Here is a 72,089-nt window from a genome sequence, read left to right on the forward strand (position 1 = left end):
ATTGTCCTACACATTTCCTCAGTTCCAGAAGCACCTTCTTTGCACATATTAAGTGTTCAGTCAGTCTTTGTTGCAAGGAGTCATATACTGTGGGCTAAAAAGTGTATCAAAGACTTAACACCCACTTACAATGTTGATTGGAGGCTGCTATTGAGTTAAGTCAGGTCTTCCTGCTCAGTAATTTAAATCATGATATAAATTGATTTCAACCAAATCCATCCCACTAAATACATTTCATGAAACCCCACACTTCACCGTATTAAAAATTCCCTAGGTGGGGTGCCTGGCTGGCTCAGTTGGTGGAGTGACGCTTGATCTTGGGTTTGTGAGCGTAAGCCCCACGTCGGGTGTAGAGATTACTTAAACAATAAAACCTGGGTCCCTGGGTGGCGCAGCGGTTTAGTGCCTGCCTTTGGCTCAGGGAGCGATCCTGGAGACCCGGGATCGAATCCCACGTCGGGCTCCTGGTGCATGGAGCCTGCTTCTCTCTCTGCCTCTCTCTCTCTCTCTGTGACTGTCATAAATAAATAAATTAAAAAAAAAAGATTTAAAAAAAAAACAATAAAATCTTTTTTTTGTTTGTTTTTGTTTTTTCTAAACAATAAAATCTTAAAAAAAAAAATCCCTGGCAATATGACAGGCATGCTCTCCGTGCAGGGTTGAGGAGCTAAGGGGCATTGGATTAATTTCATCTGGTTTGTAGGGAAAATCACAAGCAGTGAGCCACCTTTATGCCTCTAAGAGCAGAACAGTGGGGTTTTAAACGTCCTTAGCAGCAGATGGTAACTAGGCTTATCAGGGGGATCATTTCATAATGTCTAAAATTATCCAATCACTATGATGTACACCTGAAACTAACAGGATACAGTATGTCAATTATACTTTAGTAAAAAGAAACAAAATTGAATTAAAAAGAGTCTTTAGTGGCAATATTGTTAAGGAATGTAATCCATCAACATAAGTACTGAGTGCCTCCTGCAGTCACTGTGAGAAGTGCTTTGGGAGCCAGGGCTTTGAGATGTAATCCTGCCTGGAAGAGCTAACCATCTAGTCGAAGAGATAAGACGGGAGGAAGGGTGTGGGGAGAGTTTAGGTGTGGGAGGATGCCTACATGCCCCTGCCCACTCCCACACTTTCCTGGGGTGAACCGTGCCAAGTTGGAGTTTGCGGTATCATGGTTATGAAAACTTGTTGACGTGTCTTCCCAGCTTGAAATCTACCATGAGTGGGGTATTTATACAACAATTGGGCAAAAGCTACAAATCAGGATTTCCTCGCACCCCCTCCCCCTGCCCCCAGCCAGTTTGCTAGCACGCCAGTAACTCCTAGGGCCACGTAGATAAGTTCAAGGTGGCTTCCAAGGTATAGCCTAGAGGGTGCAATTTTGGGGGAAGCCTGGTGTGACATTGCACTTGCCAGGGCACCGGAGCCAGAGTGACCACGACTGGGAGGGGCCCCCAGGGCTGGGCCTCGTGGCTGGGCTGGGGAAAAGTGGCCTGGAATAACTGACCCTTTAGGAGGACAGGATGTAGAGGAGCTAAGGGGCCCAAGGAACAGGGCAGAAGAAGCCAAGGGCCAGCTTGCACAACCAGGAGAACATGGGGTCTGGAGGCCCTGGTGGGACCATGACGTCGGCAGCAAATGGCATAGCAGGTGGGACTGGCTAGAGGCCAGCAAGGATGAGGGACAGCAAGAGGGCCCCCAAATGCTTCTCTCGGCCAAGATGAGAGGCAATGCTCAAGTCTAGATCTCCTCTGGGAAGACAAGGGGCAGAAGTGTCAGGAGGAGGGGGTCTTGCATTTACTGGGTTTTAATTTAGAGCTGATCATGTTTAAAACCAGAAGTGACTAACTTGCCTTAAGAGGCAACTTTTAAGTTTTCCCACCTTTGGTGGAAAATGTGAGCTCAGGACTCAAGATGACTTCCGTTTTATAGGAATAAAGAATGTCTTTGTACATCTGAGTCTTGTGGACTTGTTACTAAAAATTTCCAACACCATTTGCCTTTGTAGAGTGAGCTGCTAAAAATCATGATTGCGTGTAGCAGGAGTTTGAGGTTTATTAAAAGAAACGAAAGGGTTCAACAATGCCTATTATTCCTAACTTTAGCAGAAGTCTAGCTCACTAACATTTTTCTAAAGTTGTTTTTCTTCTCCTTTTCCTTTTCTGTGTTTGGAGTGGTGGAGATGTAGAAGAATGATATACAAGAGGTCTGGGGGGCCTTTGTCAAATTTCAAAAGTGATAGTCTTTACAAAGGACCTGAGGTGTTCTTTAACCGAGAGCCCCATCTAATAACAGAGGAAAGTGCACCTTGGAAGGTAGACCCCCTTGCCCAAGACTACTCTCTTAATTAATTGGAGAGCTAAGGCTCTGTCCTGGCTCTTCCCATTTCAGTTCTGCCGTTTCTGGATTACAGGAAAGAGTTTATGGATATGTAACTACATTAAGTGAATTTGAAATTCTAGTTGGAGAGCACTGATTGCTATGTTAGCATTTCAAACAAACTTGTAAGAGACTAAAAGCATTTTTTCTCTTTTAGAATGGAGTTTCTACTAATGTAAAAGAAGCAAGATTTAATTACAGCCCAGAGCCACCCAATTTAGAGATTCCCACAGTTTGGACTGAGTCTCTTTCTTTCTTCTTTCTCTTTTCTTTTCTTTTCTCTTCTCTTTTTTCTTTTCTTTTCTTTTCTTCTTTCTTTCTTTCTTTCTTTTCTTTCGTCTTTTTCTAAAGTGGTACCATATTTAGTTTTTTGTTGTTGTTTCATTTAACTTTTTATTTTTTATTTTTTATTTTTTTAAATTTATTTATGATAGAGAGAGAGAGAGAGGCGCAGAGACAGGCAGAGGGAGAAGCAGGCTCCATGCACCGGGAGCCCGACGCGGGATTCGATCCCGGGTCTCCAGGATCGCGCCCTGGGCCAAAGGCAGGCGCCAAACCGCTGCGCCACCCAGGGATCCCTCATTTAACTTTTTAGATGACTAATATCATTTATATCCATTGGGAAAACGCAAATAATATAGACAAGCATAGGGTAGAAAGTCAAATTATCCTGACTTCATCCCTTAAAACCTTCTCCTCGGACACTCTTTTGACAGTTTGGTGAATATAAACCACCTTTCTTCCTGTGGTGCTAGTGATTCTAACACAAAAAGCCAGGGCAGGGCTTTGAGGTGGAGGGAGTGAGGGAAACCACCTTTTTAGGGCTTCATGTGTTCTAATATGACAAGAATAAATTAAGGGTGTGAAAATCACCCAGAAACAAAACCTTTAAGCTGACATAGGCTATACAGGGTCTATCAGATCCATAGGTTTAGTTATCCTTTAGTTGCTGACCTGGGTGGATGCCCTTTAAAACATGATTTTTAAGCTGTTCAGAGGCTCCTCTATATTCCATATTTTAACACACTGTTAACTTACGTTGCCATGCTAACTTCTCTTGGCTTGGACGCCCTCAGAAAGAAGTTTCCTTCATTCCTGTGTACACATGCAGGATTTAAACTTGTGTCATTATAGGGAAAGTTGTACATTTGTGGTCTTTTTTTTTTAACATTTTATTTATTTATTTATAGAGACACACAGAGAGAGAGAGAGGCAGAGACACAGGCAGAGGGAGAAGCAGGCTCCATGCAAGGAGCCTGATGTGGGACTCGATCCTGGGTCTCCGGGATCACGCCCTGGGCTGGAGGCGGCGCTAAACCTGCTGAGCCACCAGGGCTGCTCATATTTGTGGTCTTTAAAAAAAAATACACCTATTTATTCCATTTAAGCAACACAGGACAAGAGGGTACAATATTACTCACGGGTGCAAAGTAGAATATATTAAAATTTCGATCCTGAGGCTGATAGCGTAAACTTCAAGCCTGTGTTCTGGAGTTGGGCAAGCTTAGGTTTGAATAGCTTCCTATGTGGCCTGGAGCAAGTCACTTAACCTCTCTGAGCCTCATCTGTTAACATTATAAAACATATCCATCTTCTTAGAAGTCCTTTGGTTGTTTCTGTCACTGGGCACTTCTCTTTAGCTATCTTTCTAATATTTCCTTTTTTTTTTTAAAATAGTACCTATCTTTTTTTTTCTTTTTTTTTTTATTCATGAGAATACACAGAGAGGAGACAGAGAGAGAGGCAGAGGCACAGGTGGAGGGAGAAGCAGGCTCCATGCAGGGGACTCGATCCGGGGTCTCCAGGGTCACACCCTGGGATGAAGGCAGGCGCTAAACCACTGAGCCACCCGGGCTGCCCTAATATTTCCTAATATCTAATAATTTTTATTTTTATTTTTATTTATTTATTTTTTTCTAATAATTTTTAGTATCTAATGTCTTTCCAATTATCCTTCTTAGAGGATTCCAGCCTTCCGCATCATCTTACCTGGTCCTTCTTCTTCTTTTGGCAGCCCCAACCCCTAGAAGTCTTGTTCATGTTAGGAAGAGCAGCTCAGCTCTTTGCCTTATGACGCAAAGCCATGGTACTTTCCTTTACGTCTAAAATGTCATCGGGGCACTTCACTAAACAGAGTCCCTGCCCAGCACGCCAGCAGAGTGCCTGACAGCAGCTAGTAACTGAGTGTTTCCTTGAGCCCCGTCAGTCTCTTGGGTGAGGTGCTCCCCCATCAATATTTGTGAGTGGGAGGGAATGGCATGGGAATTTATCTTCTGATAGGAACTCTGCCATCTACCTTGGGAGGCAGAACTGCCTGGTAAGTTGCTTTTTTAAGGAGTGAAGTTAAAACTGTTATCTTGCAATTTTATCCTCATAAAATGTTGTTCTTAGTTGTTTTACATACAGGGACCCTGTTTTGGGAGCTCACTAGAAATATAGGGTTCTGTCAATAAAGAAATCTGACAGACACTGGCTTAGGGCTTTTCTCCTTCCTCCCTGATATTCAGAATGGAAATAGTTTCTTTTTCTTCTTTCTTTCCTTTTTTAAAAGATTTTATTTATTTGAGGGAGAGAGAGAGCTCATGAGCAGGAGGGAAGAGCAGAGGGCAAAGGCAGAGGGTGGCTCAGGGAGCCTGATGCAGAACTCGATCCCAGCATCCTGGGATCACCACTCAGGCCAAAGGCAGACGCTTAACTGACAGCCACCCAGGCACCTGGATATGGTTTATTTCTGGTTTATTTTCCTTTTAAAGGTTTATTTTCCTTTTAAACCACTAAGATGGCTTTGCTCTCTTAAGTATTTATTTTATTAACCTTTCTGTTTTCTCTTATACTCTGAGACTAGCAGAATGTTCACATTCTGCTATCTGAGGCATGTAGGCACCTTCCATCTTCATTTCCCTCAATCATAGCAGACTTTTATTGTCTCTTCCCTGGGTAAAATGCTATTGGGGGCTGCATTGGCTGCTTTTATAATGATCACTAACAACTAACTGCTTGGGATGTAGAGAGAATAATTTTTTTGAAGTCATAGCATCCTTTACAACAGTTTTATTTTTATTTTTTAAAAGATTTTATTTATTTATTCATGAGAGACACAGAGAAAGAGAGAGAAGCAGAGACACAGGCAGAAGGAGAAGCAGGCTCCATGCGGGGAGCCCGACATGGGACTCAATCCCAGGTCTCCAGGATCAGGCCCTAGGCTGAAGGCAGCGCTAAACAGCTGAGCCACCAGGGCTGCCCCCAACAGTCAGTTTTAAATGAAAATTTTCATTGGCTGATATCAGAGGTACACAGTATTGTTTTAACTAAAACAACTTAAATTCTAGATATTTTCCTCCAAATAAATACAACCTTATCAACTGCTTTGAAAGAATACATTAATTATAAAACATATGTAAAGAAACTCCTTAAGTCTGGAACTATTTCCTTTATGCCAATATGAAAAATTGAGCTTTGGATGATAATCATTAAGTTCTCCAAAAAACCTTAATACAGCATTTTAACACCCCCCACGATCTACAGTATATAGTAGCAATCAGAGTATTAATTCCAAATTGCATATCTTGGAGACTACTCAAAAAGTACAAACTTACCTCTTTGGAAATAAACCTATATAGGAAATAAGCCTATAGAAAAATAAGAACCTTTTTTCAAAACTTCACACACACACACACACACACACATGACACTAGAATGTTAAGAGCTGGAGGGCAGGGATTTTTGTCAGTCCTGAGCTCAGTTATATACTCAGTGCCTAGAACAGGCTGACATGTAGTAGGTGCTCAAGACATGCATGAAAATGAATACTTTAACAATAAAATTCAATTAGAAATTTAAGAAATCACAAGTATTTTGCATCTTAAATTGACCCTGAAACAAATTTAATAAACCTAATTTTGCTTTTCAGTTTACAACTGGCTATTATTGGTTTAAGATATGGCCAAAGACTCCAATTGAGACACATCAAGTAAAAAACAAATAACAAACAAAACAAGAGAAACATCAAGTAATTGGACATATTATAATATATAAATGTTAATAGTATACTTACCAAATGTTGTACAGTCTACAGACCATAGCTTTCTTATCCTTGCTTACAATCCTTGAGGTCTACTATCTTCTAATATTAAGTTTCAAGTAATGGAAAGCAAACTCCAATGAACCTAAGCAGAAAACAGGAGTTGGAGATCTGTGGGAAGGATTCTGGTGTGGCATATGGATTCAAAGACAACCTGCTCAGGAGACCTCAGGGATTGGAAGGCAAGTCTTTGCCATCAGGATTCTGTCTCTTTATGAATATCTGCTTAAATCTTTCAGAATTTTTCCATGATACTGGAATCACAGTTGCCAGTATCAACAGGACTTATCCAATCTTACTCTCCTGAGAGGAAGGTGGTTTTCCTAGCTCCAATTGGAAAGATCCCAGAGAAGGATGCCCATTGGTTCAGCTTGGGTGACATTCCCATCTCATGGACCAATCTGGGTGGCTAGGGAGCCAGGGTGGCTTAGAGGAGAATCTGGCAGCTCCTCTTGAAAGCATGCTAGCAGGATACAGGGGGTAGAACAGTTCCCCAAAAGAGTGGTGGGCATTCTTAGGTGACAACATACATAGTTCATAATGAAAATTCCAGCTCTTGTTTGAAGGCTTCAGAGATACACTGCCTCTGTAGGTTGGCCCTACAAGACTTTCCTTTCCAAATTCTGGGTTCACAACAATCTGTTACTTAAGGATTCTTTTTTCCAGGAACCAGTTAACTGAGTTAGTAAGCTATCCAGCTGAGTGAGCGCTGCATTATTAAAATAGGATGGTAACAGTTTCATCTGAATTAAAAAGGCAAACACAATATTAGCATCTTTCTTTAAGAGATCAAAATGCTTTCATAACAACTTACTAAGTTTAGAATTGCCTGATGGACTGATAATAAAATTTCCTAAAATTTACCACCCGGAAACTCAAGCAAGATGTTCTCTGTAAGGTCTCAGTTGGTGAGGGACTGGGCTGCTCCTAGACAAGTCCATTTTACATTGAAGACCAAGGTCTCAACAAATAAGTGCAGCCCACAGACCAGTGTTTGAGTTTTGGCTTTATTTTATAAAAATACACAACTTAAATACATATGACACTCTCTATACAAGACATAAACAACTGTTAGATTTAACATTTTCAGTTATTTCAACAGAAGCAAATATGTAAATTACCTCGTAAGAGCGAAGGGTTTCTTTAGATACTTTGCATTCACAGTCAAAGGGGACACGTGCCCCACAGGAAATCAATGCAGGACACTAACCCAAACCGTCCAGCCTGCCAACAAGTCCTTTCACCACCAGGGCCTTTCTGGCACAGCTGAATATTGCACTGCTTGTTAGACACAATCTAACTTACCCACATCACAAATTTAAGCTTTTGTCTTTCCCAGAAAGGTTTAATGGAATAACCAACGCACAAACGTTATTGGCCGTCTTACAATTGTGCTAATACCAAATATGAGAAGTATGAGCCTTTCTTCACTTTGCAAAACTTGCAATGGAAGGTAGGGAGCTCTATTCTGCAGCTAAACTCATTTTCAAGAGTTTTACAGAAATGTTGGCAGCTAGATGGAGTGCAGTGGAGAAGGGAGTGACATCCCGGCGCCTACAGAAATTACCTTTGAGAAGGGCGCTGTCAGGGGCAATCTGTACACTGCTGCACCCTTTCTAACTTGGGCCTGAAACACCTCCCACCCCCTCGAGATTTTGTTGCTGTTCTCTGAGGAACAGCTACTGTTAACTGATTCAGGGTTTACAGGGGCCGCTTACTCTGGCTTTCTTTCAGAAATTTAGCTGCCTTATCTATGGCTCTTTTAACTAGCAGTGAATTAGGTACCAGTTTATGGGTACAAAGAAATTATTTACCAGTTGAGAATTTGATGCATGAGAACACACTAGAGTACGTTTCCTGAGGTAAGTGTAAGCCCTAAAGGACAGCGTGCCACTCTAGGATTATAGCAATTTATCCTGGGTAGCAGCACACTACTCCAGGCCTAGACTTTCATGTTCACAGGCTAACAGGGCCAAGGACACGTGTTCGTGATAATATGAAATGACAAAGCGGAATTAGGAAGACTGCTGATAGCTGAGAATGTCAATTCAAAAGAAGCCACACAGGGGAACAGAGGGGGAAAAGGAGGGTGTATTTTAAAGTGCTTAGGTAGGATGGGCAATTAGGTGGAAATGCCTCGAGGGATTTCTAACAAACTTTCAAACTGTTCATTCTTGGTGACTCAGACATGGAAGTAATGGCTTTCTTTCAAAAGAACTGTGCAAACTTTTTAATTCTTTTCTGAAAAACAAGATTCTCCATCAATTTTTTTTTAGTGAATGGAATGGTTCTGCTAATTGTTACTCTCACCAACATATTCTGAAATCCTAACTGGCTGAAGGAATTTCATAAAGTTGAACTACAAAGTACATATATTTGCACCGATAATTTAAACTAATACACAGAGGTCTACAAAGTTTTGTATGAAGTTAGTACCAAAAGACTTTGCATTGCAAATCATGCTTTATTATCCCTTAATATTCTGTGCAAGGATTATGGCACTCAGACAAATTCTAGGGCCGTGAAGCTGAACTTTTTTTTTTCCTTCTTCTACATAAATGAAGTAGTTCATGGCCGACCTTAACATTAATAAAGGAGGTGCTGGGAACTGGGTTCCAAGACCTAAGAATGAAGATCAGGCTAAATTTCAACAAGTCACTCATTATATAGGAATGGAAGCACTAAAGAACTCTCTGTTATAACTGCTCATCTGCACAATGTAGTTGAATAAGATGACCAATCTGGTCTTTAGTAACAGTGATGAAAACTGGCACAGGCTTTATACAGAGCCACATACTCAGTGACCTACCATGTCAATTTGGACTGACACTACCATGCACAATCCCTCGTTTTTTTCTGACTCTAGTTCTGTTGCAAGAATAGATCTACATTTAATTACTTTAGGCATGATGAAGGCCTTAAGCAAAATTTAAATTCAGAAGAACTTTGGGTTGGTGTTCTGTAGTCCCAGAAGCTATTTAAAATTAAAAGTCCAGAGGACAATTCCTAGGAAATCATATATCAGAATCAATTCATAAAAAAGAAGCATTTTCAATACCACCAAGATGAGAAGTCATAGTAGAACACAATGCTCTGATTTCCTGACAACAAGCTCAATGCAGCCCAAGTGCAGCCACACAAAGGGAAGCTGCTTTGGAGAGAAGAATCCAGCAGACTGCAGAGGGCTGGAATTAAATCAAATTAACATGGCTTTTCTTGGGTAGAAGGCGAATGCTATGTGGTGATAAATATGAGATAGCTGTTTAAAATTCACATACAGTAACATTTGATGTACCTCAAAGCCTAATTAGTGCAGCTAAAAGTAGGAGCAATGTACTGAGACTGACAATATAATGGGTCAAACAGCAAGACCAGTTCTGAAAGCTCTGGAAGAATGGTCAGTCCTCATATACTTCATCTTCAACCATTCCTTGGATACTGAGGAGGAGACTATGGCAAGAGAACATATTTTTCTATGTAAAATTAGCTTTCATAATCTATAGTTTAAAAATATTACTATTTAGAAATATGAAGCCCAAGCAGAAATTAGAGATTCTTTCCACTTAGGCCTTAAGATCTCTCCTTCCACCAACACTCAAAGGATCCATACTGTCTCTGGTCAACCAGGGCTTGTAAGAGAGGATGGAAGAGGCAGTGGCCAAAAGCCAGGGACTCAGTAAGAGAAAAATGACAGATGTGGTATATTAAAAAAATAATAATAATAAGAGAAGAAAAGAGGAAGAAGAGGGAACTAATGCAGATAAGGAAGTGAAAAAGAGGCCCGGCTCATAGGAGTAACCCTATCTTTCCTACCTATCTATGGCAAACTGTGCAGAAATGAAAAAAGGCACAAGCCTCATACACAGGCTCTCCTAGGGGTATCACACAAGCCCAAGCCAGGTTGGCTGTGCCCTTAGGCCTTGCCTCTGATCTTGCCCTCTGGGGATGTGCACACACATGCTTCTGTAACCTGCAAGCAATTCTGTTTTGGGGTCCAATTCCTGCTTCCTAGGTGCACGATGCTCCCTACCACTACCAGCACCTGGTTCTATGCTAAAGAAAGGCCTCTGATCCAGGGGCAAGACTAGCAATAGCCAGTGTTCCCAGAACTCTTGGTTGCCCCTGCCTTTTCCTTCCTAGGACTAGCCTGTCTCTCCCCTGGTGGCTGGAGAAGGGGACAGAGTGCATGTCCTACAAGGGCTACTCTATTTGGAACTGCCTCAATTCACAAACTTCCAAAGGGCTGTCAAGAGTTCATTAATTATGGATTGATCGATGATTCAAATATTACTTAAGGAACTCGTAAAAAAAAAAAAGCAACTTGCTTGTGAGGTCCCACCAAACTTTTGCGGGTTTTGATATTGTTTCCTTCTGTCTTTGTTGTTTCCTTCTCCAATGAACTTAAAAAAAAAAAAGGAAAAGCAAAGCAAAGGGGTCTTCTTGTCCCCCTTCCTCCCTCCAGAAACCTGGATTTTCCTGAGTGAAGCACGTGAGGGATGCTATCACTACAGAGCTTACGAATGAAGGAGGAAAAAAATTCAGATTATTTAGAAATAGGAAATGAACTATACATACAAGTGGCGCTTGGTTCTTGACACCACTCTGTGAAATGATAACAGGCACCTGAATTTCTAATTTACAAATGACAACACGAGAGAAAAAAGCAGTAAGATTTCTGTGGAGAAAAAAAGTCCATGTTGGTTATTTCACTTCTAGGGACAGTCCATTCATACTTGAGGCCCGCATTTGTCTTTTTCTCTTACTTCCTACTTGATGTTTTTCAGGAGGGCTGTCCGGGCATTCACAACCGCTTTGAAGGCATCTTCACTACCAGGTGCCACGCACTTGTCAGGATGAAGCAGCACAGCGAGTTTCCGATAGGCTTTATTGACTTCATCCCTACAAGAAAGAAGCCAAGCTCCATGTGTCAGCAATAGGGTCAGCCCCCACCCACTGCAGTTTGGCTGTCTGGACTTACATCATATCTCTCACAGTAAGCATCTCCCAAATCATTATTACATTTTCTCACAAGTGGGACTAAAAGACTCAGAAACACACAATAAACAAATACATTATATGTTACATACAAGTAGAAAAAGAAATTCAAAGTGAAGCAAGTATTGAAACACCAAGGAAATGCCTGGTAAAAGAATGATCTGTGAAAAGGTCCTTGGCATGGAGCAGGCACCCAGCAAACTGTGCTGTGAAGCGATGAGGGCACAGGGTGATCAGGGTAGGCCTCTAGAGTGGGGTTCTGGCACAAGTGGGGAAACACAGAGCAACTGGGAGAGAGCCGGCAGAGGCTAGGAATTAGGAACAGCATGCCATGGCATGAAGTTCCATGAGGACACTGCTGGTGGGGGTGGGTAACAAAAACAAAGTTGGCCAGGAAGCAGGGGTCAGTAAGAGAAGGGCCTTGAAATCCAAACAATCACAAAAAAGTGGATTTGATAAACAATGACATCAGTAGGCATTTCATGACAAAAAAGGTGCTCAGAAAGCTGTCTCTTGAAGTTAGGAGACAGAGAGGAGGTTGTTACAATAAGCCAAGCACAACAGTTTGGATTAAGGTGTTTGTGGAGACAAATAAGGGAAGATAAGAGATAATATAGAAAAAGAATCGGCAGAAACAGGTGATGAACCGGATATACAGGTAGAAGAGATGGAAGAAAAGGGGCTGAAATAAGTTCCAGGGTCATAGGGACTCTGACGCTCAGGGAAGATGGTGACACCAATGATCAAGAAAGGGATGCTGCAAATGGGGGAACCTGAGAGCTCCAGCGAGCTCCTAAGACCAAAGAAGAAACAAAAGAGAAGGGAACATTACCCAGAGAGGAAAGAAGGCAGGACAGCGAGTGCTTCCCAAAGCCCAGAAGAGCTCCATGAGGGGTCTTCAGGCTTCTGAGCTCTTCAACAAGCAAGGACTGGCTGGGGAGGAGCCTGAAGACCATCTGCCCCTCTCCCTGCTCTTCATAGTCCTCTGGTGTCAGGCCACCACATGTTTCTAAATACCCAGCTCCTCTTCTAGTCAGGTTTAGCTCTGTCCTTACTAGATAGTTTTATTTCCTACCTTCTTTTCGTAATTCAGGGTTCCAATTATCCTACAAGCCTGGATATGGTGCCTTCCCAAATGCCCTAGCTTTTCTCCTTTATGTTTTCTCAGAAGAATTTCTATTTAGCTCTCTGAATTAGAGAGGTGGTCTTTGATTGTCTTGCAGTGATGAAAATTCTTGAGTGCCCATTTGGAAAGACTGAGGTCACAAGGCCATGTTCACAGCTGTCCTTGGTTTGGGGTATGTGTTCTAAGGCTTTTTCTGCTTTCTGCTCTTAGATAAATCCTGAATTCTCTTGTTTTAAAACATGCATGGGGCTTTTTTACATAGATAATTTTGATATTAACTAACAAAAATCATATTCTCCCTCTCTGAAGATACTCAAATTGCCAGAATTCTTCTCCAAAATAACACATACATTCACAAATACATTTAACAAAATAACAAATATATTAATTCTGCTGAAGATGAAAATTTTCTTAAAGTTCAAGAACAGTAAACGGAGCACTGAACAAACATTTAAACTCTTTATAACTTTAAAAAACTGTCTTTAGGTTCTGCTAAATGTTCTCACTGCCAAGTAGAATTAATCTGATAGACCCAGAGAAATGGAGCTAAAAGAAACACATGTTTATATTGGTCAGTGATATAGAACTTATGGAGGTCCCGTACATTTTGGATAGATTCCAATTAACATAGTATGTAAGGAACCCAAGGTTTCTTTTTCCTTAATAAATACTGTTCTAAGTTAACTAATAAGTAAAGTTTCTTAATTTTACAGCCAATCTCCCTTGGAGGTGAAACAGAAGACTTTAGAATGAGACTATGGAACTCCAAAAGGACATTTAAAAGATACCAATTAATTGTGCTATATACATGAGATCATCCAAACTGTTCATGTGTTTAAAGCCTCCTCTGTTAGGTCTGGCAGGTCGAGGTGACCAGTAACTGTTTTACTCTTCCCCTGCCCTCTTTCTTTCTGGGCTTGAGGTGGGCTGTGTGACCCAAATGGAAAAAAGAAACTTAATGCCACTGGTACTGACAAGGGATTTCAACATGCACTTTTTTTTTTGTGGGAACCAAGGTGACAAAGTAGAAAGGGAGAAGGATGGGAAGGAAAGTTATGGGGCAAAATAAAAAGATCTGAGAACCCTTATAATTACAATAAAAATCATAATATGTACAGTAACAGAAGTGTTCTATTGTTAAAAGTTACATAACCATACCGAACAAGGATTTATTCTCGCACAAGCAACAAAGAATAGTGATTGTATTCCTCTTCCTCCCAAATATTTCTTTTGGCTAAAAATAAAACCATTTAACATAAATTCATACACAGATGTGAACCTAGCAGGATTCTGAGGGCTGTAGAAAGACATAGAGCCAGGCAGACACACAGTGTTCAAGGTCAAAAACCAATTGTACCACTAACTCCTAATGTCCTTGAACATGTGTTTAGTCTCACTGAATCCCAGTTTTCTCACCTATAAAATGAAGTGTTTGGAAAAACTGCTAACATTATTTTCCTCTTCTAAAATTCTATGATTTAAGAATTCTCTTTTGTAAGGTATTTTTTTAAAGTTACATTTGCTTCAAGTCTCTTATTCAACACAGACAAAAGCAGAACACACCATATCAGAAAGTATTTATGCAACACACTACATAGTTCTTCACATCAGGCAACTGTGCCCTCTATTTTGTTTCTTTGGTATTCAGTTAATTCACTGCAGAAGAGTTATTACATAATCTAGTGCATTTCCACACATCTTCATATTTCCAGCCAATTATAAGAAGATCTATCAGACTACGATGTTGACAACTGAGTTTTTCTCCAGGATAGAACTCAGCACTAATATCCTAGGTGTTGCTTACCTTGAGGCCCCAGGTTTGACTCCCAGCATATCCCAACTGTCTTTACTGTTTCGAATTCTGCGAATGGTGTCTGCTTGTTCTTTGGTGAAACTAGCACTGCTATTAGTGATTGGACGTTTCCCGCCGTTTTCACATAAATCAACTATGGACACATAAAAGGTCTGCAAAAAGAAACCATCCCAGAATAGAACTGATTTTATGAAAATAGGAATTCCTCTTAAGCATAACTTAAAGAATTTTGATATATTCCAATAACTTAAAATTCACCATAAAGCATAAGGAATAAAATTTAAATGGCTCATAATAATCCTCCTCTGAAATAATCACACTAGAGGTTAAAAGGTAATAGATGCACAGTTAGAAAAATTCAAATAGTAAATAAAGTATAAAATGAAAATTGTCTCTCAAGTTCCTCTCCTTGAAGTAACCATTGTTAATATTTTTTGAGCATCTTTCCAGAAAGATTTTCTATCAGAATACCAGTACATTCATCTACACACTAAACACTGACATACAAGAAAGCTGATTAAACATACTGCTTAGATCCTTGCATTTTTTTCACATAAAAATACAGGGGTGCCTGGCTGTTCTAGTCAGTAAAGTGTGTAATTCTTGATCTTGGGGTTGTGGTTTGAGCTCCACACTGGGTACAGAGATTACTTTAAAAAAATAAAATCTTTAAAAAAATACATCTTGGACTCTTCTCTCTGGAGAGTACATATAGACACTTTCTTCATCCTTTTTCATGACTTCAGTATTTCACTGTGTGACTGTATCTTTATTTATTTAACAAGTCAATTGTTTCCAGGTTTTGCTACTACACACAGTACTTTAATGAATACTGTGTGTGTGTGTGTGTGTGTGTGTATACACATCTGCACAGTTGTGGAGATACTGCTTTAGGATAAATCCCTAAAAGGAGAAGTACTAAATAACAGTGTGAAGCATTTTAATTTTTTATTTCAATATCTTTCATTAAAAAAAAAAACTAAACTCCCATCACAGTGTCTGACAGTGCTATTTCTCTATACCCTTGTCACTATGGGGCATTATTGTACAGCTTCACTTTTTTTTTTTAAGATTTTATTTATTCATAGAGACACAGACGGGGAGGGGGGCAGAGGAACAGGCAGAGGGAGAAGCAGGCTCCATGCAGGGAGCCCGACGTGGGACTCAATCCAGGGTCCCCAGGATCACACCGCGGGCTGCGGGTGGTGCTAAATTGCTGCGCCATTGGGGCTGCCCTATAGCTTCACTTTTGCCAAGCCAATGTGTAGTACATAGTTTGGATTTGAGTTCTTTAATTATAAGTGAGGTTGAGTGTCTTCATATGCTTAGTACTTTTCCATTTTCTGTAAATTGTTCAGATTCTTTGACTACTTTTTGATGTTTTTCGAAATGAAAACTTTTTTTATTTTGTTTATATTTCATACTCTGTACACTTTTTAGATTCCCTTTGTTCAAAATACTAATTAATATACTATATTGCTTTCCAATGAACACATCTCTTCCCTCCAACTCTTATTTAAATCTCTTCCTCTTCTTTTTCAGATATTTCCATAGTTCCTGTTGTTATCTAAAAATTTTATATTTCTCTTAGACTTCTCCTTATCTCCAGTTTTTATATTTCTCTTAGACTTCTCATCTCCAGTAATAGCTAATAGATTTGGCAACCTAAACAAGAGGACTTGATTTGTGAGAAGGGTGTCAAAGGAAAAGCCACTAGATACCAAAACAAGAGTTGATGTGATTTAGTCTATCTTACTCTCCATTCACAATGTGAGTAAGACAAAACTAAGCTCCTTTCTGACATAAAGTATCTATAAGTATATAGGAAACAAAATATTAAATTGAGCCACCAGGAAAGTACTACTTCTAAGTGTTTGCTCACATAATAGTTTTATTATATTCCTTGTTAGCTTTATAAAAAACAGACTAATTTATTAGTGCTGCCCAAGATTCATCTGAAAGGATAAAAGCAACCTAAAAGCCATGAACAGTTCACAGATGTTTGCTTATGCTCTCTGTCAGTAAGGTTTTCTTCCAGTTTATAAGTTAAACTAAAATAAAAATGCCCCCAGAGGGATCCCTGGGTGGCGCAGTGGTTTAGCGCCTGCCTTTGGTCCAGGGCGCGATCCTGGAGATCCGGGATCGAATCCCACGTCGGGCTTCTGGTGCATGGAGCCTGCTTCTCCCTCTGCCTGTGTCTCTGCTTCTCTCTCTCTCTCTGTGACTATCATAAATAATAAAATAAAAGTTTAAAAAAAATGCCCCCAGATTTCTGAGGGCAAGTATTCACTCATAACACCCATGGTCATAGAAGGCCAGCTGTGGCATATTATATGGTACAGTAGAATTGACGTCAAAAGTCTATTTACATTGTACGTCTGAGTTCCAGCCATGATGGAGTGATGGGCACTAGATGGGACTAGAACGCCTGCCATAAACTACAAAAATGGACAAATATACGAAGCAACTATTTTCAGGTAGTGGACAATAGCAAGTGCAACACTGCCACTTGGCTTTCTACCTGGAATCCATTTCTTGTCTGAGCAGTCCCAAAGTCCCACTGAATTGAAGAGACAGAAATCAGAGGTTAAAGATACCGAAGTGGTTAGAATCTGCAGAGCAGGGCATTGGAGAGGAAGCAACTAGGCAGAGTTGGGCCCCAGAAGTCCATGTCCTCAAGGGTTCCCTACTAATTTGTAGCTGAGGTCAGGCTCTACAGACACAGGATGAGATCACCTGAGGCTTACCAGGTAATAGCTATTATGGGATTGAGAATAGAACCAATATACTAGAGGTCTTCCCAAAGAGGTATAATGGAAACACTATAGTTTGACCTTGCCAGAGTGCAGAGGTTGCCTTACTACCTCATTAGCACCCCCGTATCTAGCTGAGACATCATGGAAAGACTGTGGTTTGGTAGTAGACTCATCTTAACAAAATCTAAAACCAAGAGCCGACAAGATCTGAGAAGGAGACAGAATCTGAAGGCTGAATTCTGCCATGTTAGAAAAGCTTGGGCAACACTTTGAGCTTCGTTCAGATCCTTGCTATTAAGGCAAAAAACAAGCCCACACAAATTCAATATGATCTGCCAGTAACTGACTGCCTGCTGAAACAAGAACCAATATTCTGCTGAGGAAAATAAAGAATCTAGAGCCTCTACAACGTATTATCCACCATGTCTGGTGTTTAATCAAAAATCACTACTCATACAAAGAAACAAGAAAATGTGGGCAGCCCAGGTGGCTCAACCCAGTGCCTTCAGCCCAGGGTGTGATCCTGGAGACCCGGGAACAAGTCCCATGTCAGGCTCCTTGCATGGAGCCTGCTTCTCCCTCTCCCTGTGTCTCTGCCTCTCTGCCTCTCTCTCTCTCTCATGAATAAATAAATAAAATCTTTTTTTTTAATAAATAAAATCTTAAAAAAAAAAAAAAAGAAACAAGAAAATGTGATCTATACATAGGGGAAAAAAAGCTGTCAATAGAAACTGGACCCAAGATGGTTCAGATATCAGACTTACCAGACAGACTTTAGAGTAGCTACTATAAATGTTTCAAAGAGATAAAGGAAAATATAGTCTTAATAAGTGAACAGAAGAGAATCTCAGCAGTGAACTGGGAATTATACAAGAAAATCAAATGCAAATTCTAGGACTGAAAAGTACTGAAGTGAAAAATTCACTCAGTGGATTTAACAGCAGTTGAAAGTCAGATCAACAGAGACTATGGAATCTGAAAAACAGAGAAAAGGGAAAGAAAAATAACACAGTCTCAAGGACTGTGGGACAAAAATCAAACAGCCTAATATACATGTAACTGGAGTCCAGGAAGGAAAAGAGTGAAAATAGAGCCAAAAACTTTTTAAACAAATAATGGTGGAAAACACCTGTCTAGCAAATCTGAGAAACTCAACAACACCAAGCAGGATAAATATAAAGAGAACCACATCCAGTCACATAGTCCAAAGCTGAAAGCCAAAGATAAAGGAAAACTCTTGAAAGTGGGCAGAGGGGGAAAAGAATCCCAACACATTATGCACAAAAGAGTAAGAGTAAGAATAGGTGGTAACATCTCATGAGTTGCAACAGAGACCAGAAGAGAATAGACCAGCACTTTAATGTGCTGAAAGAAATTTAATTGTCAACAAGCATTATTTATACCCTTTGGACAAGTCATTTTACTACTATTAGATGTTATAACATCTGAAATGAGAATAAAACCTGCCACACACAGTAAGTCTCAAATGAGATGAAACATGTAAACTTTTCCAGAATTGTAAAACACTATTCAAATGATTAAGTATCATTATTGCACATAAATAGGCACAAACTCACACAGGTTCATGTACTCAGTAGAACAGAAAGTGTGGCAAGCCAACATCAACCTTATGGTCTTAAAATAGAAGCTACTGATGCCCAATTCAGCCTGTCAGCCAAGGATGAAACCTGTCTTCTAGTAGGGGCGGTGACATTTTAAGAGAAAGAAATTTAGCATAAAAGATTAAATAAAATCCCACTCAATAATTAAGAACAACTCTTTATAGTATAGCTACATTATTTGAAATGCTAAAAATTCCCAAAATATCAGATATATTCATAAGAAAAAAATGCATAATTCATGCCACCACTTACTTCCAAATGTATCTGTAATTAAGAGTTGACTTCACTTTATAATTTATTGTTTTAAAAAAGCCTTGTTCTGGGGGCGCCTGGGTGGTGCAGTTGGCTAAACATTCAAATCTTGGTTTCAGCTAGGGTCATGATCTCAGGTTCATGAGATCGAGCTCCACATGAGGCTCCATGCTCAATGTGGAGTCCACTTGAGTTTTTCTCTCTCCCTGTCCCTGTACCCTCTAGTTTGTGCTCTCTTTTTCTCTCTCTCTCAAATAAATAAATAAATCTTAAGGAAAAAAAAAAACGTTATTCTGGGCACCCAGGTGTTTCAGTTGGTTAAGTATTCAATTCTTGATTTTGGTTCAGGTCATGATCTTAGGATTGTTAGATCGAGCCTACATCTGGCTCTGTGCTGGGTGTGGAGCCTGCTTAAGATTTTCTCTCTCCCTCTCCTTTTGCCCTTCACCTTCTAAAAAATAATAAAAATAAAAATAAGTAAATAAATCTTGTTCCCTTAAAAATATTCAAGATTAATAATTTTTAAAAATCACCATCCATTCAGTTCCAATATGAGTACATCCTTCCATTGCCTACTTGGTGTTTTATTTTTATGTGACTGGCTAGACTCTGCAATGCCATTCTCCTATAATATCATTAATCAAAGGTAGTTTTAAAGAAAACCTTTGTTCCTACTGTAAGTATATAGTAACTATTGTTAAACTTGATGGTCATCAAAATCACCTGAAAAGCTTTTTCAAAATATAGATTCCTAAGTTCTATCACAGCACTAAGCTTCCAGTAGGTCTGGAGCCCAGAAATCTGTGTTTTGAAGAATTTCCCAAAGTAATTCTGATGATCAGCCAGGTCTTGTACACTGTAGGCAGATATCACACACACACACACACACACACACACACACACACACACACACACACTCACTCTCTCTCCCTCTCTCTTACTCTTTTTCTCACCAGCTTCTAAAAAGAGTTGCTTTAATGAGCAACTCCTATTATATTTCTGCTTCTCATAATTTAAACTAAAATTTGGCATGGTCAGCCTTGTAACAAACTAAACAATGCTAGCTTACCTGGAACATCTCATTGATTCCTTCTCCAGTTTGTGCTGAAGTTTCAAAGTACAGGAACCCTTTACTTTCGGCCCACAGACGCCCTTCACTTTCATCTACACAGCGGTGCTTGGTACAGTCAATCTGAAATAAAAATTTGGGGGGTGGGCAGAGAGAAGACTCCAAACTTGATTCACTAGCATAGGTCCAGTGAAGTCTTCATCAATCCTTTACTGAGGCAAAAACTACTCTTAAATGAATGCCAGTATATACATACAATTATCAGGACCAAAAGGATCAAAAAAATTGCCAATGTTGAACATAGACTGATTTCCTGTGGCAAAATGACAAGTGCCTGCTCCCACACTTTATCCTTTAAGAAAACTGCTCCATACCTCTCTGAAAATTAGCTTCATAATATCTCCCATGCTCCAGGGGCCACAGTATACTTCTCATACCTTTCTGTAATCCATGCTGCACCTAATTATTGTCCCTTTTCTAATGAGGTCGGTGTAATTATTAGTCGGTGACTCTCCTGCTCAGTCACCAATATTCTTCCCCATGTAAGGCACCAGAAAAAAAAGTGGATAACTATCCTGACACATGGGAGTTTTTGTTTTTATTCTTTATGTTCTAGGGATGTATGTTTTGAAAAGCTGTTGATTACTATATTATAGAATAAGGGCTTCTTTTCATTTGTTCCCCAAAACTCAGAGCTGCACTCTTCCCATAATGAATCTAGAAAGTCAAGCATACCATTTCCAAAGCAGTTACCTTGTTGGCACACACTGCAAATACAATATTTTCCATGTTTCCGTGAGGTCCAAGATCTTGTTTCATCTCTGCTAGCCACGCATCAAGAGCATCAAAGGAGTCTTTCTGCCCAACATCATAGACCAGTATTACACCCTGTGTATCCTTGTAAAACTCATTACGAACCTTCAAATAAAAGAACAGATGCACAAATTGCAGTTTTGTGATTTTGTAATATACCTCACAGTCATTAATGAAACAAAGCATGTTCTCTTGTATATACATAGTATTTGCTATTGTATCTCAATATCTACTGGTCATTAAAGGACTTCGTATAAAATCAAAGTAACATGATTTAAAAAACCCTACTAGTACAAGGTCTTGTGATGAAAACAACAGCTTCCTGCCCCACCCCTTCTCACCTCCAGCTCTACTCCCCAGAGGCAATCAATCTTTATTTCTCGTTAGTAGACCTTAAAATAACACAAATTCTATAGAGTGAAGCTCTTCTCAGGAAGAACCAGAGGGTAAGTGAACAATTCTGAAGAACTTAAGGCAAAAATAACACAAGCATCAGCAACAGATACAGCCATTTATATACCACAGCCCAAAGCTGGGTTCCCCAGGATGCTAGGCAGAGTTTCTCTAACTCTTATGTCTGCACACCAACTTCAGAGCTCTGAACTCAGAGCCTCAGTGTGATGGCTCTGGAGTCACACAGATCTGGGTTCACATTTACTTACTAGTTGTGTGATCTTGGGCAAGTCACTTAACCTCTCTGCATCTCAGTGTTTTCATCTGTAAAATGGGGATAGTACTACTTACTTCAGGGGGTGACTGAGGATTACATGAGATAATGAAGGCAAAGCACCTAGATGGTGCCTGCAAAACAATGTATATTTGCACCTTCTGCCTTCCTTCTTCGCACTCCTTCTCTAATTGTCCTCCTTTGATATTTTTGCTAGAAATAGCAACTTGCTTCTGGTACATATCTATAATTCTAGGAAGAGGCAGCATGAAGTACAGGGCACACGAAAGTAGCAGAGGCAATGACAGGCCAAGTGAATGCAGAATAACACTGACACACTCAGGGTTTTAGGCCAAAATTCCAGTAAGAGATAGAGGACACATGTTACTCATTCTTCCCATAGAATTCCAGTATGTACACAACTATACCAGTCTGTAGTAAGAAATGAAGACATCTTACACACATCAGGTATGAAATTTAGGTTTCTGAGCATAGACAGATGCCTGGGCCAAGAATGCAAAAGCCTATCAATTTGTAGAAACAGAAGAAGCTATCACCTAAATTAAAACCAACTAAATCAGAAAGAATTTATTTTTTATTTTTTATTTTTTTTTAATCAGAAAGAATTTAAAGTGATGAACAGCAGGGGTCTTCTCCTCTCAGTCCCTAAGGTCCTTAGCCCACCTGCAGTAGTGAAAACCAGCCTCTCCCCTCTTTCTTGCAACTTAACTGCCTTGGCCCCCATATACCATATTCTCCAGGTTCTTGACTAGTCTTTTACCAACTTCTCCTTTCTCCATTGTTTCCACTCCAGCTGGCCACCATAATTCCCCAAATCCCATCCTGGGCCCTCAATCTTTCTTTTTCAATCCTTTCTTCCAACTCAAACAACGTTATCACCTGCATAGTTTCAACTGTGAGAATCTCTAAAGTGAGCCTTTTCATCTGTGCTTCCAGACCTGCATTTTCAGTTAGCTCTAGACTCTCCCAGCTGAATGTCCTGCTGGAATCTCAAATCCAGTATGTACAATAGGAAACCTTCCAGCTTATTCCTTCCTAGTCTTTTCCATTCCTTGAACTTCTTTTTTTTTTTAATTAATTTTATTGGTGTTCAATTTACCAACATACAGAATAACACCCAGTGCTCATCCTGTCAAGTGTACCCCTCCGTGCCCGTCACCCATTCACCCCCACCCCCCGCCCTCCTCCCCTTCCACCACCCCTAGTTCATTTCCCAGAGTTAGAAGTCTTTATGTTCTGTCTCCCTTTCTGATATTTCCCACACATTTCTTCTCCCTTCCCTTATATTCCCTTTCACTATTATTCATATTCCCCAAATGAATGAGAACATACACTGTTTGTCCTTCTCCGGTTACTGTGGCCAAGTTCAAAAAGGGTGTTGCCTGAGTTCTCCTCTGGGATTTTGATGGGATCTTGTCTCACATTGGAGCACACCATTCTCTGAGTCAGGTGGATTGAAAGACTAGTGTTAACCTTTGCTGCTTTGCTTTCCTCTCCCTTTTCACTCAGCAGGTACAAATAATCCTGTAGGAGCTACCTCTGCTAGGTTTCCTGCACCTGGCACTTCTTTCTATTTCCACGTCCCAACATTACACTATCTCTTGACTACTACTGCAAGAATTTTCTAAGTAACCTCCCCAGCAACATTATACACATTGCATATTTATCTTTTTAAAGCCCTGGTTCAAAAATTCTTTGGTGTTTTCCTACTGCCAACATCCTAAAGTTCAAATTCTTTTCACTGGTGTTGACAGTTTCTGATCAGCCTTCCACCAGCTTCCCAGCCTTATCCTCCTACCTCCTGTTATTTCAAACTGGATAATCTCTCATTCCCTAAACCTGCCCTTTGCCTCTCTAGTTCCATCTGTAAACAAACACCTCTTTATCTTTAATCTTTCAAGTTTAGCTATGACACCATATCTTTCCTGGTTTTTCTGCCCCCACCCCTCACCATCTAACCCCCAACTCCTTCCAAACACAATTTAATATCCATATTCCAGGAATTCCACAGCCTTTGTGCTTCTAGTAGTGCTCATATCACTTCCTGTCTGGTTTTATAGTTGGTAGCATATACAGCTGCCTTCCCCAGTAGACTGCAAGCAACGTGAAGGCATGTATCTTGTATCCATCTTTGTGTTGCCAATAGGGCCTAGCAGGTCTAAGTATTTTAGATATTTTATTTTTTTTTTAATTAATTTATTTATGATAGTCACAGAGAGAGAGAGAGAGGCAGAGACAGAGGCAGAGGGAGAAGCAGGCTCCATGCACCGGGAGCCCGATGTGGGATTCGATCCCGGATCTCCAGGATCGCGCCCTGGGCCAAAGGCAAGCGCGAAACCACTGCGCCACCCAGGGATCCCTATTTTAGATATTTTAAATCAAGAAGAGCTGAAAGTAGAGAATGTAAGTAGAGGCCAAAAGGGAAAAGAAAGAATTTCAAAATGCAAATTATGCTATCCAAAGGGAGATTTGTGTGTAAATAGAGATTTAGGCAAGCTCCATGGATTTCTCTTTCAACTGCCTCAAGTTCAAGTCTGGGTTTCAGCAACTAGTTACCTCTGTAATCTTGACTAAGTGGTTTTATCACCAGCTTAATTTCCTCATCTGTAAAATGAAAAAGTCAAAGGAGAAGCCTCAGTGGAGTCCCCCACAGCTCTCTTATTCTTGGCTCCCAAACAGCTCTCAGAGTTAGTCCTGGAAGTCTTGCTGCATCCAAAGTTTAATTAAATAGGATGCTAAGGGAAAGGCAAACTTTCTAGCTTGTAGATCAGAGAAAGCTGTTACTTAAAAAAAAAAAAAAAAGAAAGAAAGCTGTTACTTTAATGTCACTTGGGCCTTGGGGCGCCTGGGTGGCTCAGTGGTTGAACATCTGCCTTTGGCTCAGGTCGTGATCCTGGGGTTCTGGGATTGAGTCCCACCCTTGCAGGGACCCTGCTTCTCTCACTGCCTATGTCTCTGACTCTCTCTGTGTGTCTTTCATGAATAAATAAATAAAAAATATGATTCGGGCCTCAAGAATTTTCTATAGACTGTCTAATTCATACCAGCAAGCCCCAGAATGATGTGTGCATCAGTGGAAGCAAGATTGCTGTTAAGATACAGGTCCAGCATTCCCTTGCTGTCCTCTCTTTGACACTGTCCTCTGAGAGTGCTGTCTCACATGTTAAGCAGACTGTCCTTTCTCAGTAGGGCCTTTGGGTAAATCTGTCAAAAGGATGGATGACAGTAGTAGCTTCAATGGAGGACAGGCCTCCAGGATGAGGGGAAGCCAGGGATCATGAGAATGGCTATGGGTGCTTCACCAGGTGTGTGCCAAGCAAAAGTATACTTTGGTCAGTTTGAAGCTTAGGGAGGAGATGGCTTTGGTCTTGTCAAAAAGGAGGGTTTGATCTATAGACAAGTAAATATTTGAAAAAAAGGGAAAAATCACAGCTATTCAGAAAAACAGTACTTCAGAAGTGGTGATTTCAATTCTATTAGTTATACTTCTATCTTTTTGAGCTGCTGGAAGAAAAAGCTATTGTAATTTCAGTTTGCATTGATAAGATGTCTAGTGTCTAATGATAGAAAGTAAAGGAACTCTCAGTGCTTTTCATTAGACAATGTCTAGAATGTTGTGTTCAGTTCTCAGCTCCCTATCAGCTAACTAGAAATTATCCACAAATGATGTTGAAAGGCCTAGCTGGGGCAGGACTAGAAAATATTTTACCTGAAAAGGAACAGAGTAATGAATATTAGAAAGGTTCTCTAGTAGAAGCACAGACTTAGTCTATGGCGTTCCAAAAACAAGGTGAGGATCAATAGCAAAAGTCAAAGAAAGGCAGCCTTCAAAAGGAAGTTGTTAACCTAGAATTTTTACCGCATAAAGGATGAACTTGTGAAGTAGTATGATCCCATCATTAGAAACATTCATTCTCCAAACTATTACAGTCCGTACCACTCAAAACTATTCTGTATATCATATCATCCCTTGATTCCCACCAACTTATGTAATTCCAACTTATCCATCAAAGCTTAATTTATTTTTTAATTATTATTTTTTTAAAGATTTATTTATTCATTTATGATAGACAGAGAGAGAGAGAGAGGCAGAGACACAGGAGGAGGGAGAAGCAGGCTCCATGCTGGGAGCCCGATGCGGAACTTGATCCCAGGACTCCAGGATTACGCCCTGGGCCAAAGGCAGACGCCAAACCTCTGAGCCACCCAAGGATCCCCTCAAAGTTTAATTTAAATGTTGCTTCCTTCAACAAGACTTTCTATCCCCCCAGATAAGCTAGGCTAGGTATTAAATATTCCTAAGCATTCTGTCATTTGTTTAACATCTGTCTTCTCTGACATATTTGTGTTCCATGAGGACAGGAGCTGTATATTACTGGTGTCCAACACAGAAACTGGCATACTGGTATGTGGTGAATGAATGACAGCCATTGATTGGGAAGGTTACAGAAAGAAATCCTACAGTAGGCAGAGGTCTGGTCCACATTAAATTCTCAGGCATTTTCTAACTCTGCATTTTTTAAAACTTTTTTTTTTAAAGAGTTTATTTATTTATTTATAGAGACACAGAGAGAGAATGAGAGGCAGAGACACAGGCAGAGGGAGAAGCAGGCTCCATGCAGAGAGCCTGACATGGGACTCGATCCAGGGTCTCCAGGATCACGCCCCGGGCTGCAGGCGGTGCCAAACCGCTGTGCCACCGGGGCTGCCCTCTAACTGCATTTTTATAAGTTTGGAGAAATCTAAGATTTATTCTAGCATTTCTGGTAACCAGAATCTATGCCAAGCTTACAGGCACCTACAGCCTCCATTCCATTTTCACTGACAATATATACTTGTAAAATTGATTTAACCCATGTAAGCCTTCACATTTAAAAAGAATTCATTCTACATACATATTTGGGTACATTCACAAGATAGAAAGTTATACAGCCAATACATTTTTTTCCCAAGAAGATAGAATAGATATACTTTTCACTATTCTTCCTGCTAAGTAAAAGTAAAAACTGTGAGTGTTACATAAAACACATATAAGACACATGGAAGATGGAGAGAAGAAGGCAGATAAGCTAGGGACCTCAGGATCTAACAAATGACACCATGGTAAGTTTCTGGATTTTCTTTTGCCTCATACATCTAAGACTTGGAACTAAAGAAATAGAACTTAGAAATGCCAGTGGGTACAGGCAAATAAAAGCCCAACAAAAGCCTGTTCTCTTTAGCCAAAGGAGCAAGAAAGAGGCAGCTTCACCAAAGAACTTTAGATGATAACCCTACTCCAGCCACACACCTCAGGAACAATCTGTCTCTCCATCCCCACCCATCTAAGAAGAAGCTAAGAGGAGATCGTGGAGAAAATAAATTACTGAAAATAACTAAACTAAAAAAGCTTAGTAGTTAGGCTGACCAGAAGAATGGAGGAGACAGTAAACAAACTCAGTGACCTGGAAGGCAAAACAGTAAAGTTTACCCAATCTGGAACAATAGAGAGAACATAAACTTAAAAACAAAAAACCCAGAGCCTCAGGGACCAATAGAACTACAAGAGATCAGTCCAGAAAGGAGAGAAGAAACAAGGTGGGGCTGAAAAGTACTTAAAGAAATAATGGCTGAAAATTTCCCAAATTTGGTATGAGACATAAAGCTACAGATTAAATAAGGTGAGAAAATCCTAAACATGAAAAACCCAAAGAAATCCATGCTAACACACATAACTAAAAACCTTAAAAATTAAAGACAAGGGAAAAATCATGAGAGCAGCCAGAGACAAATGACCTCTCCTATGTGGGAAACATTTTCAAATGACAGCAGATTTCTCATCAGGATCCATAGAGGCCAGAGGAAAGCACTACACTAATCAAGTGCTGAAAGAAAAGAATTATCAGTCTGGAATCTTTTTTTTTTTTCCAGTCTGGAATCTTATAACCAGAAAAAATATTCTTCAGGAACAAAGGGGAAATTGAGACATTCTCAACAAGGAAAACTAAGCTGATGCCAGTAGACTTATGCTAAGAGAATGGCTAAAGGAAGTTCTTTAAACAGAAAGGAAATGATGAAGAAGGAACTTATGGAATACAGCAAAGGGTGGAAGAACAAAGTAAGCAAAAATATGGGTGAATATAGGAAACTCTTTCTTGAGTTTCCTAAATTATGTTTGACAAACAAGCAAAGATTAAACAGTTTGATGTGGTTCTAGCAGTATATAGAGAAAATTTTAAGACAATTATAAATGGGAGAAGATAAAGATGCTAAGGGAGGAAAAGTTTCTAAAATTCCACTCAAATTGTTAAAATGATGACACCAGAAGACTGTACTAACTTCAATGGTTTTATAATTGCAGCACCCACAAATGTAGCTATTCAGGGAGATTAATTAAAAAACACTATGGACAGGGATGCCTGGGTGGCTCACTGGTTGAGGGTCTGCCTTCAGCTCAGGATGTGATCCCGGAGTACCAGCATCGAGTTCCACCTTGGGCTCCTGCATGGATCCTACTTCTCCTCCCTCTGCCTATGTCTCTGCCTCTGTGTCTTTCAAGAATAAATAAAATCTTAAAAAAAATACTATGGACAAATCAAAATGGAATTCAAAAAAGTGTTCAACTAACTCATAGGAGGCAGGAAACAAAACAGAGAACTGGAAAAGCAGAACAAACAGAAAACAATACAAAAAAGCAGACTTGTGCTCCAATATACCCATAATTACATTAAATGTAAATGGTCTAAAGATACCAATTAAAGGACAGAAATTGGCAATAATAGATTAAAAAGCATGACCCAACAATGGGCTATCTACAAGAAAGTCACTCAATACAATGATATAAGCAGATTGAAAGTAAAGGGATAAAAAAGAATATATTAAGCAAACATTACTCAAAGAAAAGCAAAAAAGCTATATTAGTAACAGATAAAGTAGACATCAGGACAAAATATTACTGGAGACACAGGGGGACATTATATAAAAATAAAACTATATAATGAAGACATAGCAATCCTTTTTTTTTTTAAGATTTTTTTTTTCAATTCATTCATAGAGGCACAGAGAAAGAGAGAGGCAGAGACACAGGCATAGGGAGAAGTAGGCTCCATGTAGGGAGCCCGACGTGGGACTCGACCCTGGGTCTCCGGGATCATGCCCTGGGCTGCAAGCGGCGCTAAACCTCTGCACCACCAGGGCTGCCCAAGACATAGCAATCCTAAATGTGTATGTACCAACTAACAGAGTTGCAAAATATATGAAGCAAAGATGATAGAACTGAAAGGAGAAACAAATCCACAACTAAGTTGAAGACTTTAACAGCCCTCTCTCAACAATTAATAGAACCACCAAACAAAAGATTGGCAAGGATATAAAAGAATTCAACAACACCACGATCAACAAGATCTAATATTTGTAGAGCACTCCATCCAACAATAGCAGAATACAGATCCTTTTTATGTACTCACAGAAGACCAAGATAGACCATATCCTGGGTCCTGAAAAAAACCTCAACAAATTTAAAAGAATCAAAATCATACAGTACGTTCTTTCATCACAATGGCATCAAATCAGAAATTAATAATAGACGGCACCTGGGTGGCTCAGTGGTTGAGCCTTTGGCTCAGGTTGTGATCACGGGGTCCTGGGATCGAGTCCCACATCAGGGTGCCCACACGGAGCCTGCTTCTCCCTCTGCCTATGTTTCTGCCTCTCTCTCTCTGTGTCTCTTATGAGTGAATAAATAAAATCTTTTTTTAAAGAAATTAATAATAGATAACAAAAAATCTCTACTACTTGGAAACTAAACAACACACTTCTAAAAAAATCCATAGGTCAAAGAGAAAGTCTCAAGAGAAATAAAAACCAAAAACACATTGAATGAATAAAATGAAATATAAATGAAATTGAAAATACAACATATCAAAATGTGTGGGACACTGAGAAATGGTGCTGGGAGGAGAATTGATAGCAACAAATGCACACATTAGAAAAGGAGAAAGTCTCAAATCTATAATCTAAGCTCCCATCTGAAAGAACCCAGAACAAGAGCAAAAGAAACACAAAGCAAGCAGAAAGGAGGAAATAAAAGATAAAAGCAGAAGTCAAATGGCCAAACTAGAAAAGAACTAAGAGCCTCCTCAGGGAAAATGAAAAACCCAAGGAAGGAAAAACAAAAGAGAATGGCTTTGAGATTATTTTGAGACTTCTCAGAATGGATGGCAGACAAAAGTAAACCAGGTGGGGTTCTCTCCGGAAAGATAACACATAAGGCTGAGGAGTGAACTGGAAAGATCACGCTAGTACCTTGCAATGAAAGAAGTCACATTGCTGAATTCTTAAGTCCAAGTGTGAATATAATTATCCTTTCACATTCTGGGCTAAGGTATAAAGTATAAAGCAACAGTCCTTTGAAAGTTAAAAAGTCATATCTATGTGTTTGATACATTAGTGATGAAATTTCCTATCACTATTTAAGGGGATGGAACAAAAGACCAACAGGTTTCCATTTAGTTAAGGCTCAGAAAGGAAGCCATAAACAGCAGCTAAATTCACCTAATTTTATACATGATTCACATACTGGTTGTTTCAGATAGCTCAGGATCTTTCCCTAATCCACTGATAATACTGGATACAAGTTTTCCCAAAAAGGCTTTCTTACCTCATAGAAGAAGGGATGGCCAGCCATATCAAAGATGTTAACTTTGATTTCTCTGTCTCTGACTTGTACTCTGAAATGTTCAAATGCAAACAATTCCAAAGAAGGTTATGGCTTCTGCATTCCCATTCATATCATTTATGTCACTTACGAATTTAAAAAGGTAGTGTAGAAAATTTATTTTTTTAAGGTTTTTTAAAAAATTTATTTATTAATGAGAGACACACACACAGAGAGAGAGAGGCAGAGACACAGGCAGAGGGAGAAGCAGGCTCCATGCAGGGAGCCTGACATGGGACTCAATCCTGGGACTCCGGGATCACTCCCTGGGCCGAAGGTGGCGCAAAACCGCTGAGCCACCAGGGCTGCCCTAGTGTAGAAAATTTAAAAGAGGCTTTCTTAGCACCTCTTCTTGATTCCAGATAATCGTTACAAGAGAAGCTAGCAACTCAGCAGCTTGTCAACCCGACATGGGACTTGATCCCGGTTCTCCAGGGTCACACACTGGGCCGAAGACGGAGCTAAACCACTGGGCCACCGGAGCTGCCCACTAAGGTGTATTTTATTAAAGTCTGTGTGAGGGACGCCTGGGTGGCTCAGCAGTTTAGCGCCTGTCTTTGGTCCAGGGCATGATCCTGGAGTCCCACGTCGGGCTCTCTGCATGGAGCCTGCTTCTCCCTCTGTCTATGTCTCTGCCTCTCTCTCTCTCTCGTGAATAAATAAATAAAATCTTAAAAAAAAAAAAAGTCTGTGTGACTTTCACTGAACAAGAGCAACAGTCCGCTTGTTTTCAAAAAATTTTAAATAAAGAACAAAAAGGGAAAATAACACCCATTTGTATTAGAAATTTTAAATACTGTCCATCATTGTAGCATATTTGCATCTTGTCCTTTTATTTTTTTCAAGAAAAATCACTATTGGAAAATAAATTAATGAAATATTGTATTTCAAATGTTAAAGAAAAATACAAAGATGGAAGTTTAAAATTTGTCCCAAATCCTATGACTCAGAAAAAGAACCTTTGTCAATATATATGAACCTCACTGCAGTCTTCTTTCATGCATAGATATGACTGATAAACATAAGTATTTTCATAAAAATGGGATTATGCTATTTTAAAATAAAAAGTATAAAAGTTACTCATTATTGAATTGAATAAAAGAAAAAGAAACTGAAGTAAACTAGAATTCCTCATCACAAGATGTATTTCCTAAAAGACCCCTCTAAATTAAGAATAGGAATTATTAACAATAACAGGTTAGAATCATGCTCTTAAGTGACATATTTCAGTTTAGACAGCATTGACATGACTCCCTCCTACAGAATACAAGGACATCAGTACTCACTCTCATTGTTCCTATGCTACCTCCTGGTTTATTTATTATTATTATTATTCCCTTGTTCACATTTATAACCTCCATTTTCTGTTCTGAAACCATAATTCCTACAGTTGTTTTATATTACTTGTAGATTTAAATCAAGCTAACCACTAATCATTTCTTCATTCCTGAATTCTCTACCACATTTCAGCAATTCTAAGACACATATTTGTTTTCATTTTAACATCTGTGAAATCAGGATCCATCTTATAAAAGAGGATGTAAGAACAGCTAAACAAAATAACGACAGTCTAAGAGCATCTGGAGAAGATCTGGCATAACAATTTATATTAGAAAATTTTGCTTTAAAGAGAGAGCAGCTGAGAGGGGATGTAACTAAAGGTTATGAAGTCGGGAATGAACACAAATGTATTTACACACTAAAACTCAAAGAGGTTAATTTAATTCAGATGCCAGACAGGAAATTACCTTAAGAGAAATGGTACTTTTTTACCTCAAGGTCATGCTTTCCTAGGTTATGGCCTAGAGACGACCTGCATCATTATTACCCAAGGCTGTTAAAAATGCAGACTCCTGTGCCCCACTTCAGACCTGACAAATGAGACTCTTAGTGGACGGGTCCCAGGAATCTGCATTTTTACAAACTCTTAAAGTACTTCTCAGCATGCTGGAATTTGAGCTTCACTATGTTAGAAACAGGAAGGATGGAGTTGGTATCTATTATTTTTACTATGATGCTTTACAAACATCTGCTAATAGGATTTGTTTATATAGAACATGTTTCCTAAAAAGGTTCATCTGCCAGTTAGGCTTTTGACCTCCTCATTTTTGTAGACCCTACACCTAAGGCAAGGCCTGGCAAAAAGAATGTGCTCAGTGATGAACAAATTATATGATCACTACCTTATCTGTAATGGTCTCATTCCTATCTTCCCTGATTTATCTTCAGAATCTCTATTTCAAGATGTATCATTTTAGAACAGCCCAAGTCTATATAATTTACAAGTCCAAAGAAACAATGTACTTACTTTGTGACTCCATAGTCAATTCCAATTGTTGCAAGGTATTTAGACACAAATCTTTTCTCACAGTACCGTTTTATAATACAGCTCTAAAAAGGCAAAGAAAAATACATGCTTTTAGTAAATATACTCTGGAAACATACAAAATGAGCACAATTCTTCATTACAGTTTCATCATTCATCACAATGAAAGAGAAAGCATTTTCTTTTTTTTAAAGATTTTATTTATTTATACAGGAGAGAGAGAGAGAGACAGAAATAGGCAGAGGGAGAAGCAAGCTCCCTGCCAGAAGCCTGATATGAGACTTGATCCCAGGACCCTAGGATCCCAGGTCCCCAGGATCATGATCTAAGCCGAAGGCAGACACTCAACCACTGAGCCAGCCAGGCATCCCGAGAAAACAAATGCTAAAAGTGAAAATTTTAAAGAAAAATTACTTAAATATTCTTCCCTTAATACTAAACATGTTTCAGTTTATTTCTTGATCCTTGTGCTCCTTTCTTTTGAAGATTTACTCATGCTTTCAACAATACCACCAAAACATCTATGTTTAGACATTTGTCTAAATGTCTGACCTCCCTTCTCAAAAGCAGATCTACAACTTAAAATACTAAGACTAGTTTCTACTTAGGTGTCCTGCTGTTACCTCATATTCAATATGTCCCAAAATGAACTAATCCTATACATAAAATCAGTTCATCCTGCTGACATCCCTGTTCTGTTAATAACACCACTATTTTCCCTACTACAGAGGATCAGAATATTAAAGCCATGTTTGATTCTGAGCCTTTCTAAATCTTCCAAATGTTTCTTGTTTCTTTCTCCCCATTCCAATTCCCACTGACATCATTTGGATTTAGATCCTCATCATCTACTCCTAGACAGCTACAAGAAATTCTTTTCTGGTCTTTCTGCTTTCCTTTCCTCCCAACTGCAGTCAATACTACACACCACTGACATTATTTCACTTCCCTAACTCAAAAGTCTTCAGTGGCTTCTCATTGCTAGGTTTAAAATCCGAATTCCTTTGTCCTTTATTCAAGGTTCTCCATAATCTGGGCCTAATCTGTGTTCCCTGTCTGAACCCTTCTAATATAAACTCTCCATTTCTGCAAAACTCCCAGAGACCCGATTTCCTGACTTTTGTCATTACTTTTCCCTCTTCTTGGAAAAGTACTACTCCCTTCTTTACAAGTCTTACTTAACCTTTAAGACCCAGCTCAAACTCTGAGCTCCAGGTTGTAAGAGATCTTTTCTGCATCTGAACTCTTTTAACACTTTACATGCATACTAACATGTATGCATATATTACACATACACACACGCACACCAGCACTCATATATTGCTTTGTTAGTTATCATTTCACATGTGTATATTTACCTTCTCTCTTTAGCTAGACAGTAAACTATTTGAGGATAACAAACATCAGTATTTTACTTCTTTCTCTCTTTTGTTCATGCCAATGAAATTTGCTTAGTGCCAGGGAAAACCAATTTTAGAAGACTTGCATATTAATAACCTTTAGCACTCACGAAACTTATAATTTACTTGGGAGCGCTAGTAATGGAGTTTATTCTGCTCAAATCCTTCCCTGATGAAGGTGAACCTAAATTAAATAGGACAGTTAATTTAAAAAGCAGTTAATAAGCTTATTGTGAACTGAAGGAAAAATTTCTTTGAGTGACTACTGCTAAGAGGCTCTACTTTTAAAACATTTTATAGCTTGAATGCACTTCACAAATACTTTCTCTCACAATAGCCTGGGAAAATGAATATAGCCTTTTTCTAAATTATTCATAAGATTAAGGGGTTCGGCAGCCCTTTAACTCCAGTACACTAAACACTAGTTCTAAGTGTTTCACAAGACACACATTTAAGTAATTGTATTAATAACTATCCCTAAAACACAAATAGACAGGGTTCCTGGCACTTAGGATCTTTTAAGCTAAGTTAAATAACATAAATACAGAGAGAATGTTTCACTATTTTTCTTAAATAGACTTTTAGGTACTTTTCTTTTTTTAATGCAGTTTTCATTAAAATCTTAACAGGTTTGAGCCTCTTTTTTAAATAGAATAATCCTAAAATTCATATGAAAGAACAACTGTTTGGGAAGAAATAATCAAATTATGAAAAAGAGGAATGGGACAGGGCAGTGGAAAGAGGAGGGAACCCATCTTAATAGATTAAAATATAGTCTGAAACCAATCAAGACAGTATTATATTGGCATAAGATTAGACAAATAGGTCAGTAGAACAGAACAGAGAGCCCAGAAATAGATCTCATTAAAAGAAGAAATTTTAAAAGTGACCAAGGTGATATTTAAGGTTAAGGGGAAAAGAATGATTTTTTAAAAAAGATTATTTATTTTTTTCATTCATTCATTCATTCATTCATTCATTCATGAGACACACACACACACACACACAGAGGCAGAGACATAGGCAGAGGGAGAAGTAGGTGCCATGCAGGGAGCCTGCTGCAGGATCGATCCCCAGACCATGATCACACCCTGAGCCAAAGGCACTCTCAACTGCTGAGCCACCCAAGCATCCCTCAATTGGGCTTTCTACTTCTTTTCAAGTCAATTTTGGTAATTTATATTTTGCTAGGAAGTCCTCCATTTCCTCTACATTTTCAAATGTGCTTCTATAGAATTAGAATGCAATATTCTCTAGTCAGTCTTTTAATCTCTTCTGGTATGTAATTATGTTTCCCTTTCAGTACTAATTTTGTCATTTTTTGTTTCTATTTTTCTTAAATAGATTTTTTAGGCACTTTTCTTTTTTTTTATTGACTCTCATTAACTAATTCTCAAAATCCAAAACTTTTGGTTTATCTTGTGACCTTTTTCTAATGTCTTAGGTACTAAGTAGTCCTTTTTTTTTTTTTAAGATTTTATTTATTTATTCATGAGAGACAGAGAGAGAGAGAGAGAGAGGCAGAGACACAGGCAGGGGGAGAAGCAGGCTCCATATAGAGAGCCCAACGTGGGACTTGATCCAGGATCTCCAGGATCCAACCCTCGGCTGAAAGCAAGCGCTAAACTGCTGAGTCACCCAAGGATCCCCACTAGGTAGTCTTTTAAAATGAGATAAACCGTATCTCAAAATTCACATTTTTAAGATATACAATTCAGTGGTTTTAGTAAACTCACAAAGTTGTAAAACCATTAAGTTCCTTTAGTTTTTCTCTCTCTTCTTTAGAAATGAATGATAATGTGTTTTCCTTTCACTACAGCTTTAATTTTGTTAGGAGGGTTTCAGTATAGATTCTCTCCCTTGCATTGCTTTCTAGTTATTTTGTCATTTGTTTTGATTGGCCCTTTGACCCAAAGATTATTTACTAGGGCATGGCTTAATTTTTTTTTTTTAAAGATTTTATTTACTCATTCATGAGAGACAGAGAGAGAGAGAGAGAGAGAGGAGAGAGGCAGAGACACAGGCAGAGGGAGAAGCAGGCTCCATGCGAGGAGCCTGATGTGGGATTCAATCCCGGGACTCTAGGATCACGCCTTGGGCTGAAGGCAGGTGCTAAGCCGCTGAGCCACCCAGGGATCCCCCCATGCCTTAATTTTTAACTTAAAATTGTTTATCTTTCTACATTTTCCACATTGTTTTTTTTTTTTCATTTTCCACATTCTTTAAAATGAGCATGGTGCTACTTTTATAACTAAGTATAACTAAGGCTTTTTTTTTTTTTTTTTTTTTTTTTAATGAGAGAGAGTGAGCATTTTGAAGGGAAGGGCCAAAGGGAGAGGGACAGAGAGAATCTTAAGCAGGCTCTTTGCCCAGCATGGGGCAGGATCTCATGACCCCTGAGATCATGACCTAAGCCAAAATCAAGAGTCAGACATTTAAGCAACAAAGCCACCCGGGTGGCCCAACAAAATGGTATTTTTTTCCAAGTTACATTTAAATCTGTGGTTCATCTAAAATTCATTTCTGAGAAAGCAATGCCAAAGGAATCTACCTCACTCCCAAATAGTAAATAGTTGTTCCAACAGTACTTATTAAATGGTCCCTACATTCCCACCACTTTACTACATTTGTTGTAAATTGAATTTCCTTATGTGTTTGGATTTATTTCTCGACTCCAGTCTGTTCCACTGATGTATCTCTATGCCCTTTCCAGCACCAATAGGAAAAGTTTGGTAATTTTAAAATAGGTTTTATTATCTGGTAGTGTTTTCTTTTTTCCACAGTTTTCTTGGTTATTTTCACATTTAATTTTTTTCACATTATTTTCATAAGGACTTTAGTACCTTTTATGAATTTTGAAAGGAAAAAACCCTGTTGGTATTTTAATAGGACTGAATTACATTTGTAGATTATTTTAAAGATTTGATATCCCTAAAATGTTGAGTAGTCTTATTAAGGAGAAAGTATATCTTCCCATTTGCCTAAGTAACTTTATGTCACTTTGTAGAGCTTGAAATTTTTCTTCATTTAGGTCCTACCTATTTCTTCTTAAGTTTAAACCTAGGTACTTTATTTTGGCTGTTATTGTAAATTAAATAATTTCTCAATTATATATTAAAACATATCATTTGATATATATATATTTTAAAGATTTTATTTATTCATTCATGAGAGACACAGAGAGAGACAGAGACGCAGGCAGAGGGAGAAGCGGGCTCCCTGTGGGGAACCCGATGTGGGACTCAATCCTGGGACCCCAGGATCACGCCCTGGGCCGAAGGCAGATGCTCAACTGCTGAGCCACCCAGGTGTCCCATATCATTTGATACATTAAAGCTACTTTTTGTATATTAATGTTGCCTTACTGAATTTTCTTGTTTCTTTTTTTTAAAGATTTTATTTATTTATTCATGAGAGACACACACAGAGAGAGAGAGAGAGAGAGAGAGAGAGAGAGGGAGGGAGAGGCAGAGACACAGGCAGAGGGAGAAGCAAGCTCCATGCGGGGAGCCTGATGTGGGACTCCATCCCGGGTCTCCAGGATCACGCCCTGGACCAAAGGCAGGCACTAAACCGCTGAGCCACCCAGGGATCCCTTCTTATTGTTTCTAAAAGCTTTTCAGTTAATTCTCTTTGGGTTTCCAGATAAATAATCATATCACTAGCAAATGACAATAATTTTGCCTTCTTCTTTCCAGCATTTCATATTTTATTTTTTTCTTTTGTCTAATTGCATTGGCTAATAAATCTAAACACTAAACAAGTGCCAAATAAATGTGACACTGGGCATTTTGGGGTATTTTTAATGTTGTACTGTTAAGCATAAAAAATTAAAAAGTGATGCATGATTACTTAGCCAGCTTACTATTGAACCTTTCAGAGGCTTTATTCTTTACTTTTTAATGCGTGGCACATATTTGATGTTCAATAAATGTTGACTTTCAGGGACTGCTACATTAATACTTACATACATACAGACAGATACATAATTAAAATAGTACCGGACATTGCTAAATGGAAAGAAATGACACTAATAAACATTTACTGAGCATCAACTACGTGCAAGGCACTGGCCTAAACACTTGCATTAACAGCTCTTTTGGCATATAGTTCCTACTTGGAGTCGATTTTCACAGCATACAATGATGGAAAGAAAGATCCAAGTTCTAATCCTGTCTCTGTCATTGATTTGATGATCTTTGGGAGGTTCTTAACCAATAGCTTCCACTTCCCTAGAAAGGAAGATAATTTGGGTGAAAAGCAGACAGTTTAGAATTCACTTGGGAGAAGGCCTCTGGTTCCTCTGTCCACCCTCCTCCCCTCCCCCCACCCCCAATGCGGGAGAGCTTATAGCAGATACCCAGTAGATCCAGCAGAGAGAAAGGCGGTGGAACTAAGGCTTTGACAGAATGGATATGACGACATTACCAGAAATAAAAATAAAGCCAATACACAAAAAATAATGCAGGCTCCTTGACATCCACCGCACTTCCCTTGAGAAACACGTCACCATCAGTTACGCTCTTAAAATAGATTCTGGGCTCCTTGTCTGCAGAGTAACATTTACAAACTCCGACCCTCACATGCACCCCCGTGAGTTCCCTTAGGCTGCCAAGAACTGCTGGGATAAGTAAACTTTTATTCTCCACCTCTAAGTCCTGGACAGGTCACCTAGGACGCGGACAGGGTAGCTAGGCAGACGATCTGACATAAGGACCTAGGCCTCCTTACTCTTTGGGGGGGACATTCAAGGGGTTAGCGGTCACATGAGGCACCTCCTTAAGGAGAGTGACGTCAGAGAAGGAGGAGGGGGGGCAACCCAAAGGTCAAAAAGGTCAGAAGTGTTTTTCCTCGGGAGGCGCATCCCCTAGGAGGAGACCCCGGCCTGCTCAGGGGCGGGGAGGAGGCTGGGCCGCGGGCTGTTGAGTGGCCGCCGTCGCAGCCAATCGGCACGTCGCCCCGCCGTGCTGAGGTCCCGCCCCTCCCGGCGCGGTACTCACTTTTCCCACTTCAGCGTTGCCCATGGAGATGACTTTGATGCGCAGGGACTTGCCAGGTTCCTTCCGTTTCGGCATGTTGGCCTCCATTGCCCTCGCTCTCTCGGGGCCACCCGCCTCGCTATCTCCTCGCTCACTAGGCTGGCCCGTCCCTCAGGCCTCCTCGTCCAATGGCGGAACCGCTGCTATCGTCACCGCCCCGGCCCCGCGGCTCGCCATCCCCGCCGCTGCCTAGCAGCCGGCGCGGGCGGTCGGGAGCGCTGGGAACTGGGGGTGGGAGAAGAGAGTCTCGCGATGCTAGAGAGGGGCGGCGTGACGTCATCACCCGGCTCGGGAGACGCGGTTTTGGTTACCGGTTCCCGGGAGTCGCGCCTCCGCGCGGGGCCGAGTCCCTCGGCAGGAAGTCGGCGTTGAGGGGCGGCTGTTGCCAGGGAGAGTGCGGGTGGGGTGCGAGGGCGCGGGCCGGCGGCGTTTGTTGACGTTTGCAGCGACTGGTAGAAACGTGTTGGTTCGGGGCAGATCTCGGGCTGGGAGTGTTTGGAGCTGTGGGCGCAGGCCCGTAGACTCGCAGACTATGGTGTGTTTGGGGTGGTTTTCCCCTGAATTCTAAAGGTCCCTCTGGGCGCGTCTACGCTACCCCCCACCCCGCCTCCCCATACTACGTTTCTGTTGCTCGGACTTGCGGGGGGAGCCGGGGGAAGTGGAGGGAAGTCGGGGCTCTGGTTCTGGAACAGAGGCGTTAGGCGACATCTGAATCCCGTTCCTGTCGTTAAAAAAAAAAAAAAAAAAAAAAAAGTTGTCTATTGGGAGTAAAAACGGATTTTAGTGGAGTCATTGGTCTTCTATTAAGTGATCCTTATGTGTAGGAAGAAAGCTCACGTTAGACATTTCTTAGACTCTTCCAGTTAAATGGGGTGTGAGTGCTTGTGGCTGTTGGCTCCTTCATTTTCCTCTCGCTCCCATTCACATTCAAACTTAACCCCATCATTTATTTTTTTTTTATTTTTTATTTAATTGAGAGGGAGAGAGAACACGCGGGGGGTGGGGGAGGAGAAGCAGTCCCCCCCCCCCCCCGCAGAGCAAGAAGCTGGACGCGAGACTCGGTCCCAGGACCTGAGCCGAAAGGCAGACGCTCAACCATCTGAGCCATCCGCGCGTCCCAACCCCATCATTTTTGCTCACCCTCCCTGTAACTGGAATATGATAGTAGAATAATCATGAATCCTAACATAACCAATTTTCTGTTCCAGGGGATGAGAAAAGCATCTGCTTGGATTAAGAAAACAACAACAAAAACAGAGGAAGAGTAATTTTTTGAGTGATTAAAAAAATCTTGATTTTCTTGATTTACAGAAGTTAAATAGAACTTGAGAAATGTTAAGTGCCCTGACAAAGAACGGCTGCCCAACCTCCCAGTAAATTACGAGGGCAAAAGTAGCATCATTTTCGTTTTCACAGAGCTTTCAATATTCTAAAGGAAATACACATTGCAGGGAGATACTGAATAAAGCTTCAACATTTCTTAGCAATATTGAGTCGGATTTTCAAACATTTTGTCTTAAAGACACGGTTTTTAAGAAAGCTTACTCCGGGTTGTATTTATAATGAACAAGTAATAAATCTTAGTTTAATGAAGCTTCTAAGATTTTTTTTACGACCATGAAATACAAGTCCTGGTCAGGATTTTGATATTTTAAAGTTCAAAATAATTGAATTTATACTGATTCTTCACAAATCTAGATGCTGATCTCTCAGAATAATTTAATAAATCAACAAACGTCTATTTCTTTGCTAGTTCACCTTTGGCCCTGCAATAGAACTGGTCTTATGGAAGAACAATTGCAAAATGTCAAATCTTCACTTAGTAAAAGACTGATGAGGTATGATACTATTGAGCATATGGGCAGTAAAACAGGCCAAAGATTAAAATTTATTACCATTTTTTCATATTGATATTTGTGAGGTTTGAAAGTGTATAGCCATATTTTCTGCTAGGTGTGTTAAATTAATTCGGAATAGAGAAAGCAAGAAAGTTAGCTTTCTTTTCCAGTTTTTTTTTTTTTTCCAGGTTCTCCCCACCCCTTTCTTTTCCAGGCTCTAATGCACAAAGAAGAAAGAAGTGTAGGGGTGCCTGGGTGACTCAGTTGGCTAAGCATCTGCCTTCAGCTCAGGTCATGATCTCCAGTTGTTGGGATCCAGCCCTGGGCTTCCTTCTCATCAGAGAGTCTGCTTCTCTCTTATGTTTTCTGTGTCTCCCTCTGCTCCTCCCCATCACTCGTTCTCTCGCTTTCTCTCTCTCTCTCAAATAAATCTTTAAAAATAAAAAAAATTTTAAAAAAAGAAGTATGCATTAGCTGTGTATAGTGTGAACCCTGGAAGGTAGGGATTAGGAACATGAGCTTTGGAGTCAGCCCTGTTATACTTTATGCTGGCATAAGATGGGCACGCGGTGAGGGTAAGACTTGCAGGAGATAATGCACATGAAGTACATGGTAGTTCCCAGTAAATAGCCCTATGTTTTCTTGTACTCATGTTTATTTTTATGTATTAAAGACTACATATTTTAAGTGAATATTTTTAAACTAAATTATGATATATTTTAGACACCGTTAAAGGTATAACGAATAATATAATGAATACCTATCCATCCATCATATAGCTTAGCAAATAAAATATCACTGATACTATACGTAGTTTTTCCCAATACATCCATCCTTCCTCTTCATAAAAGTTTGCAACTATCTGAATTGGTGCTTTTAATTAACAGGCATTTAAAAAATTGTTTTTACTACATATGTATATACACCTTAAAATGTAGACTATTGTGCTGCATTTTAAAAAATCTTTATTTTGAAGTAATTTCACTCAGAAAAGTTTAATAGGGCAAAAATTGTGTATATCCTTTACCCAGATTCATCAAGTATTGACATTTTGCCTCATTTACTATATCACTTGTGTTCACTATCCATATATATACACACACTTTTTTTCCTAAATAATTTGACAGTAATTTGCAGACATGTTTCTTTAATACCATAAATACTTCAGTGTATGTTTATTTCCTAAGAAGAAGGACTTTTCTCTTACATAGCAGTAGTATATTTATCAAAATCAGGAACTGTAACATTGTAACAAGAACATTATTATCTAATCCTATGGTTCTCAAACTGTGCACTGGAGTGCTCCACATCCTCACCGGGTTACCCAAGGGGATATCTATGGGATATTTTACATTGTAAGTTTTCAAGGCAAACAAAATGAAAACTATTAGCTCAAGGTCATGTACAATTTCAACAATAGGTGGCACCATATTCCTTGGATATGTCACATATTTGGGAAGCTGGATTTTTCAGGGGTTGTGATGAAAAAGCAAATACGGCACCAAAATCAATGTGAAGCAGGAAATGAGGGTGCTTTTGTCCAATCTGATTCCAAGGTTTGAAAAATTGTGCAATGCCCAACAGGCACACAAATCCCATTGTGGTTCAGATGAAATAAAAAGCTTTCAATTTATGTGTATTATTTTTTCAAATGGCAACTAAATTGTCAGGACATAAATAATATGTTGTTTGGACCTGGATATTTCCTTTGACCAAGGAACACTGAAAAAAATTGAGATACTAAGGGCACTTTGAACAAAGAATATTTGGGAAACTGATCTAGCCCACAGTTTGTATTCAAATTTCACCATTTGTACAATAATATCCATCATTGCTATGTTCCCCTGTAACCCTGTCTGGAGTCTCATCCAGCATCATTTAGTTGTGATATATCTTTAGTCTTCTATCTAGTATGGTTCCTCAGCTTTTTTTTTTTTTTTTTTAGATTTTATTTATTCATGAGAGACACAGAAAGAGAGGCAGAGACAGAGGGAGAAACAGGCTCCCCATGGGGAGCCCCATGCAGGACTCCATCCCAGAACCCTGGAATCATGCCCTGAGCCACAGGCAAATGCTCAACTACTGAGACACCCAAGTGCCCCAGCTTTTCTTCACAATAAGTTATTTTTAGAACAGACCTCAGTTTGTGTTTTTCGATATAACCTTATGTTTAGATTCAATAGTGTTTGGCTAAAACATCACAGGAAAGACATGTCTTTTTAAGGGTATCATATCAGAAAATCAGTGATGTCAACGTTCCATTTATTGGTAATGTTAACTTGAGTTAAGGTGTAGTGTTTACTGGGTTAATTCACAGTAAAGTGACTTTTCCCTTTGTAATAAGTAATCTATAAGCAGATACTTTGAAATTATATAGATATCCTTTCTCCATTGAACTTGCACCCACAGATTTTCAGAATCCAATGCGGATTTATGACTGAAGAGATTATTATTATGATGAATGCAAAATGGCAATTTTTTTCACTCCATCATTTCTCCTACATTTATTACTTAGTAGTCTACTACCATAAGGGAGAGCTTTCCTTTCTCATTCATTCACTTAACTTATATCAGGATACCCCCGTTTATGCTTATTTTACTCCATGAATATTCTGTTATTACTATTATTTATTTCAATGCTAAAGGTGGCTCTATATCTTTTTGGTATGTCTCCACCATTTTTTTGTTGTTGTTACTTCCTTGCTTTCTGACCAACAGTGAGCCCTGGATCCCTGGGTCCTTTTAGTGGAGAATGGTATTTAGAAACCAAAATCTGGGTGCATTTGCTTGAACCCTTTTAGTTAACTGAGCCTGCAAAAAATACATATAAGTACATACATACATACGTACCTATTTATATATACACACATCTAAATCTTTATATTAAAACGTAGTTCACATTGATATCCCCAATCCATTTTAGCACAACAGAATTCATTCTGGTGTTCCCCCTCTCTGCATTTATAACTCTCAGCTTCAACAATGAGAAACCTGGCTGTCATTACCTTTAATATGTTTACTCATTTGTCCAACCCACAGTACATAGGAAGTAGTTTCAGAATTGTTAATCCATTTTAAAAAATGAAAATATTTCAAACTAGAATTCCATATTTGTTTATAGCTATTTTTTGTCTCAAAGTAACATATATAGTTTTTCATTCAGTTTAATGTAGTATAAGTATTATGTTCAAAAGTTAATTGGGTTAATCCTTTTTTCCCTCTTGGGTATGATTATAGTTTTCATATGAAATGCAGTTAAGTTGATTTCTTTCTGTTTTTTTTTTTTAATTGCTGACTTTTTTTAGGATTATTTATTTATTTATTCATGAGAGACAGAGAGAGAGAGAGGCAGAGACATAGACAGAGGGAGAAGCAGGCTCCATGCAGGGAGCCTGACATGGGACTCGATCCCTCGTCTCCAGGATCACGTCCTGGGCTGAAGGCGGCGCTAAACCACTGAACCACCTGGGCTGCCCTCTGTCTTTTTTTTTTTTTTTTAAGGATTTATTTATTCATGAGAGACACACAGAGAGAAGCAGAGACATAGGCAGAGAGAGAAGCAGTCTCCTCTCAGGGAGCCCAATGTGGGACTCGATCCCAGATCCCGGGATCACACCCTGCACCAAAGGCAGACGCTCAAACACTGACCCACCCAGGCATCCCAAGTTGATTTATTTCTGTTTGTACTTTAGCTTTTTCCTCTTCGTTACTGATAACTTTACTATTTTTTGAATATGTAAAACATGAATGTAGTTTCAAAAGTCAAAAGGATACAAACTGGTGTACTCGGAAAAGTGTTACTGTCCACCTCATCCTAATCCTCTTCCCTTCTTCCCACTTGCTTCCTGATGACCACTAATCACACTAGAGTCTGGTTTCTTCTTTCTTATGTTTCTTATAAAAATTAAGCAGTTCCATGTATATTTTCTTATTTCTCCTTCCTTATTACACAAAAGGGTATGTCTATTCTTTGGAACTTTGCTTTTTTCACTTAACAGTGTATCCTAGACAGCATCTCATATTAGTTCATGAAGATCATACTTATTCTTTTTTGCAGCTTCATGATACAGCACTTCATTGCACAGATATTCCATGGTTTTTCCAATCAATATATTTATGGGCATTTATGTATTTTTTTGTATTGTTGTGGGCATTTCTTTAGGGTAAATTTCTTAAGAAGCAATTACTTTCTTAAAAAGCAATTACTTAATTTCTTAAAAAGCAATTACTGGGTCAGAGGTAAATGCAGATTTAGTTTTGTTACATATTACCAAATTCTGTAAGGTAATATTTTGAGAAATTTTGCATCAATATTCTTAATTGATATTCAAATTAAATTTCTTAAATGATAAATTATTTTGTGATACTTTAGCTGGTTTAAATATTAATGTTATACTTGCTTCATAAAAAAAAAAAATTTAGGGACGCTTGGGTGGCTCAGCAGTTGAGCATCTGCTTCTGGCTCAGGGCATGGTCCTGGGGTCCAGGATCGAGTACGGCATCGGGCTCTTTGCAGGGAGCCTGCTTCTCCCGCTGTCTATGTCTCTGCCTCTCTCATGTCTCTCATGAATAAATAAAATCTCTTTTTAAAATTTGGAAACTTTGGGGATCCCTGGGTGGCGCAGCGGTTTGGCGCCTGCCTGTGGCCCAGGGCGCGATCCTGGAGACCCAGGATCGAATCCCACATCGGGCTCCCAGTGCATGGAGCCTGCTTCTCCCTCTGCCTGTGTCTCTGCCTCTCTCTCTCTCTCTCTCTCTCTCTCTCTCTCTCTCTGTGTGTGTGTGTGTGTGTAACTATCATAAATAAATAAATAAAAAATTTGGAAACTTTGTCTCATTTTCCTTGCTGGAATAATTTATGTGACAGAATTAATATACTGGCAATAGTAGAGAAAATAATGTAATCAATGCTCCATGTACTCATTTCCCAGCTTCAGCTCTTCAACAATATCAGTTGCCTTTAACATACGGAGATTATCCTCCATGGGCCAGACCTAATCAAGTGAGTCCTTAACTGGGACTGTCTTCTTCTAGCAAGAGATATTCAAAGAATGAGAGGGATTCAACACGAGGGAGGTTCTCCATTGCTGGCTCTGAAGATGGAAGGCACCACATAGCAAGGACCTAAGGGTGGCTTCTCAGAGCTGAGCGTGACCTCTAGCCAATAGCTAGCAAGAAAATGGGCACCTCAAGCCTACAATCTTAGGTAACTGAATTCTGCCAAAAAACAACATGAGGTTGGAAAGAGCTCCTGAGCTCTAGGCAAGAACGTAGCTCTTTGATACCTTGATGGCAGCCTTGTGAAATTTCAGGCCTAGAGAATTTAGCTACCTCATGCCTGGACTCCTGACCTACAGAACTACGAGATTTTTAAAAAGATTTTATTTATTTATTCATGAAAGACACACACACACACACACACACACACAGAGGCATAGACACAGGGAGAGGGAGAAGCAGGCTCCCTCTGGGGAGCCTGATGCAGGACCTCAGGATCACCCACCTGAGCTGAAGGCAGACCCTCAACCACTGAGCCCCCCAGGTGCTCTGAACTGTGAGATATTAAATGCCTGTTGTTTGAAGCTGTTAGGTTTGTAGTACTTTGGTATGTGGCAATAGAAAACAATGGAAAACGAAACATTTTTATCTACAGATGCCATTTCTTGAGAAGTTCTGCTTCCAGTATGGCAGTGCAAGTCCCTGCAGACCAACGCTCCCATTAATAACTATAAACTCTGGTAAAAAAGAAAAAAACAACAACTATCTGGAGGTTCTGAAGAGTAGTAAAACTCAGTAGTAAAAATCAGGCAGATGGTGGAGGGAAGTAAAAGCCTTGGAGAAATGACTGGCATGGGATGGGTTTTTCCTGAACAATACAAGGACTTGAGAACCTACTGATTCTGATTAGCCCTTTCTGTCTTACCTTTCAGTGTACAAGATTTTAGTTCTGAGCATGCACAACACCACATCAAAGGGCATGGATATTAATACTACATAGACATCTACAGGGTCATTCTACTACCATGCTGAGGACTGGGTAGCAGTTTGCATTTTCCAGATATGGATGAAACACTATCTCCCATCCCACGGTTTATCTTGGTAAAATTAAAATATATGCAAAATTGCAATTTAAGTGTACAGTTTAGTGGCATTAAGTATGTTTACATTATTGTACAACCACTAGTACCAGTCATCTCCAGAACTTTCTTGTCTTCTCAAACTGAAACCCTGTACCCTATCTAATCCCTCATCCTTCCTCCCCCAGCCCATGGCAACCACCATTCTATTTCTGTCTCTATGATTCATATGAGTGGAATCCTATAGTATTTGTCCTTTTGTGACTGGTTTATTTCACTTAGCATAATGACTTTCAAGATTCCCACATGATAGTCTTACAATGGGGCTAACATTTCTCCCCTTGATGGGAATGGGAGTCTATGTTCCCTGAACCTGGGTAGTCTTATGACTGTGGTGTAATTGACATTATGACACTTTAAAAACTAATAAAAGGCAATGCAAATTCTAGTTTTCTTGGAATGCTTACATTTGGAATGTAGACCTCAATTGTAAAGAAGCCCCAGCAGTTCGTGGAGAGGCTCACATAGAGAGGAGCAGAGGTCCTCCACCACCCACAACCACAGCTGAGTTCCCATATGCCAACTAGCACCAACTTGCCAGCCATGGGATTGAGCCATCTTGAATGTGCCAAGGCAATGAAACAAGGATGCCAATAAGAAGTGGAATGTAGCAATTAAGAAATATATAGTAGATGATTCTTGAGTAATATAGACAGGTAGAAAATTGCCATTAACCCCACGAAGGCATTTGAGCTCAAAGCAAGGTGTCAGTTTGGGGGTAGACATCCTAGGGTATCAAGTGAATTACAGAAAGAGCTCAAGAGCCATCTTCCTTCCATTCTTGGAATTCCAACTTCATTTGAACTCCTTGGTCTTTGTACTGAGTTTCCTCTTCCTCCGATTTCCAGGTGCTTTGGCCATACTGGTCTGGTTCCCCAGGGAGGAGAGACTTTGGCACAAACCAGTGTTTCCACCTATATATCTAGTTGCAGTTAATGGCACTGAATTGCCTAATAACAAGTTTAAGAAACAATAAAGGGAAGGGAAAGGAATGACAAGAAATAGAAACAAAGAGTATAAATGCCTAGGTGGCTCTGTCAGTTAAGCATCCGACTCCCAGTTTTGGCTCAGGTCATGATCTCAGTGTTGTGAGATTGAACCCCACCTCGGGCTCTGTGATGGGCCTGGAACCTGCTTGGGATTCTCTCTCCCCCTCTACTGCTTCCCCCTAAAAAGAAGAAGAAGAAGAAGAAGAAGAAGAAGAAGAAGAAGAAGAAGAAGAAGAAGAAGGAGGAGGAGGAGGAGGAGGAGGAGGAGGAGGAGGAGGAGGAGGAGGAGAGGGGAGGGGAGGGGAGGGGAGGGGAGGGGAGGAGGAGGAGGAGGAGGAGAAGAAACAGCAAAGATGGAAGGAAATCTCTAATCCTATGCTATAGGACTCTGCTTTTTACCTAGCTCTCTTTAGCAGTTTGGGTTAAGATATAGCAGAGTCTTTGATAAGAGTTGTGGATAATCATTAAAAATAGGAACTCTGATGATTATGTTGGAAATATTTAAAATGACCAATCTGCTGCTGATTAATCATACATATTAGGAGCTTTATGCAATTTTAATATTTTGCAAATCCATCAAAATTATGGTGTCCACATTTCTATGTGGCTATTTTGTCATAGGGTAGATATATATTCAGCCTTGGTAGGGGGTACCAAACAGTTTTTCAAAGGAAGCTCTAACGATTTATACTCACCAACAGTTAATGAGTGTTCTAGTTCTTCCAAATTCTCATAGGCCTTCAATTTCATCAGTTTTGTTAGGTTTAGCCTCCCTTATAGGTTTGTAACAATATCTATAGATTTAATTTGCCTATCCCTGATGACGATGAGGTTGGGTGCCTTTTCATATGTGTATAGGCCATTTCCTTTTTTTTTTTTTTTAAGATTTTATTTATTCATGGGAGACACAGAGAGAGGGGCGGGGGGGTGGGGGCAGAGACACAGGCAGAGGGAGAAGCAGGCTCCATGCAGGGAGCCCGTCTCCGGACTTGATCCCGGGTCCCCTGGATCACACCCCAAGCTGCAGGTGGCGCTAAACCGCTGTGCTACTGGGGCTGCCCTAGGCCATTTCCTGTTTTGGGAAGTGTCTGTTCAGTCATCTTGTCTAATGTTTTATGGAGTTGTTTATTTTTTTTAATTGATTAGAATTTTTTAAAAAATATTTACTTATTTATTTATGATAGGCAGAGAGAGAGAGAGAGAGGCAGAGACACAGGAGGAGGGAGAAGCAGGCTCCATGCGAGGAGCCCGACACAGGACTCGATCCCGGGACTTCAGGATCGCACCCTGGGCCAAAGGCAGGCGCTAAACCGCTGAGCCACCCAGGGATCCCCTGATTAGAATTTTTTTAAATATATTCTAGATATATATCCTTTATCAGATGTACACAACCCGCACAAGTAGCAGTACTATACGTACTAGTAGAAAGCTAGAAGCAACTCATTTGTCCAGCATGGCAGATGGATAAATAAGTCCTGGAATATTCTTACAATGGAATACTATGATATTGCTGTACAATACTACACTATTGGTAGGAACCTCATAAATATAATGTTGATTTAAAGAGGCTAAACACAAAAGAGTATTATTATCTCTGGATCTCTGGAGATGATCCAGTTATATAAAGTTCAAAAATGAGTAAGACTGATCAGTGGTATTAGGAGTCAGGATTCTGGTTATCTTTGGGCATAGTGAATGAAAAGGGGTGTAAAGAGGGTTTCTGGGGGCGCTTGAGTGGCTTATTCGATTAAATGCCTGCTTTCATTCAGTTCAGGTCATGATCCCAGCATCCTGGGATGGAGCCCCACTAGTCTCCCTGCTCAGCGGAGAACATGCTTCTCCCTCTCCTCCCAGCTTGGGTTCTCTCTTGCTATCCCTGTTGCTACCTCTGTCTCTCTCTCTCTCCAATAAAATTAAATAAAATTTAAAAACAAAGAGGGTTTCTGGATGCTGGTCATGTTTCATTTTCTTGATCTGAGTGGCGATCACATAGGTATGTTCATGTTATGAAAATTCACTGGGCTATACACTAGGGATTTGTGCACTTCCCTGTAGTATGTTACTCTTCAACACACACACACACACACACACACACACACAAAGTTTACAAGAACAATTCTTGCCTAATTTTCAGAAGAGCTAAAAAAGTGCCCTTGGCCTGATGGTTTTCTCTGCTCAGAGTTTCTCATGCTGTTGCTGTGATAGATATTGGTGTCCATGGAAACCAGACAGAGTGTGCAAGCAAGCAAGAAGGGAGTGGAGCCTGGGGAAGAGGCACGTGCGACAAAGGAGCAGACACTCTTGGCATCTCCCCCTACCCCAACATACTTTCAGATCCCACGTAGGCTACCGCCAGTTCCCTGCTAACACAACTGTCTGCCTACAACAACTGTGACAAAGATTGCTTGTCATAACTTACTGGGAATCCACCCCATTCCCAGTTCTAGCTCATTCTCTCCGTGACTGGTTTCCATTTTACTTAACCCAGCAGGAGCGTTGTCCTGGCAGGGGCTCAAAATAGAAAAAACCTGCTCTAGATGAGGGATGCTAACACCTCACTTCCTAGAGCTCACTTATGGGCTGACCTCAGCTCCAAAGTAGACTGTTACTGAGGGCATAAGCCTGAAAACGTCTTTCAGCAGTGACAGCAAATGTTACAGAATCTGTGCATTCATGCACATGCACTTTACTTACAACAAAGTCCTTCAAGTCTTTGCTTGGAGCCTATTAATTCCTATTTTTTTATTAATTCCTATTTTAATGATAGTTATATCATTTCATTATCTAGTGTTCTAGGTCGATAAAAAGACAAATTAAAAGTGGGTGGGTGAATTTTCCCTGAAATGGTGCATGTGTGTCTGGCTTTGTTAAGTTTGAGAATGATTCTGCATATATTTGAATACGAGTAAGTATATCTGTGGAAGTCTATGTGTATATCAATGTGTTGGTTATGATGAATGTGTGTGAGAGAGCATGTGTAGATTTGCGTCGTGTGCATCTGTCAGTTTTGTGTGTGTATATCGGGTATGTGGTATGTGAGGACATTTGTGAATGAGTTTGTCATTTCGCGTTTTTATATACGTACGTGTGATCAGATGTAAAATATGTAAATGAGAATTTACACTTATGGAAATATGTAGGATGTATAAGAGAGCATTTGTGGGGCTGCTTTATAAGTTTGTGTCTTTGAGCTAAACTGTAAGTTTGTATGATGGATTTATGCAGGGATAGCTCTGGGCAAAGTTTTCAAGTCATATGGTTGGACCATAAGGAATTGCCATTTTTGTGGGTTAAAAATGGTTAAATATTCAGTGATTTTTGTGATTCAACCTGATGTGTGTATGCGTGTACATATGTATACCTATTACATACATACATAAATCCAAGCTAGCCTAGCCTCTGTATTACCTTAGCATTACTATCAGAACTAAGAAGGAGATGGCACACATTGGTATGAGACCTGGGGAAAAAATTAATATGGATCTTGAAGGAAAGAAAAGATATAGAAGGAATGATGAGTAATGCAACAGAAAGTTGCAAGAGGGGTACAATGAGAAATGAGATTAAAAGTTCCTTACTCTGGGGGCTCCTGGGTAGCTACACTGGTTAAGTGTCAAACTCTTGATCTCAGCTCAGATCTTGATCTCAGGGTTGTGAGTTCAAGCCCCATGCTGGACTCCACACTGGGCCTGAAGCCTATTTTAAGAAGTTCTTTACTCTGGGAAGCCTTCTCCAACACTTCTTTAAAAAACTTACCCTCCCGAAGTTCTCTGCCATGGGCTTCTGCACCAGCTATGAACTTCCTCTATGATAACACCTGTCACATTGAACTGCACTTGTTTTATGAAGTGGCTATCTTTCCTTCTAGGCAGGAAGTTTGCTGAGGGCAAGAACTGGGTTTCTGCCACTCACTTAGTCCCAGTACTAGGCATGAATCTTGATAAAGAACAGAAACGCAGTATTTGTTGAAGAACTGGATGAATAAAAGAGATACATGGAAAAAGGAGAGCCCTCTTACACTGTTGGTGGGAATGCAACCTGGTATAACCACTCTGGAAAACAGTATGGAGTTTCCTCAAAAAAGTTGAAAATAGAGCTACCATATGACCCAGCAATCGCACTACTGGGTATTTACCCCAAAGATATAAATGTAGTGATCCAGAAGAGCACCTGCACTGCAATGTTTATAGTAGCAATGTCCACAATAGTAAAACTATGGAAGGAGCCCAAATGTCCATCGACAGACAAATGGATAAAGATGTGAGTTGTTATATATATACATAATGTATATATGTATATATATGTATATATAATGGAATACTACTCAGCCATCAAAAAATGAAATCTTGCCATTTGCAATGACATGGTTGGAACTAGAGGATTCTATGCTAAGCTAAGCAAAATAAGTCAATCAGAGAAAGACAATTATATGATCTCACTCACATGTGGAATTTAGGGAATGAAACAAGATCATAGGGGAAGAGAGTAAGAAATAAAACAAGAAGAAATCAGAGAGGGAGACAAACCATAAGACTCTTAATCATAGGAAATAAACTGAGGGTTGCTGGAGGGGAGGGGGGTAGAGGGATGAGGTCACTTGGTGATGAGTGTTAAGGAGGGTACAGGATGTAATTAGCGCTGGATGTTATATAAGACTGATGAATCACTGACCTCTACCTCTGAAACCAATAATACATTATATGTTAATTCATTAAATTTAAATAAAAATAAAAAAGAGATAGATATTCTGAGAAAGTTGTGCATGTATGACTTCTGTATTGGCCAAGGTCCTTGGCTTTTTTTTCTGTGCAATGGATAGACATTTTGGAGAGGGATTAATATTCACAGAATACCATTTTAGAAAGATTATTTTAGGAGTTGTATAAAGCATAGACAGAAGTAGGGATGGTTGGCAATCAGGAGCCCAGTAGTTACCTAGATATGTGGTAATAAAAATCCCACACTCAAGTGACAGTGAGATGGACAGCAAGGGACAGATGGAGGAAGAGCAACAGATGAAGACCCAGTGATCAGTAGGCATGGGGAAACAGAGGGTGGGAAAGGATGACCCCAAGTTTTAGAGCTGGAGTGACTAAGATAGTGATGAGAACACTATGTGGTGAGAAAAGAGGGTAAGCAGTATAGATGATGGTGAGCTCTGGTTTGAACATGTTGCAGATTTCTGATGTGTTGAACATGAATTGAAGCTAAAAAACAAAAGAACATCCTAATAAAGATGACCATCAGGCAGTTGGATATGTGACAAGAGCTCAGGCAGGAGGCCTAAGGTATAGACAGTCATTTCTTTAACAACCTTTGGCTCAGTACTTATGTGCCAGGCAATAGTTCAGGCCCTGGCCATTCAGCAGTGAACAAAACCAAATTTCTGCTAACTTTTGTGGTTTCTTAGCCCTGCAGATAGTCATGAGCCATCCTTTTACTTATTTAAATACAGTAAGCATAGTTATATTATAATCCATACTTAAAAGTTCTTTATCTGAAATCCCTGCTGGTCTGTCTCCACTGTCAGTTCTTTCTGTCAGCCTTCTCTCATGATGGCTTATTTCCCTTCATGCTTAACCAAGCTTTTTTGACTTTGAGTTGGAAAATTATTTGTAGAGATTTCTTGAGAATTAAAATGAAATCTCCTGAGAATTAAAAAAAAAGTATAAAGATGTCAGTTCTCCTTAAATTCATCTATGAAATCAATGCCATTACAAGTCCACTCCCAAAAGGAACCTGACAAAGGGATTGTACATTTTATCTGGAAGGACAGAGGACCAATACTTGTTAAGACACTCCTGAAAAAGAGTAAGTTGGGGAAATTTGTCCTGTTGGATAGAAAGACCTATTTTAGACCCTCCAACATGAAGTATATAATCTTACCATCTATGAGTTCAGATTGCCCATAACCATGCTCTGCCTTCTGGAACCTACCTCATTGTCCATCACTCCTCAGCATGAAATGCTCTTCCAATCTGTTTGGTGTTCTCCCTCTTCTAAGCTGCTATTACCTCTCCTTTCTTTCCCTTTGCTCTTTTTGTTTTCCTTGCCCTTATTTCTTTTTTAAGATTTTATTTTTAAGTAATCTCTACAGCAACATGGGACTTGAACTCAGAATCCTGAGATTAAGAGTTTCATGCTCCACCTACTAAGTCAGCCACTGTTTTCCTTGCCTTTGGTTCACAAATCCCTCCTCTCTACCAGCCCCTGGCCCAGCCCCACTCAGATACTCTCTCCAGAATCTTTTTTTTTTTTGTCTCTCTAGCCCACAAAATATCTTTTTTCCAAACTCTCATGTTCCTTATCATTTCTGCCATTTATTTTGCTATTTTATCACATATACAATAAGAGAGAAGAGAAGAGGAGGAATCTAGAGATGAGTATGCAGAATCAGCCACATGTATGCCTGCTGTCCCCCATCAGGAGGTGTTCTGTTCCTTGAGCAAGTATCCAGGTTCTGACAGAAAACTTGCCAAGAGTCATTAAACACTCATCACCTGATTTGGGTGGGAAATGTCACAGAGTCCTATAAAGCCTTACAGGATGGGTGGCAACCTTGAGGCTGCTGGTATTCAAGAGCTATTTTCATCTCTCTTCATCTGGTTAATAGTTTTGAACATGAAAACAAAGACTAAAAGATCAGAAACCACCCGTATGTCCATTGGGAAGGGCTTTGGCTCTCTTATGGTCTAGGAAAAAGAACGAGGCAGCTCTGTGTTAGTGATGGGAAATTCTCTCCAAAAGGTGGATGAAGAAAAAGCCAAGTGTGAAGCACCATCACCATGTGTAGGTTTCTTGTTGCTTTGTTTGTTTTAAGAATCTGTACACCCATTTTGGACATACAGAGAGACTGGCATGGGTGTCTAGGGAGAAGGGCTGAGGATTGGGAAATAGGAGGAGACCTCGCTGAATGCCCTTTAGTACCTTTTGTGTTTTGTACCATGTGCAGCTGTTGACTATTCAAAAAATAAACGTCTCAGACAAAATAAGAAGAAGCAAAGATATTGGAAACAAACAACAAATTAGATGGTGCCAAAGAACAGAATTTGGATTTTTTGTGTTACATCATTGAGGCCAAAAGGAATGGCAGCAAGGGACAGCATGCTTCTCATAAGACAAAGATGAATGTGTTCAGGACAGAACTTCTAACCTGATCAAAAAACTTTCAACTAAAATGTGAAACAGAGGAAAGATGGAGCCAAGCTCTGGCTGCAAAATCCAATGCCTCTGAAAAGATACTGACATCACAAATATAACTGGGAGAGAATGGGTTGCTTAGCACTGGCTATTTGGTTCCAGAAAGAGAACCATATTAACAGTTGCACTAACTTGAGGAAGCCAAAAAATGTCCCTGTGTGGTTGCAAACCAGATGCTAGTTTTTAACCTGCCTTCTGGTGGAAAGGGACAGGTGGTCTGTCACAGCTCAAGGCTCTGCTCAGCTCTATCTGTGAAGAAGACCAGGTATGAGCATCCACAGCTGCTGTGGCATTTGGTATCAAGTGGGCTTTGGAATCACTGCTTCAGGCTAATGGTTGCCAGAGATCCAAGAAATGTACAGAAAGGGAAAGATTAGGGACATGAGAAAAGTACTTGATTCATGGTCAACACATGCCCAGGCACTGCTATGGAAGTGAAAATCTCTGGGAGCCTAGAAATGCCACTAGCCAAGTGACAATATCCAAAGTCCTCCCTTCAGGTGTTTATGGAATTCAAAACAGAAAAACCATAATTTTGGTGTGAATTCTTCTTTATTCTCTAAAGAAATAACAGCAAGTTGGATAGATAATTTGGGGGATGAAATGTCAAATTCATAACCAGCAAGAAGAAGACAACAGATCTATGATGTATTCCTGCCAGAGTGGGATATTCACAGAGGTCAATGGAACAAAGTCTGGAGAACCAGTGGCACTTGAATAATCAAGATAACTTAAGAATGATTGTATACTAGGAAATATGTAATCAAGATGTATTCACAGCCTCAAGGGTCCCATTGAATTCTCAGTTTTGGTGACTTGTTCAGGGATGAAGAAGCAAAAAAGAAACCAGAATGACTCTTAAGAAAAGAGAACAGATTGGACGATTAGGTCCTGGAGCAGCAAAGAAAGTGGCATAGCTGGGCCTCTACCCCTCAAGCCAGATCTCTGGTCAGTGAGTTTCAGTGTACAGGGGTCAGCTGCCTTCCAGACCCAGTCAAGGAGCAATGAAAGCCAAGTGGGCTCTGATTACAGACTTCACAGCCTGATTTGTTTTCAGAGTGTAGAATGTGTCACAAGCGGTATCAGTGTGAATACTCAATCACCGGCTTCTTGGCATTTTTCAGATTCTAATTTATTGACCACCATTAAAAGTTGGACAGATGGGGGATGGCCCCATATTTGCTTCAGCTATAGCAAAGAGGAACAGCTAATGGAAGCCTGCAATTTTGAGGACTTTTACCCAGTGAACATATACTTTCTTATATATGATAAGGCAACTTCTCCTAGAGAAATTCTGCATTCTTCAACCTTAAGAATTTCAGGCAGAAACTATGAATAACTAAGAATCTGGCAGCAGCTCTAGAGTCCTCCATTAAGATTACACTCCCCCAACAGGGGGTTGGAATATAAATAAAAGGAACAGTGGATGGCCTAAAATGATATGTATCACTCTTTGTGAAGAACCACAAATGCTGTACTGGGGGGGGGGAGAAAAAGAATTGACAATGGTTAAAAAGAGACATGAAGATCAAGAGGAATAGTGGAGAAGGAGATTTTTTATGAAGTATTACAATAAATTATGAATAGGTCTTTATTAATAGTCTTTGAAGGAGGCAAATAGAAATCACAATTTCTTTTAAATACTTTTTATTGCTAGACTCTGTTTATTTGACTGTGACACCCTGCAGAGACTGGGGATCATCAATCATAGATCAGGCTAACTTTGGGGTTACACTAGGCCTGACCCTTTTTAGAAGCAGAAGAAAATATAGGTAACAATCAGTATTTTGTGCTTCATAAATATTTGTTGTTGAATAAATAAATGAATTGATTAATGAGAAAGTGCAGGTAGCAAAGAGAGGAGATGACATATAAGAGGAATAAGCAGTGAACTGAAAGAGAGATAAGGTTGTTACATGGCAGCAGAGCAGTAAATGGGCAAGCAGGGTCATTGTTCTTGGAGGATAGGAGACTAGAAGATGATTGAAATAAAGACTAGGAGTTGTTGTGTGGCTTAGAAAAGCTAAGTTCAGGTGGATGGAACTGGATGTGGCTTTCTACAGACACCAAAGAGAATGTTATCAAGATACTTACTAAAAGCATAGTGGTTCCATGTTGGCCTTGAATTCACTCACTTAGCAAACATTTATTGAATGCTTACTTATTTGAAATCTTACTTATTTATCATCCTAAGCCCTGGAGGTTAATCATAAACAAGGCATAGCTCTGACTATATGAATCTTACAGTCTAGTGCCAAGCTCAGCAAACTACAGCCAAACCCAGCCTGTTTTTGTAAATAAGCCTGTGGAACACAGCCACATCCATTTGTGTACATATCATCTATAGCTTTTTTTTAAAAATAGCTTTATTGAGATATAATTCACATATTGTAAGATTCACCCTTTTAATGCATACAAGTTAGTGGTTTTTAGTATATTCACAGAGTTGTTCAATCATCACCATTATCTAATTTTATCCCCCCCAAAAAACCCATATTCATTAAGAGTTACTCCCGATTCTCCTGCCCACCAGCTCTTGGAGGCCACTAATCTACCTTCTGTCTCTATGGATTTACTTATTCTGGACATTTCATCTAAATGGAATCATACAGCCTTTTGTGTCTGGTTTTTCTCAATTAGTGTAACGTTTCCAGGGTTCCTCCTGGGAGCATGTATCAGGACTTCTTTATATGGCTCTGTGGTGGCTTTTGCACTATATTGGCAGAGATACATAGTTGTAACAGACTATATGGCCTGTAAAGCCTAAAATATTTATTAATAGCTATTAATATTTATTAAATATTATCAAAAAGTTTGTGATGTATGGTCTAAGGAGGGAAAAAGATATCTTAGAATCTTGGTCTTGGTGAAAAGTGTACAAGTCGGTAAGTTCAATAGCTCACCTAATTCTGGGATCTTTTCATTAGCATCCCTGCTGGAAATCTTAGTCTGTGGAAAGGAGATCTGATAGATTCTTGACTTGACTTGACAACACTATATCAGGAAATATTGAGAAAGAACTCCTAATGGAGAAGTCATGAGAAAGTGGAAGGAATGGGTGGGAATTTGGGGCATAGTAAGACCAGTAACTTAGATTTTAGAAAACCAGATCTTTACAAAGAAAACAAAATTTGATCCAATAGTTAAAAAATCAAAAAGGGCACAGAACAAATAAATGGGAAGACATCGTATTCATGGATTAGAATACTTCATATCATTAAGATATCAATACTACCCAAAGGGATCTACAGATTGAATGCCATCTCTATCAAAATCCCAGTAACATTTTTTTTCAGAAACAGAAAAATCCAACCTAAAATTCATATGTAATCTCAAGAAACTCTGAATAGCCAAAACAACCTTGAAAAAGGACAATCTCCCTGGAGGTGTTTGGATATCTGTGAGTGCCATTTTGTTTGCCTCAATGACTGAAGAACGCCAGTGGGTTGTAGTACAGGGGCCAGAGATGCTGGACATTGTGTAATGTGTAGACAGGCCCATGCAATGGAGAACTTCCCCCATCCCACACAGGTTTCCCATGCCACCAGAAATTCATGTAGGAGAAATCCTTCTTATACTTATCCAAGCCAAGAGGTGAACTCCATTTTACATATGAACACATGCATGCACAGTTTACATGGCCTAACTGTATATACAGAATTTTTCTCAAGTGCAACTGCAGACAGTTGCTGGTTAAATTGAAAGAACATTGCACTTTGTTTTGTTGGAAACTTTACCTAGAGTTGCTCAAAGTTTCAAAAAATCATATCACTTGTGGAATTTGAATCAACATACCTATATCAGCCAGCATTTGTGTCTGTCCGATCTACGGTGTTTCAATGGTTTGTAGAAACATATTTGTTTAACCTTTATTTCTAAATGTTAACTAGAAAGATAAAAGATCAACAGTATTCAGATGAATGTCATCTTACTCTTCTTAAATCCAAACTTATTCATTATAAGTAGTCACAAGCATCTGCCTGTTTTATAATACCTTCTGGCTTAGCTGTGCCTGAATATTTATGTATTAAAATACAAACTGTTTCATCATAAATTACTTTTCTTTATTTATTGTTCTTTAATTTAAAAAGATTTTATTTATTTACTTATTTGACAGAGAGAGAAAGCAGGGGGAGGGGCAGGCAGAGGGAGAGGGAGAAGCAGGCTCCCCACTTAGGCCTGGGACTTGACCCCAGGACTCTGGGATCATGGTTTAAGCCAAAGGTAGTGCTTAACCAACTAAGCCATCTAGGCACCCCTCTTTATTTATTTCTTTCTTTTTTTTTAAGATTTTATTTATTTATGAGAGACAGAGAGAGAGAGAGAGGCAGAGACAAAGGCTGAAGGAGAAGCAGGCTCCACGCAGGGATCCCGATGTGGGACTCGATCCTGGGTCTCCAGGATCTTCGCTAAACTGCTGAGCCACCCGGGCTGCCCTATTTCTTCTTTACATCACAAGAATATATCAATTTTAGGAAGTGATGTGATTATGTTATCTGTATTGCCTGTGAATTTCATTTCAGGATGTTACAAATATTTTTAATAAAAGTTAATTTTAGATCTTGCATAATTGGAACCACTATCATCCTGGAATATTAAATGAACTTTTATTTCTTTTTTTACATATTTATTTATTTATTTTAGAGAGAGAGTGTGCATGACTGGGGGGAAGGGCAGAGGGAGAGGGACAAAGACTTAAGCAGACACTCTGATGCAGGGCTTGATCCTACGACCCAGAGATCACTACCTGAGCCAATACCAAGAGTCAGATGCTTAACTGACTGTCCCACGCAAGCACCCCAAAATGAACTTTTAAATATAGCTCTAGAACTATAGTTCACACACACACACACACACACACACACACATACAATCTATGTGTCCACATAGATGCATAAGTGCACATATAAAACAAATCCCTTCTTATAACATAGCTTGTTATGATTACAAGCAATCAGAAAGAACACATGTCAAGTGATATACCCCAGGACATATCAACTTCCTGTGGAAAAACTGAACTTAATTTGTCTTTAAATATCCTTCCTGGCCAGGCTTGTTTTCTTGGAATGAGACCAAACTAAAACAGTTTTGGTGTGTGTTACTACTTTTTTAGTTTAAAAGGAGCCATGGTTCTTGTCCTTAAGATTTCAGAGTCTGTAGAACATGAATTTGCCTGTGCGGTATTTATGAGGTTGTATTGCAAGTTACAGTTGCTGTATTATAGTAATAACCTTTTATGACTTTAGTCCCCTCTTCCTTCCTAAGTGACATCAAACTGGACTGCTGGATCATCATGTGAAGATATTTTGTTTTGTTTTGTTTTGTTTTGTTTTGTTTTGTTTTGTACATTAATGATTGCAGAGACCATGGGGTAGGACATCTTTACAGATTCAAAGTTGCAAGGCCTTTGTTCCTTTGCTTTTTCTCTCCTTCCTCTCCGCCCTGCATCTGTGTTTTCCTCCCTGTCCCTTCCCTCCCTCCCACTCTTTCTTCCATTTGCTGTGCCTCCACACAGTTTGAGTCACTGCCTCCCATCCTGAAGGCGTGATTGTTAGTCAGGGATACAGGCTCAGCCTTTCCCTGGCTTTCCCTTGCCAGGGAGAGCCGTGTGCAGTGGCTCTGGCTCTTTACAGGCATCTGAGGAGACTGCAGGGACAGCTCCTTGGCTTGCACAGCCCCAGCTCCTCTGGAATTGTGGCAGTGATGGCCACGGGGACAGCAGCCACCCCAGAAGAACTGGTGCTACAAGCTGACCGTGGCTACTCAGGGGAGGCCAGAGGAGCTGTATGTGTGGAGCCCGAGCAGGTGTACAGGTGAAACAGCAGATCAGGGCTCTAACCTGCCTGCCTGGAGAAAGCTCCTCTGAATGTGGTGCACTGTACAGATCTTAAGCTAATCGTCTGCCTGTGTGTCACCTGGCCCTGTTACAGGAGCCAAGAGGAAAGAGTGGCCACACCTAGCTGTGCCAGCCCTTGACCTTCCCTCTCTTCTCTGTGTCTCACTTCTCATCCTTCCTCCCACACCCTCTGGGGAAACAGTGCTCGTGGTACTTTTTAATAGTTGCTATGAGGTAATGCTCTGGAATCCCCAGGTCCTCGAATTATATAAATCCAGGGACTCTGAGGAAGTAAATATGCCCTCAGAATCCAGTCCTGCAGGCAGGAAGGAAACACAGTCTTTTTTTCCTTCCTTTCCCTGAGCTCGCCAACTTGTTTTTGTTTTTTTAATCGGTATGGTTCTGTTGAAGCTGATGGCCATCACCCTTTTGTGTCTTTTTCAACTTAGAGTCCAGGGCAGAATGGGACCACAGCAACAGGTTTGAAGACATGAGCTCTGCTCTCCTCCATCAATCTTCCCTGTTCCCGGCCAGGTTTCTGCCACTTGCCTCAGCATGAAATTTGGTAGCAAGGTCAGAAAAATTAAAGTTCAAAATTGGAATAGATTCCTAGGGAATGAAAGTAGGCATGGCCGTCTCCCTTTCTACCAGACTCAGGGACATAACATGATGGACTCTCTTATCGTTTTTCTCCCCTGCATCTCTAGAAAGGACACATTTAAGGTCAACCAGCAGCTCTAGCCTTAAGTGAAATTGAAAAGAAATTATAGTTTATGTTGGGTGTCCTCATTTCTTTTCTGTGCCCCTGTCTTTGCATTGCCCTTTCCTTTTAATTTACTTCTCTCCAGGGAATTATGTTCCCCGTGGTGCTCTATCCCGAAATGCCCCGGCCAGATCCCCTGGGGCAACAGTGCACACTGACTTCTCCTTCATCTTCTTCCACATTTCATCACAGCTATGGATTCCCTGGGGGTGGGTTAGTAGTTAGGAGAAAAGCATCTAATTAAGCTAATTCAAATTAAAGTCATGAAAATGCTCTTCTTACAGAGTTTGGCTATTTCCTGACCTCTTGAAATAACCACACAGGATACCTAATTGGGCTGATATGAGGGAATCCTCTTTAAACCAAGAGTCTCTTCTATCCCCCTTTTGTGGTCACCCCGAGCTCTGCAGGCCACTTAAGAGAAGCCCCACCTTGATCACCTCCTCTTATGCCAGAAATGTAAAGTAAAAGCTAGGAAATGTCCCCAGGGATGGTTTCCTGAAATGTATTCGGCATTTTTAACTCAACAGGTTCTTGAGTGAATGTCCACATCTCTGTGTCTAGAGGTAGCCCTGATCCTTACCATCCACCCTAAACTCCTTAAATTCCCCAGAAATCAAGAGCTTCCAGAAGCAGAGTAGATTACTATTGGCCTCAAAAAGCAAATAGATGCAATGTACCAGCTATGATGAGGAAGAAATCAATCATCTGGAACAGAAATAATGAAGATGCAAGCCACTTATGATATGTTTTGTCTGTTTTGCTCCTCTTGAAAGAGACTTAGGGAACAGGAATATGAGGATGGGTCCCCCAAATATACCTCAAATCCTTTGAGGCATGTGAGAAGCAGCCTAGATAAAAGCTCTCTTCCTGGGCTGCAGAGATGGTGCTGATTCAGGTGTTTGTGATGGTTAACCTAATGTGTCAACTTGACTGGACTAAGGGCTGCCCAGAGAGCTGGTAAAATATTTTTTCCAGATATGTCTGTGAGGGTGTTTCTGGAAAAGATTAGCATCTGAATTGGTAGACTGAATAAATAAGATCTGCTTTCTCCAACACGGATGGGCATCATCCAATCATTGAGGGTCCTAGTTGGACAAAAAGGAAGGGGAAGGGTGATTTGCTTTCTTTACTGGAGCTGAGACATCTATTTTTTTTCCTGCCCTGGAACATCCCACACTCTTTGTTCTTATACCAGTGGCCCTTGATTCTCAAGCCTTTGGATTCAGATTTATACCATCAGCTGTGGTTCCCAGATCTTTCAACTAGGAATGAATTACACCACTGGCTTTCCAGGTACTCTAGCTTGTATATGGTAGATTGTAGGACTTCCCATAAGCCAATTTCTACAACAAATCTCCTTTTATATATAACTATATATCCTAGTGGGTTTTTTCCCCTCTGGAGAAACCTCACTAAAATAGCACCTTACCTGATTTCTCCAAATCAAGAAAGGACTAAATGAAGGCTAAATTCTCATTCTTCATCTCACTTTACTTGCTTGACCAAATGTGGAATGTCATGGAATCAGATCTTGTATATTTGTCAGAATTTTGTCAACTTAAAAGGCAAGAAGGATGGGGATCCCTGGGTGGCTCAGCGGTTTAGTGCCTGCCTTCGGCCCAGGGCGTGGTCCAGGAGTCCCGTTATGTAAGACATGGGGAGTCCCGCATTGGGCTCCCTACATGGAGCCTGTCTCTCTCTTTCTCTGTGTGTCTCTGCCTCTCTCTCTGTGCCTCTCATGAATAAATAAAAAAATAAAATCTTAAAAAAATAAAATAAAAAATAAAAAGCAAGAAGGAGGGGATCCCTGGGTGGCTCAGTGGTTTGGCGCCAGGGCGTGATCCTGGAGACCCGGGATCGAGTCTCTCATCCGGCTCCCTGCATGGAGCCTGCTTCTCCCTCTGCCTGTGTCTTTGCCTCTCTCTTTCTCTCTCTCTCCTCTCTCTCTCTCTCTCTGTATCATGAATAAATAAATAAAATATTTTTTAAAAAAAGGCAAGAAGGAAGAGATTTGTTGACTCATGTACCAGGTAGTCCTAAACATGACTTCAGTTGTGACTGGGGTTAGAGGTTTAAATAAAGTCATTAGTTCTGTCTTCCCATTGTTGACTAGTTTGCCCTGGTAGGTTCTCCTCTCCTGTAGCAAAGAGACCTCTGGCAGCAGTAGCCATTACGTTGTTTTCCCTTCATGACTTCCTTGCTAGCTCCTTCAAAGGTTCAACGGACGACTCTGATAGATTTAGCTTGGGCCAAGAGAACCAATCTTTGCAGTCAGTGGGATGAAATCCTTTAATGGCTAGCTCACATAATGTGCCCACCATGTGTGGGAAGACCAGGCCAGAGACTGGCCATCCTGTTAAACAGAAAAGGAATAATTCTCAAAAGGAAAAGGTACCAGGCAGGTAGAAAGCAATGTATCTATACACGTTTATAAATGTCAACCTACTTCCTGAAAAGCTAATTCAAATCAGCAAGGAAGGGACGCCTGGGTGGCTCAGTGGTTGAGCGTCTGCCTTTGGCTCAGAGCATGATCCCATGGCACCGGGATCGAGTCCCACATCAGGCTCCCTGCATGGAATCTGCTCCCTCTGCCTATGTCTCTGCCTCTCTCTGTGTATCTCTCATGAATAAATAAATAAAATCTTAAAAAAAAAACACAAATTAGCAAGGAATAGGGTGGGACATGTGAACAATACAGAGATTTATAAGACATGCTTTTTGTCCTTAAATAGCATATAATCTAGTTGTTCTGAAGCTGATCACATTATTTAATAATTTGAGGAAACATGACTTATTTTATCAGAAACTATTTTCTGAGCGCTTACTTAACACCAGACACACTAGATTTCTGTCATATAGAGGTAAAAGACAAATTTCTTCTCACAAGGACCTTACAATCAGGTGAGAAAGACAACCAAACCAGGAAACATTTTCAATGTAGGGCCACAAATGTAATGATAGGCGTGGGCACAGGTGCCATGAGACACCCCCCCCCAAAAAAAAGGCACCTATTTAACTCTAGGGTCAGTGTCAGAGTAGCAGATGGATGAGCCAACACTTGAAAAACAAGTGGGAGTTAGATGATGTTGGAGAATGGGGAAGAATCTTGCAGGCAGATGGACTAGTGCATCCAGGGGAACAGGGGCACAAAGTAGGGTACTGTGTCTGAAGAAGTGCAGATAACTTGAGTAGTGCACACAAGGAGTTCAGGGAGTGATGAAGCTCAAGAGGTAGGCTGGAGATAGATCACAGAGCCCTGCACCAAACTTACAGATTTGAGTTTATCCCTGAAGGATTCTAAACAGGGCATGGATGTGTCCAGATTTGCAATTGAGCATGCTGCTCCTGGCAGCAGATGGAGCGGAGTGAGCCAGACTGGAGGCAGGAAAAGTATTCAGAACACTGCCGTGGGAGAGCATGTAAGACATGGGGAGGACTTCTTTACAGAGAATAAAATAGGAGCTAATAAAATAGAAGAGGTAGCAAAATCAGTATTTTGCAATCCCAATTCAAGCAAGGGTTGTGATTATCCACTGACGCTAGGATCTTAAAGAATCACTTCCTGGATTACTAACTGCAAAGGAGAATCCGTGCCTTTCCAGTGGAAAGATCTGCTGGCCATCCCTTAAACCTTGAGGCCAAGCTTAGCACAATGAACAATCCGATGTTCTGCGCCTTCTGCTGTGATGCAGTAAGAGAAACAAAATATCGCTTATATAGTATTCATTCCAAAGATGTGTAACCTGAATTTAATCATGAAGAAACAGACAAGCCCAGAATGTGGGAGACTTTCTTTATATATAAAATAATATATATTTTTATTAATATATATTAATATAATATTGTCATAATATATAATTATTAATTTAATATATAATAATTATATATTATATGTAATATTATAATATAATATTTATGTAATATTATAATATAATATTATTAATATATTTAACATGTTATATGTAATAAATTTTTTATTGGAGTTCTATCTGCCAACATATAGTATAACACCCAGTGCTCATCCCGTCAAGTCCCCCTTCAGTGCCCAGTCACCCAATCCCCCCATCCGCCTCCCCTTCCACTAGCCCTTGTTCATTTCTCAGAGTTAGGAGTCTCTCATGTTTTGTCACCGTCTCTAATTTTTCCCACTCATTTTCCCTCCTTTCCCCTATAATCCTTTTAACTATTTCTTATATTCCAAGTATGAGTGAAACCATATAATGTTTGTCCTTCTCCGATTGACTTACCTCATTTAACGTAATACCCTCCAGTTCCATCCACATCGAAGCAAATGGTGGTTATTCGTCATTTCTAACGGCTGAGTAATATTCCATTATGTGGGAGATTTTCTAAGAAAAATGGCTAGAACTCTTTAAAAATGTAGTGTATGGAAAACAGAAATACAAAATGCAAGGCCATGTTCTAAATCAAAAGAGGTTAAGGAGACCCAGCAATCACAGACATAGGTAACACTTAATGAAATCTCTGATCAAAAACTTGAAACAGCTATAAAAGACATTTTGGGGACAACTGGGGAAATTTGAATATGAACTAAATATTAGAAAATAGTTTTCTTAGTGTGGTAATGAGACATCATTCCTACATAGGAGAATGTCATCACTCTTAGGTGATGCTCCAGAATTGAGAAGTGAAGTGTCTTGATATCTCCACCCTAGTTTCAAATGGCTCCATCAAATGTGTAATTGTATATATGTACACATATGTTTTATACGGATGCTTTGGCATATGTGACATATGTGTGATATGTATGGGTGCTCTTTCATATCTATGTCCTATAAGGGGAGGAGTGAGAAGGAGAGTGCAACATGGCAAAATGTTAATAATTTATGTTTAAGTGAAGGATATGAGAGCTCTTGCGCTATTCTTTCATGGTTTTTGTAGGTTTAACACAATGAGAAAGAATAAAAAGGAGTGGAAGCAGAAAACCTAATGAAAGCTTGATCCAAGACAGTGGCAGTGAGTTTGGGGAGGAAGGTTGGAGTCAAAAGAAACACAGACCTCCCAGGAGTCTGGAATAATGTGAGGGGATCCATTTGGAGTTTGGAGTGAAGTGAAGGAAGCAGGCCCAGTCAGGAGTCCCAGCCTTGGCCAGGTTCTATAAGGTTCTTTCTTTCTTTCTTTCTTTCTTTCTTTCTTTCTTTCTTTCTTTCTTTCTTTCTTTCATATTTTATTTATTTATTCATGAGGGACACACACACACACACACACACAGAGAGAGAGAGAGAGAGAGAGAGGCAGAGACACAGGCAGAGGGAGAAGCAGGCTCCATGCAGGGAGCCTGATGTGGGACTCGATCTCGGGTCTCCAGGATCACACCCTGGGCTGAAGGCAGGCGCTAAACCATTGAGCCACCTGGGCTGCCCTATGAGGTACTTTCTTAATGCAAACCATGGCAGCAACCACAATAACAGCAGCACTTAACTGCCCACCCTGAGACGTGGAGGGCACTCACAAGGCCTCAGGATCCTGGGTTCTAATCCTGACTCTGCCACAAAGCAACTGTGAATGGATGAAGTTAACCCTTCTGGGATTCTTTTCTGAAATGGAGATTGAACCAGACATCCCCTGTGGTCCTTTGTAAACTTCTGCGAGTGCAGAGTTGTACGTCTCCTTCCATATTGATGTTACTCAGAGCCATCTGAGCTAAGCATTAGTGAAATTTTGTCACATCTGCCATTTTGTTCTCTCAGGTCTGATTTATTTCTCCAGCCCTCTTGGCCACCCTCCCTTGACAGCCTGTCCTTGACTAGATACAGTTCTCTCTCACATTTCTCCTGAAGTGGAGCTGCCGTAGCTGCCAGCTCCTGACTGTGGCTCCTGACCGTGGCTCCTGACCGTGGCTCCTGACCGTGGCTCCTGCCTGCATCTGCTCCCTGACTTCATGGCAGAGCTTCTCCCCAGACACTCAGAATCGCTTTCCATTGCTAGGTCTTCTGATTTTCTCTTTGTTACAAAGCTACCACACACTTATCATAGGAAATGTGGAAAATTGGGGGAAATTATGTAGAAGAACATTTAAATTGTCCACAGTTACACCATTTCACTGACAGCCACTATTAAATTTCTTTTTCTGAATGGACAGGAGTGCACACGTGTGCGTGTTGCCTAGCTGATGTCTTATATACTTATTGTTGTATTTTTATTTTTAACTGAATCATATGCATTATTTCTTTGATTTTTTTTAAACTTAACACATTGTGGGCACTGTCTTGTGGGGGCACAGGACAAATCACCATCCTGCGAGGTCTTTTTCAGAATTTTACAAGGATGGGAGGTCATTTGGGAATTTTCCTAGGATGAAACACATTCTATCTTCAAGAATGAAAGAAGTGAAATATTAAAATGTTAACATATGTGAAAATGAAATATTTAAATGTTTCTTTATCATTATTCATATCTCCTTATATAATGAAAAGATTCACTGTTTTAATATAAGATTTTTTCCAAATGATGCGACAACTCTTGGCTCATTTCTTGTTCTGATATAAGGCTGGCCTGTTACATTATCAATCCAATACCAGAGAATATCGGGATAAATAAAGGACAAGGGGAAGAAATAGAATATCTCAGTTTTTTTTAAAATTTATTCATTTATTTATGATATTCACACACACACAGAGAGAGAGAGAGACAGAGACACAGGCAGAGGGAGAAGCAGGCTCCATGCACCGGGAGCCCGATATGGGATTCGATCCTGGGTTTCCAGGATCACGCCCTGAGCCAAAGGCAGGCGCCAAACCGCTGCGCCACCCAGGGATCCCGAATATCTCAGTTTATGATACTCTATCACTGCTTCTGGATAGTGGTGGTGGGATTGGTAGGAGGTGTGAGTATAGCAAGTGCGTAGTAGGGGACAACAAATTGAAGGGAGTAAGGAAATGAATTAAATAGAAGAGTTGTGGGAACCCATATGGTAACTACTTTGGAGATTCCTTCTCCTCCTTTCTTAGTAATGTCAAATAATAAAGTTTAATTTTAATGTACTGTGTATATGTGTGTGTGTGTGTCTGTGTGTGTGTGTGAATGTGAGAGAGAGGAGTGGGAGAGACATGTAGGGGAATGCATTCTAGAACTTCCAAAAAACCCCCCAGAATTAATCATGAGCACTTTCTTTTTTCTTTTTTTTTAAATTGGAGTTCAATTTGCCAACATATGAGCACTTTCTAATGTCATTAAATTAATTTAAAAACATCCTAACAGTTGACAGATGGATATTGTTTACTATTTCCAAGGAAGAACCTGAAACATTCACTCATCTAAGCATTTAATGCTTTTGAGCCAAGCAGTTCAAACCACTTAATTCATCTTCATGGTTTCCCTGGGAAGCAAGGGGAAAGAAGAAATTACTCTCCATCCCCTCTTTCATGCGCTGTATGTCTATAAATGCATATATTTTGATTACGCATTTCACAGAAAAGGAAATTCCATAGAGCAAGTATGTCTCTCTGAAATCGCTTCTAACCCTCATTTGAATATGTACATTCATCTGAAATTGTTGCCTAACACACTCCCTGTATTTCTGCAATTTTCTGAATATGTACATTTCTATGACCATCATGCTTATTACTTTTAATGGCTATATAATATTCCATTTTATTGATTATGCCACAGTTCACTCAATTATCTTTACTGTGACAGCTTTAAGGATTGTTTCTTTTTTTAAAAAAAAAAGATTTTATTTATTTATTCATGAGAGACACAGAGAAAGGTGGAGACATGGGCAGAGGGAGAAGCAGACTCCCCACAAGGAGCCTGATGTGGAACTTGGATCTCAGGACCCCAAGATCAAGACCTGAGCCAAAAGCAGAGGCCCAACCACTCAGCCACCCAAGCGTCCCCAGGGATTATTGTGCAGGGTTTGTTCCTAAATTATTTTTGGCATCATAAGTAATGCTGTGAATGTATCATTGTGCAAGTTTTTTTCCTTTGAATTCTTTACTCAATGATGCTGGCTTTTATTATTTCATTTTTGCTAGACTTGTAAGTATATAATATTTAAATATATATATAAATATCTAAGCTGTTTGATTTGTATTTATCTAATTTCTATCAGAGGCTTAGGCCATAGTTTCTATTTTCCTGCATATAAAATTGTCTATACTTATCCTTTTACACTCTGACCAGTTGCCACAGAGAAGCTAAAGATTAGCCATAAAAATTTTTATTAGATCTAGATGTTTTAGGAATGTAAGCTCCCACGAGTTATATTTGTCATAAATCATTTTCACATTCTGTGGTCTTTCTTTTTTAAACTTCGTTCAGTTACATTATTTAATATGATCTATTCATAGACATTAGGAAGAAACTGGAACAGGAGTTGCTCACAGATGCTTTTCCAATGATTTCTATTGCCCTTGGAGACCTCCTTATCACCCTGCAATTCCTAACACCTGAATCCTCTGGTCTCAGAACAGGAAGAGAAAATAGCTTTGACTCAAAGTTGAAGTGGGGCCGGGGATATCCTGGGAACACGGTCTCCTCCATGGGACTGTCAGTCCCCAGGGGCATTTCTATCAGCACTCTGTTTTTCCACTTCACTGTTTGTTCCAAAATGATCGTTGTGATATCCTAGAATTAAATCTCTGGCTGTCAGGGAGCAGAACTTATTATTCCCAGAGCTGCCTGTGGGTCACAGGGAGGCATGACCAAGGATGGTATGTTTCTTTGACTTAGCCAGGCTAGTTCCAGATCACTGTGATGACACAGTTGTTTCCCTTCCATTATCCTGGGCCTGAACCAGGCATAGTATGCTTCCCTGGCTTGGGGCTAGAGGTGTGAGCAGATCCCAGCTCCACGTAGAAGATTATCGTTACGGTTGTTTCTGGCTGAACTCAGTATGTGTGTGTGTTGCCTGTCCCCATATTCTCTACTGTGCATCATACCTGTGTGACAGTTGCTCTGGCATAGTCCTTGTCGCAACAGGGAGCCGTGATGTCTGGATAAGTGCTTGGCCCCCAGCAGCTATGAGGAGGCAGGTGCTACAGGGCTGCTGAGCCATAATCGCAGACACGGTCATTCTGCTCGGCTTTGGGTACTTGTACCGCGGTGGGTCGTCACACTAGAACTGAGCTCTCCACTCTGATTCTGCTGAGGTGTAAATAATACAGCCTAGGGGATGCCTGGGTGGCTCAGTGGTTGAGGTCTGCCTCTGGCTCAGGGTATGATACTGGGGTCCTGGCCTTGAGTCCCATGTCAGGCTCCTCAGAGGGAGCCTGCTTTTCCCTCTGCCTATGCCTCTGCCTCTCTCTGTATCTCTCATGAAGAGATAAATACAATCTTTAAAAAATTATAATATGACCCAGGATGAGAATCCACATGAAGCTGGAGAGGCTAAGGAACATGGTGGTTTGGGTATGGGCATGGCAGAGAGGAAGAGAAGGAACGTGGAAATTGTCCACCACTGTGTTTCAAAGAAGGTGTGCTCTAAAACTTTAAGATAAAAGGATATATGTTTGTTTGAAAAAGCTCTTTTAAGAGCTCTGAAAGGCTTATCAACAGCCTGAATTAGGGAGCTGCAAAAGCCGATTATGATCTTCCTCAATTTACAATGGGGTTACATCTTGAGAAATCCCTTGTTAAGTTGAAAATACTGTAAGTCAAAAATGCGTTTCATACACTTAACCTACACAATATCACCCGCTTTCCATGTGCTTAGAACAGTTCCATTAGCCTAGAGTTGGGCCAAATCATCTAAGGCAGAGCCTATTTTATGCTCAAATGTTGGCTATCTCATGTAATTTATTGAAGATTGCGCTGAAAACAAGGAAAAGAATGGTCGTATAAGTGCAGAAGGGCTGACAGTGTGTGGGTGGTTCACCCTCATGGTCGTGTGGCTGACTGGGTGCTGTGCTCACTGCCAGGCGTCATGAGAGAGGTTCATCCTGTATATCGCCAGCCCAGGGAAAAGATCTAAATTCAAAATTCAAAGTATGGTTTCAACTGAATGCACATCACTTTCGCACCATTGTAAAGTCGAAAAATCGTAAGTTGAATCATCCTAAGTCAGGGAATGCCTATATTGAGGACATGGCGAGAGAGAGCTGTTCACACACAGGCAGAGTGAGAAATTTCAAGAATAAAACAAAGGAGGCTAAGACTCAGCGCAAACACTGTGTAAAGAAAGAGTCCAAGGGTGGGTCAAGGGAGGGGCAGGACAGGGTTGTTACTGGCAGGGCTGACCCTAGGCAACGTGGTGCCCTCAGCAATTCTGCAGCTCTGCTCCCCACCCATAAAGAGCTTTCTGCC

At 40.1% G+C, this 72,089-nt stretch overlaps 1 protein-coding gene across 2 annotated transcripts; it reads right to left on the reverse strand.

Moving 5' to 3' along the window:
• Nucleotides 1-7,462: 7,462 nt before the first annotated feature.
• On the reverse strand, nucleotides 7,463-39,226 carry DNAJC27 (DnaJ heat shock protein family (Hsp40) member C27). Of its 2 annotated transcripts, XM_055326929.1 has the most exons (7): nucleotides 39,019-39,226; nucleotides 32,601-32,683; nucleotides 30,236-30,305; nucleotides 20,850-21,014; nucleotides 20,097-20,219; nucleotides 14,389-14,549; nucleotides 7,463-11,362 (listed from the first exon to the last, which is right to left on the reverse strand). In XM_055326929.1, exons 1-7 carry the CDS (start codon nucleotides 39,103-39,105, stop codon nucleotides 11,230-11,232), a joined length of 822 nt encoding a protein of 273 aa, XP_055182904.1. In that variant the 5' UTR covers nucleotides 39,106-39,226; the 3' UTR covers nucleotides 7,463-11,229. The 2 variants fall into 2 exon arrangements, with proteins under 2 accessions (XP_055182904.1, XP_055182905.1); XM_055326930.1 differs by lacking the exon at nucleotides 14,389-14,549 and having other exon boundaries at nucleotides 11,286-11,362.
• Nucleotides 39,227-72,089: the final 32,863 nt, after the last annotated feature.

The sequence above is a fragment of the Nyctereutes procyonoides genome, unplaced genomic scaffold (assembly GCF_905146905.1).
Source record: "Nyctereutes procyonoides isolate TBG_1078 unplaced genomic scaffold, NYPRO_anot_genome, whole genome shotgun sequence".
Taxonomy (NCBI): Eukaryota; Metazoa; Chordata; class Mammalia; order Carnivora; family Canidae; genus Nyctereutes; species Nyctereutes procyonoides.

Excerpts from the sequence above, each read along its gene's own strand:
- DNAJC27 (XM_055326929.1), bottom strand. The coding sequence starts at position 39,105 with ATGGAGGCCAACATGCCGAAACGGAAGGAACCTGGCAAGTCCCTGCGC. Across the intron at positions 21,015-30,235 it reads GCCATCCCTTCTTCTATGAG|GTTCGTAATGAGTTTTACAA; the intron begins GTAAGAAAGCCT and ends TTTTATTTGAAG. Across the intron at positions 14,550-20,096 it reads GAATCAATGAGATGTTCCAG|ACCTTTTATGTGTCCATAGT; the intron begins GTAAGCTAGCAT and ends TTCTTTTTGCAG.